Source organism: Gossypium raimondii, chromosome 5, assembly GCF_025698545.1.
Source record: "Gossypium raimondii isolate GPD5lz chromosome 5, ASM2569854v1, whole genome shotgun sequence".
NCBI classification, from domain to species: Eukaryota; Viridiplantae; Streptophyta; class Magnoliopsida; order Malvales; family Malvaceae; genus Gossypium; species Gossypium raimondii.
In genome coordinates, this window is record NC_068569.1 from 43,936,174 (window position 1) to 44,007,541 (window position 71,368).

At 48.8% G+C, this 71,368-nt stretch overlaps 3 non-coding genes and 2 pseudogenes across 3 annotated transcripts; all 5 read left to right on the plus strand.

The window, feature by feature from the left end:
• The first annotated feature begins 970 nt into the window (after positions 1-970).
• LOC128041523 (5.8S ribosomal RNA) lies at positions 971-1,126 on the plus strand. The gene has a single exon (XR_008196532.1). It is a non-coding gene; the product is annotated as a 5.8S ribosomal RNA (ribosomal RNA).
• Positions 1,127-4,370: 3,244 nt separating this feature from the next.
• Positions 4,371-8,224, plus strand: LOC105779159 (uncharacterized; annotated as a pseudogene).
• A 320-nt stretch (positions 8,225-8,544) lies between these two features.
• Positions 8,545-8,697, plus strand: LOC128041464 (5.8S ribosomal RNA). The gene has a single exon (XR_008196485.1). It is a non-coding gene; the product is annotated as a 5.8S ribosomal RNA (ribosomal RNA).
• A 224-nt stretch (positions 8,698-8,921) lies between these two features.
• Positions 8,922-18,020, plus strand: LOC128041511 (28S ribosomal RNA; annotated as a pseudogene).
• Positions 18,021-43,983: 25,963 nt separating this feature from the next.
• LOC128041534 (5.8S ribosomal RNA) lies at positions 43,984-44,139 on the plus strand. Its single transcript, XR_008196543.1, has one exon. It is a non-coding gene; the product is annotated as a 5.8S ribosomal RNA (ribosomal RNA).
• Positions 44,140-71,368: the final 27,229 nt, after the last annotated feature.

The window sequence follows — 71,368 nt, forward strand, 5'->3', positions numbered from 1 at the left end:
AGGGAGTATGGTTGCAAAGTTGAAACTTAAAGGAATTGACTAAGGGCACCACCAGGAGTGGAGCCTGCGCTTAATTTGACTCAACATGGGAAACTTACCAGTCCGACATAGTAAGGATTGATGATGAGAGCTCTTTCTTGATTCTATGGGTGGTGGTGCATGGCCGTTCTTAGTTGGTGGAGCAATTTATGCAGTTAATTAGTTAACTAGCGAGACCTCGACCGCTAACTAGCTACAGAGGTGATCCTCCGTGGCTAGCTTCTTAGAGGACTATGGCCTTTTAGGCTAAGAAAGTTTGAGGCAATAAGTGTCTGTGAAGCCCTTAGATGTTCTGGGGCAGACGCCTTCTGTGATGTATTCAACGAGTCTATAGCCTTGGCCGCGGGCCGGGTAATCTTTGAAATTTCATCGTGATGGGGATAGATCATTGCAATTGTTGGTCTTCAACGAGGAATTCCTAGTAGCGCGAGTCATCATTTCGCGTTGACTACGCCCCCGCCTTTTGTACACACCGCCCGTCGCTCCTCTGATTGAATGGTCCGTGAAGTGTTGGGATCACGGCGACGTGGGCGGTTCATTGCCATGACGTCGCAAGAAGTCCATGAACCTTATCATTTAGAGGAAGGAGAATTAAGTAACAAGGTTTCCATAGGTGAACTGCGGAAGGATCATTGTCGAAACTCGCCAGCGAGCGACCCGTGAACGCGTTGTAAAAAACACCGGAGGTGGTGCGGGTGCATCCTCGCCTCTCGCCACCCCCGTGTCTCAGAGCGGTCGGTCTCATCGTCCCTTTGCCCATCGAGTCCAATGAGATGTCGGGATCAACCTTTTCGAGGCAAAACGAACAAACCCCCGGTGCGAATCGCGCCAAGGAATCGAAACGAAAAAAGGGGCACGTCTTTTGTCGCCGCACCGTTTGTGATGTCGGTGCTTCAGTGATGTTGTTCTCTTGTCGCAAAATATACATAACGACTCTCGGCAATGGATATCTCGACTCTCGCATCGATGAAGAATGTAGCAAAATGCGATACTTGGTGTGAATTGCAGAATCCCGTGAACCATCGAGTCTTTGAACGCAAGTTGCGCCCCAAGCCATTAGGCCGAGGGCACGTCTGCCTGGGTGTCACGCATCGTTGCCCCCATCCAACCATGAGCCCTCGAGCCTCGGTTGGACTGCGAGCGGAAATTGGCCTCCCGTGCGCTCACAGCTGGCGGTTGGCCTAAATTTGAGTCCTCGACAACATCATCGTCGCAACGATTGGTGGTAATGTTGTAAGCAAACTCGTTCGGAGTCGTGCGCGTTCATCGATCGAGACCCTTGAACCCTTTCGGTATCGCAAGGACGGTGCTCGCATCGCGACCCTAGGTCAGACGGGATTACCCGCTAAGTTTAAGCATATCAATAAGCGGAGGAAAAGAAACTTACTAGGATTCCCCTAGTAACGGTGAGCAAACCGGGAAAAGCCCAGCTTGAGAATCGGTCGCCATCAGCATCGAATTGTAGTCCGAGAAGCGTCCTCGGCGGACCGTGCCCAAGTCCCCCGAAAGGGCGCCGGAGAGGTGAGACCCGTCGTGCGGACCTGTTGCACCAAGAGGCGTCTCTGAGTCGAGTTGTTTGGGAATGCACCCTAATCGGGCGGTAAATTTCGTCCCAAGGCTAAATCTGGCGAGAGGCGATAGCGAACAAATACCGCAAGGAAAGATGAAAAGGACTTTGAAAAGAGAGTCAAAGAGTGCTTGAAATTGTCGGGAGGAAGCGGATGGGGGCGGCGACAGCGTCGGTGTCGTGAGGTGCAGCGACCATGGCGGACAAGTTCGGCACCTCCACGAGCGTAATTCCCACCGAAGCGGGGGTAGAATCCTTTGCGACGACTTAAATATCGACGGGTATTGTAAGTGGCGAGTGGCCTTCTTGCCACGATCCATCGAGATTCACCCTTTGTCGCCGATTAATCCCTCCCCGCCGTCGATCCGATCCCCCCTCATTCTCTTGCACGACCCAACCCTGGGGTCCCCAGGTGGGGGACTTGGTGTAAGGAGTTAGTTAAACACTTGGCCGTGCAGCCCCCTTCGGGGAACATGGCACAACGGAGGCCTTGCTGGTGCGGGTGCGAGCTCCCCATTGTTGGTGACTTGTTCAATTTTCTGCCCTGCCATGCCATCATGCAATATTTCATGGACCCAACATTCGGCTTCTTGTATTTGTTTTTGGCCAACAACAAAATTTTTAGTTAAAAACACTAAGTCGCTAAGTGGAATTGGCCCCCAAAAAGCGTCCCGTTTGGACATGTTGGGAGCTCCCACACCAAGCACCTTGATGATTGGATCTGGGGAGCCTCACTTTAACACAGCACCTTGGTGGTGGGATGCCCGAGCCCGGCGACGATCGGCACCTAGGAGGTCGGATGTGCCGGAGCCTCGAGCACCATCCACACCTTGGTGCCTCGGATGTACATGACCCTCGACCACCATCCGCAACTTTGGCCACTGTTGGTGCGGAAGCGTTGGGCTAAAAAAAGTGTCCCTGTTTCAGACGTATGGAACCTAAAAAAAAAGACCCTGTTTTAGACACATGTATGTCGCCTGGTAGCGCATTGACCAAGTTTTTTCAGCTCTTTAGGGGGGAAGTGATATTGAGCGAGCAGGGGTTATCCAGGGCATTGCCCACGCCCATCGCATGCCCGGACGTCGGTGCCCCCCCACCAGTTAGGTTCCCGGCGGTGCTCCGGCGATCCGTCCCGGCGAGGCATCCCAGAATATACGAAAAGGATGAACCGAGTCCCTCCCCAATACCAAAGCTAGAATTCAAATATCGTTACATGTTCGGTACCCAATAATATGAATGAACCGTCCCGGTCCCTCCCCAATCCAAGGGTAGAATTCGGATACCCAACAATGAAGGAATCATCTCGGTCACTCCCCTTTTGCAACAAGAGCCTCAAGCACCTTAGTGGCTTGGATATGTGGGAGCCTCGAGCACCATCGGCACCTTGGTGCTCGGATGTGCGGGAGCCTCGGCCACCATCGGCAACCTTGGTGCTCGGATGTGCGGGAGCCTCGACCACTATCGACACCTTGGTGCTAGGATGTGCGGAAGCCTCGAGCACCAAAGCTGAAGTTGGGCCCCTGTTGGTGCGGGAGCGTCGGGATAAAAAAAGTGTCCCCGTTTCAGACACAAAAAGAATGTTTCCTGGTAGCGCATTGACCAAGTTTTTTTAGCTCTTTCAGGGGGAAGTGATATTGAGTGAGCAGGGGTTGTCCAGGGCATTGCCCACGCCCATCTCATGCCCGGACGTCAGTGCCCCCACCGCCGGTTAGGTTCCCGCGGTGCTCCGACGATCCATCCGGTGGCACTCTGGTGATTCATCCGGTGGCACTCTGGTGATCCATCCCGGTATATAGAAAATGATGCAGCGAGCTGTCCCGGTCCCTCCCCTTTCAGAACAAGAGCCTCCAGCACCTTGGGCCCTTGGTCATGCTAGAGCACATGGCAGTATCGGCACCTTGGTGGCTCGTATGTGCGAGAGCCTCGAGCACCATCGGTACCTTGGTACCCGGATGTGCGAGAGCCTCGACCACCATCGGCACCTTGGAGCTTCGATGTGCGGGAGCCTCGAGCACCATCGACACCTTGGTGGCTCGGATGTGCGGGAGCCTCGAGCACCATCGGCACCTTGGTGTTGGGATGTGCGGGAGCCTCGAGCACCATCGGCACCTTGGTGCCTCGGATGTGCAGGAGCCTCGAGCAGCATCGGCACCTTGGTGCTCGGATGTGCGGGAGCCTCGAGCACCATCGGCACCTTGGTGCTTGGATGTGCGGGAGCCTTGAGCAGAACCGGCACCTTGGTGGCTCGGATGTATGGGAGCCTCGAGGACCATCGGCACCTTGGTGCTAGGATGTGCGGGAGCCTCGAGCACCATCGGTACCTTGGTGCTGGGATGTGCGGGAGCCTCGAGCAGCATCGGCACCTTGGTGCCTCGGATGTGTGAGAACCTCGAGCAGCATAGGCACCTTGGTGCTTGGATGTGGGGGAGCCTCGTGCCCCGTCGGCACCTTGGTGCTCGGATGTGCGGGAGCCTCGGCTACCATCGGTAACCTTGGTGCTTGGATGTGCGGGAGCCTCGAGCACCATCGACAACTTGGTGCTAGGATGCGCGGAAGCCTCAAACACCAAAGCTAAAGTTGGGCCCCTGTTTGTGCGGGAGTGTCGGGCTAAAAAAAGTGTCCCCGTTTCAGACACATGAATGTCGCCTCGTAGCGCATTGACCAAGTTTTTTTAGCTCTTTAGGGGGGAAGTGATATTGAGCAAGCAGGGGTTGTCCAGGGCACTGCTCATTCTCCGGGGATCCATCACAGCATATAGAAAACGATGCAGCGAGTTGTCCCGGTCCCTCCCCTTACAGAACAAGAGCCTCCAGCACCTTGGGCCCTTGGTCATGCCGGAGCACATGGCGGCATCGGCACCTTGGTGGGTCGGATGTCTGGGAGCCTCGGCGGATCGGCACCTTGGTGCTTGGATGTGCGGGAGCCTCGACCACCATCGGCACCTTGGTGGCTCGGATATGCGGGAGACTCGAGCAGTATTGGCACCTTGGTGCTTGGATGTGCGGGAGCCTCGAGCAGAACCGGCACCTTGGTGGCTCGGATGTGCGGGAGCCTCAAACCGCATCGGCACCTTGGTGCTGGGATGTGCGGGAACCCCGAGCCGCATCGGCACCTTTGTGGCTCGGATGTGCGGGAGACTCGAGCAGCATCGGCACCTTGGTGCTTGAATGTGCGGGAGACTCGAGCACCATCGGCACATTGGTGGCTCGGATGTGCGGGAGCCTCAAGCCGCATCGGCACCTTGGTGTTGGGATGTGCGGGAGCCCCGAGCCGCATCGGCACCTTGGTGGCTCGGATGTGCGGGAGACTCAAGCAGCATCGGTACCTTGGTGCTTGGATGTGTGGGAGCCTCGAGCACCATCGGTACCTTGGTGGCTCGGATGTGCGGGAGCCCCGAGGAGCATCGGCACCTTGGTGCTGGGATGTCCAGGAGCCTCGAGCCTCATCGGTACCTTGGTGCTTGGATGTGGGGGAGCCTCGTGCACCATCGACACCTTGGTGGCTCGGATATGCGGGAGCCTCGAGCTGCATCGACACCTTGGTGCTGGGATGTGCGGGAGCCTCGACCAGCATCAGGACCTTGGTGGCTCGGATGTACGGGAGCCTCGACCAGCATCGGCACCTTGGGGGCTGGGATGTGCGGGAGCCTCGGACACCATCGGCAACCTTACTGCTTAGATGTGCGGGAGCCTCGACCACCATCGGCACCTTGGGGCCTAGTATGTGCGGGCTAAAGGAAAGTGTCCCTGTTTCAGACATACGAATGTTTCCTGGTAGTAGATTGACGAAGTTTTTTAGCTCTTTAACGGGTAGAGATCTGCTGCCCCTTGACGTGCCCCCCCTCCGACCCGAGGTGAGGTGCGTCTAGCCCCCCATAGGGGTCGGGTCGTCCCGCATGACTCACCAAGGGTGGTGGGTTGGTCACCGGTGGTAGTGGGGGGTGAAGATTTTTCGGCCGGTCAAGCTCATGCCCATAGAAATGTAGCCAACGACTCGAGGACCAAGTCCCCTAGATCGGGAAAAGATCTCTTGGGGTGGCTTATGCATTGCTATGGGCTCGAGATCGGCTTGCCCATTCGGCCCCGTCATGTTTAGGGATGCCTTGTGCATCCCAGGTCGGCGACCACACGGCATCTTGGCCTTGCCAAGCCCTTCCCTGCATTCGAAGCTGTTCGTGACCCCAGTACCAACTCCTTTTGACGGCAACGGCTCACTGGGGGGTGTAAGTTGAGATTGTAGGCTCGGTCTTGGCTCGACCAAGTCCCAGTGGGACTTTGCTCCTCGTAGTTCTCGTGCCAAGCGGTTGTTCCTTGTTCCTTCCGTGCCCTCGTTCGTTGTTCCTTCCGCTCCCCTACCATTCGATTGGTTGGGTGGGCTGTTGGGCGGTGTGCGTGGGGGCTACTACTAGTACGCAATGGGCATATGAGTGGTGTTTTGGTTGTGTGTATTGGCAGGCTCCGTGCTACTCGCATCGAACTGTCGAGCCACACTCCTCTTCATTAAGTCCCCTTGTTGTAATTGAACTCAGGGGGTGGGATCGGGATCTTGTGTTGCGTACCTAAGCCAGATGGAATTATGGATGTGTTGCCGTCCCTTCTCCATCTCGTGCCCTTCGGGATGCGTGGTGGACCTCAATCGTGCCTTGTGTCCCGAGTGCGCCCCTTAAATTGCCGTGGCCTCGTCGGTACACTGGTGCTCGATCGGCCTTTCGGACGATGCCTATGCATTTTTTCTATGCGTGGGTTCAGGCCCTTCTCTCTTGATGCCTATGCATTATGTCTCTTGACACGGACGATGCTTGTGCTCTGTTATGACCTCTTCGTTGCTCACGCGGCATGTTGAGGGCCATGCGGCGCCGACGTCATGGAGAATGCTACCGGTTGATCTGCCAAGAGTCATATGCTTGTCTCAAAGATTAAGCCATGCATGTGTAAGTATGAACAAATTGATCGTGGCCGAAATGGCTCATTAAATCGATTATAGTTTGTTTGATGGTATTTGCTACTCGGATAAGCGTAGTAATTCTAGAGCTAATCGTGCAACAATCCCGACTTGGAAGGGATGCATTTATTAGATAAAAGGTCGACGGGCTTTGCCGTTGTTCGATGATTCATGATAACTCGACGGATCGCACGGCCTTTGTCTTTGGCGACGCATCATTCAAATTTCTCGCCTATCAACTTTCGATGGTAGGATAGTGGCCTACTATGGTGGTGACGGGTGACGGAGAATTAGGGTTCGATTTGGAGAGGAACACGAGAAACGACTACCACATCCAAGGAAGGCGATGGGCCGCAAATTACCCAATCGACACGGGGAGGTAGTGACAATAAATAACAATACTGGGCTCTATGAGTGCAGTAATTGGAATAGTACAATCTAAATCCTTTAACGAGGATCCATTGGAGGGCAAGTCTGGTGCCGGCGATCGCGGTAATTCCAAATCTAATAGCGTATATTTAAGTTGTTGCGCTTAAAAAGCTCGTAGTTGGATTTAGGAGTGGGTCGGCCGGTCAGCCTCACGGTGAGCACCGGCTCTTTCGTCCTACTCCCGGCGATGCGCTCTCAGGCTTAATTGGTAGGTCGTTCCTCGTATTGTTACTTTGAAGAAATTAGAGTGCTCAAAGTAGGCCTACACGCTTGTATACATTAGCATGGGATAACATCATAGGATTTCGATCCTATTGTGTTGGCCTTCGGGATCGGAGTAATGATTAACGAGGGACGGTCGGGGCATTACGTATTCCATAGTCGAGGTGAAATTCTTGGATTTATGAAAGGCGAACAAGCTGCGAAAGCATTTGCCAAGGATGTTTTCATTAATCAAGAATGAAAGTTGGGGCTCGAAGGCGATCGACATCCGTCCCGCCTCAACCATAAACGATCTTGACCGAGGAACGGCGGATATTGCTTTTAGGATTCCGCCGGGACCTTATGAAAATCAAAATCTTTGGGTTCCAGGGGAGTATGGTCGCAAGGCTGAAACTTAAAGGAATTGTGGAAGGGCACGACCAGGAGTGGAGCTGCGGCAATTTGACTCAACACGGAAACTTACGAGTCCGACATAGTAAGGATTGATGATGAGAGCTCTTTCTTGATTCTATGAGTGGTGGTGCATGGCCGTTCTTAGTTGGTGGAGCAATTTATGCAGTTAATTTAGTTAATGAACGAGACCTCGACCTGCTAACTAGCTACACGGAGGTGATCCTCTGTGGCTAGCTTCTTAGAGGACTATGGCCTTTTAGGCCAAGGAAGTTTGAGGCAATAACAGTGCTGTGATGCCCTTAGATGTTACGGGCATGCACGCCTTTAGGCGATGTATTCAACGAGCCTATAGCCTTGGCCGAGCGGGCTGGGTAATCTTTGAAATTTCATCGTGATGGGGATAGATCATTGCAATTGTTGGTCTTCAATGAGGAATTCCTAGTAAGCGCGAGTCATCATTTCGCGTTGACTACGCCCCCGCCTTTGTACACACCGCCGTCACTCCTACCGATTGAATGGTCGGTGAAGTGTTGGATCGCGGCGGCGTGGGTGGTTCGCTGCCCGCGACGTCACGAGAAGTCCACTGAACCTTATCATTTAGAGGAAGGAGAAGTCGTAACAAGGTTTCCATAGGTGAACCTGCGGAAGGATCATTATCGAAACCTGCCTAGCAGAACGACCCGTGAACGCGTTGCAAACAACACCGGAGGTGGTGCGGGTGCATCCTCGCCTCTCGCCACCCCCGTGTCTCAGAGCGGTCGATCTCATCGTCCCTTTTCCCATCGGGTCCGGTGAGATGTCAGGATCAACCTCTTCGAGGCAAAACGAACAAACCACCGGCGCGAATCGCGCCAAGGAATCGAAACGAAAAAAGGGGCACGTCTTACGCCGCCGCACCGCTCGCGATATCGATTCTTGATGATGTTGTTCTCTTGTCGCAAAATATACATAACGACTCTCGGTAACGGATATCTCGGCTCTCGCATCGATGAAGAACATAGCGAAATGCGATACTTGGTGTGAATTGTAAAATCCCGTGAACCATCGAGTCTTTGAGCGCAAGTTCGCCCCAAGCCATTAGGCCGAGGGCACGTCTGCTGGTGTCACGCGTCGTCGCCCCCATCCAACCATGAGCCCTCGAGCCTCGGTTGGACCGCTGGCGAAATTGGCCTCCGTGCGCCACGGCCGGTGGTTGGCCTAAATTGAGTCCTCGGCGACATCATCGTCGCAATGATTGGTGGTATCTTTGTCAAGAACCTCGTTGGTCGTCGCACGTTCATCGATCGAGACCCTTGAACCCTTCCCAAGCATCGTGGGGCGGTGCTCGCATCGCGACCCAGTTAAGCGGGATTACCCACCGAGTTTAAGCATATCAATAAGTGGAGGAAAAGAAACTTACGAGATTCCCTAGTAATAGCGAAGCGAACCGGAAAAGCCCGACTTTAGAATCGGTCGCCATCGGCATCTGAATTGTAGTCCGAAAAGCGTCCTCGGCGGTGGATCGCCCAAGTCCCCGGAAAGGGCGCCGAGAGGGTGAGAGCCCGTCGTGCGGACCTGTCGCACCAAGAGGCGCTATCTACGAGTCGAGTTGTTTGGGAATCAGACCTAATCGGTGATAAATTCCGCCAAAGGCTAAATCTGGCGAGAGGCCGATGGCGAACAAATACCGTGAGGGAAAGATGAAAAGGACTTTGAAAAGAGAATCAAAGAGTGCTTGAAATTGTCGGGAGCGAAGCGGATGGGGCCGATGATATGCCCGTCCGGATATGGAACAGCGAGAGCCGGCCCACCGTCGGCTCGGCCGTGGACCGACGCGGGTCGTGGCGGCGGCCAAGTCGAGACATTCGACGCTGTGGAGACGTCGTCGCCAGATCGTGGGACTCGATGCGCGCCGTCTCGGCGTGCTTGATACTGCGTGCTCGGGCGTCGACTGCGGGCTCCCATTCGGCCGTCTTGAAACACGGACCAAGGAGTCGACATGTGTCTGAGTCAGCGGGCTAGAAAACCCGTAAGCGCAAGGAAGGCGATTGGCGGGATCCTCGCAGTGCACCGCCGACCGACCTTGATCTTCGAGAAGGGTTTGAGTGAGAGCATGCCTGTCGGGACCCGAAAGATGGTGAACTATGCCTTAGCGGGGCGAAGCCAGAGGAAACTCTGGTGGAGGCCCGTAACGATACTGACGTGCAAATCGTTCGTCTGACTTGGGTATAGGGGTGAAAGACTAATCGAACCGTCTAGTGTCACGGACTTAGAGTTTTCTCACGGATCCGTGCGGCCTTAGGCAGTTTCTTTGCTCAAAAACGGCTAAGTCAGCCTAACTTGCAGCAATAAAGGATTCAACAGTAAAAACGCCTAAGTCAGCTTAACTCACAACAATAAAGGATTCAACAAAATTCCCTTAAGGTTTCCACGAAGAACAGCAGAAGAACGAAGTAAGAACGAGCCTTGAAATATGAACAAAAGCAAAAACACTTGAGAGAAAAGTTTGAGTGAATACTCTCAAAATTCTTATTAACAACTGAATGAATTACAATGAGCGGAGAGTCCTCTATTTATAGTTGAGGCTCTCCAAAATCAACGGTCTAAATCAAAATACATCAAAGGCTACAATTAAAAGCTATCACAATATCAAATCTCTAAGATTACATAATCGTATCTTCTAAAGATTTCATTTAATATCTAGGATCACATATCTCAAAAGGTCACCTTCCATATTTGCCAAGCATATCTTCAAAAGATCACTTTCCTTATTTGCCAAGCTCCGGAGATGGCTTTTAATTCCTCCAAGCAATGGACCAGTCCAGTTGGGCCAAATGACCTCCCTCGAATGCGATGGATCGTACGAATCCGTCATGGTTGCGAGATCCCATGCGCAACCCGTGACATTTTCCCCCACTTGTTCTAGCGACGCCCTCGTCTCGTCCTCCTCATGGGCTCGGTCAATTTTCCTTGGGCGGCACAATGCCTCGGCGGGTTCCCAACCCGCTTCGCTATCGAAGTCCTTCCATCGAACTAAGTATTCATGGCGCGTCGATGGTACTTTTGTCTAATCACACGGTCTGCCTTAATGGTTTCCACGTCGTGGTCATAAGAGACCTTTACCCCCATTGGTGCTCGTTCAGACTTGCCCCGATTCAGATCGTCTTGGTCGCAATGAAATGGCTTAAGCATACTTACATGGAACACTGGGTGGATTTTAAGTTTTGGAGGCAACTCAAGCTTGTATGCCACTTTGCCCACTCTCTAAACAACTTTAAATGGCCCCTCAAACCTTCGCACGAGCCCTTTGTGCAAGCCCGTATATCGCAACATCAAGTGTAGTTTGGCAAGGACTGAAACACCCACTTGAAATTGCACGTCTCTTCGGTTTTGATCGGCCCACTTCTTATTGCGCTTGCTTGCCTTGTGTAAACAAGCCCTAGCCAAGTCATTCTTCTCTTGCCAATCCTTCGCAAAATGATAAGCTGCCGGATTTGGTCCTGTATAACGAGTTACCACAGCATTGGGTGTGAGTGGCTATTGGCCCGTCACTATCTCAAATGGACTTTGGTTCGTTGCCCCACTTCACTGCAAGTTATATGAGAATTGAGCCACATCCAATAACTTTAGCCAATCCCTTTGTGTGGCACTCACATAGTGTCGCCGATATGTTTCTAACAATGCATTTACTCTCTCAGTTTGCCCATCGGTTTGCGGATGCATACTCATGGAAAAGTTCAAGTCTGAGCCCATTGACTTGAACAACTCGGTCCAGAACCGACCTGTGAATCGCCCATCTCAATCACTGACAATCGACTGTGGCACGCCCCAATATTTTACCACATCTCTAAGGAATAAGCGAGCGCCTCCTCGTGAGGACATTCCTTGGTGGCGGAATGAACGTCGTATACTTGAGAACACATCCCACCACAACAAGAATACTAAATAAACCCGTCGGACTTAGGTAAACCAACAATAAAATCCATGGATAAACTCTCCCACGGTCTTTCCGGAATGGGCAAGGGTTGAAGCAAACCACTTTGGGTCTTTAACTCAACCTTGTCTTGTTGGCAAACCGCACAAGTCTTCACATAAGTTTCCACATCATCACCCATGTGAGGCCAATAATAACGTTCCTCCAAAAGGGCCAAAGTACGGTGCATCCCTGGGTGGCCCGCCCATCTCGAGTCATGGCACTCTTTCATGACTTCCTTACGTAGCTTCCCATAATGAGGCACATAGAGGCGACGCCCTTGGGTGTATAGCAGCTCTCCATCAAGCCAAAATCTTCTCGTTTTTCCCTCCTTGGCCAACTCCGTCAAATTTTTGGTTGTGGGATCATGGGACAATCCTTCTCGAATACGTTCCAACAAGGAACCATCAGGTTGGCTAAGTACCGCAAATTCCATCTTTTGACTCAGTGCGTCGGCCACAATGTTGGCACTCCCCGGCTTATACTCCATGGTAAAGTCAAATTCAGTTAAGAAGAAAGACCTGCCAACGAGCCTGTTTGGGAGACAACTTTTTCTGGGTTAGAAATTAACTGTTGGCAACATTATCAGTAAGGACAACGAACCTAGAACCCAATAAATAATGCCTCCAAGTGTGCAAGAAATGCACCGCCGCAGTCATCTCCTTCTCTTGGACCGTCTATCTTCGCTCCGTCTCATTAAGCTTTCGACTCTCGAAAGCAATAAGATGTCCATCTTGCGTTAGGACTCCCCCAATAGCATAATCTGATGCATCTGTGTGTACCTCATATGGCCTCGAAAAATCTGGCAAGGCAAGCACAGGTTCCTTCGTCATCTCTTGCTTCAATTGATTAAAGGCCCTCTCACATTCCGGATTCCAATCCCATACCTTCCCTTTTTTTAACATGTCCGTCAAGGTTGTGGTAATTCTCGAGTAGCCTTTAATAAAGCATCGATAGTAATTTGCCAACCCAAGAAAAGATCTCAACTCTGTCACCTTGGTTGGGGGCCCCCACTCAGAAATGGTTCGAACCTTGCTCTTATCCATTCGGATCTTACCCCCTCCCACAATGTGGCCTAAGAATGACACCTCTTGTTGGGCAAATGAGCACTTCTCCTCCTTAACAAACAACTCATTTTCCCTCAAAGTTTGGAACACCTCCCTCAAGTGTTCCACGTGCTCCTCGAGAGACTTGCTATACACCACAATATCATCAAGATAAACAACCACAAAACGATCAAGGAAAGCTTGAAGTACCTTATTCATTAGGGTGAAGAAGGTAGCTGGGGCATTCGTGAGTCCGAAAGGCATCACAAGGAACTCGTACGAACTATATCGTGTCACACAAGCTGTCTTTGGTTCATCCCCCTCGGCTATCCGAACTTGATGGTACCCCGATCTCAAATCCAACTTGGTAAACCATCTTGCACTACCAAGTTGGTCGAACAAATCTGCAATAAGAGGAATAGGGTACTTGTTCTTTACCGTGACCTTGTTTAGAGCTCGATAATCAATGCACATTCTCAAGGACCCATCATGTTTCTTTTGAAACAACACTGGCGCACCGTATGGGGATTTAGATGGTCTAATAAATCCTGCATCCAATAGCTCCTTCAGCTATTTTCGCAATTCTTCTAACTCTGGCGGAGCCATACGATAGGGGGCCCTTGCTGGTGGCACCACGTTGGACACTAACTCAATTTTGTGGTCCACCTTCCTCTTTGGTGGCAAACTTTTTGGCAACTGAGCAGGCATCACATCCCGAAAGCACTGCAATAATTGGCTCACTTTATTCGGGATTTCACTAATGGACTTAACGGTATCCTCGATCTTCAAGGTAGCCAAATAAGAGACTTCATCCTTGCGTACTCCTTTAGAAAATTCAATTGCTGATAGTGTTTTTCCCTCTAAGCTTCTCTTCCTTGTCATTCTTACCATGCATGGATGGTTCGAACCCGCAATCACCATGTAATCACTCGAAGGGGCAATAAGTGCCTTAACCTGATCAAGAAAACTTAGTCCAACCACACAATCATAGTCATCGAGTGGTATTACCTTAATGGATACCTTGCCGGCCCAATCACCCAGTTGAAGATCCACTCCCTTGTTAACACCCTTGATTGGGACACTTTCTGAGTTCACTATTTTGATCCGACCCAGCTCATTCTCTATCTTGAGCCCAAGTTTCTGAACTGCCTCTTCGGACATGAACAAATCGACGCCTTGAGGTCGACTAACGATTAAATTTTTACCGGCCATAATAATGTCCACAAACATCAATCTATGACTCGTTCTATCTTCGACACCCCCTAGTATCGAATCGAGATTGTTGTCCTCTACATCTGACTCCCCCTTTGTTTCCATAGCCGTGAGAGCGGCCTTCTTTAAGCGATCCACGATCATATGTGGACCATCGCAGTGAAAGCAACTTATAGGCCCACTCTTTCTCTTGTCCCAAGGTTTCTTACCATTGCCATTCCTAGCGGGCCTTTCTTTATCTCCCCCACTATTACCCTTTTGATTGAATCTGGGCTTAGAAGAATTCGCATTGTCTTTCTTCCCACCAAATTCAGCAAGCGGTTCTGCCAAAGACATCACCTTGGTAAGCTCTTGCGCTTCTCGGCGTTGCAACTCTTGCTTTGCCCACGGTTTCAACCCATCCATGAAGGAAAAGAAGGCTTCTTTCTCACCCATATCTGAGATTTGAAGCATAAGTTTGCTAAATTCCTGCACATACTCTCTCACAGTGTCTTGTTGCGTAAGTCAGTGCAATTTTGCCCGAGCCTCATCCTCAGCATACTCTGGGTAAAACTGTACTTTAAACTCACGCCGAAACTCCTCCCAAGTTCCAATTTTAGTCCCACAACGACTCACATCGGTGGACCTACGACGCCACCACAACAAAGCAACGTCAGTGAGATACATAGCAGTAGTAGTTACCTTAGTGGCATCCTCCGTAATGCCTTTGGCACGAAAGTATTGCTCGATTCCCTAAAGAAAGTTGTCCACATCTCTAGCAGACCTTGTTCCCTTGAACTCCTTTGGCTTGGGAACATCAACACTTTGGGCTTGGGTGCTCTGACTAACCCTCCATTGCCCAAAGCAACCTTGTAGATTGTGAGTTCACCTTTGAGCTCCGCAATCTCCTCTTTCAAGGCTGTTACCATAGCCTCAATGGCATCATCTCTGCCATTCAGTTTTTCAACATTATCCAACACATACTCTTTGAGTTGCTCCTGCATGGACTACAACCCACCATGGATCCTATCATCGACATCATCAATCCTCTCCTTGATGTCTCCCATGGAATCCTCGAGAGTGATGACTCGATCCTCCAAAGCTGACAGTATGTCTCTCGATCGACTAGCTTTCCTAGCCCTCCTACGGGTCTCCATTCCCTCAACATTCTCAGCAGCTTCTTTGGACATCTTTCATTGGTACCTATAAACACTGGCTCGGATACCAACTGTCACGGACTTAGAGTTTTCTCACGGATCCGTGCGGCCTTAGGTAGTTTCTTTGCTCAAAAACGCCTAAGTCAACCTAACTTGCAGTAATAAAGGATTCAACAGTAAAAACGCCTAAGTCAGCTTAACTCGCAACAATAAAGGATTCAACAGAATTCCCTTAAGGTTACCACGAAGAACAGCAGAAGAACGAAGTAAGAACGAGCCTTGAAATAAGAACAAAAGCAAGAACACTTGAGAGAAAAGTTTGAGTGAATACTCTCAAAATTCTTATTAACAACTGAATGAATTACAATAAACAGAGAGTCCTCTATTTATAGTTGAGGCTCTCCAAAATCAACGGTCTAAATCAAAATACATCAATGGCCACAATTAAAAGCTATCCCAATATCAAATCTCTAAGATTACATAATCGTATCTTCTAAAGATTTCATTTAATATCTAGGATCACATATCTCAAAAGATCACCTTTCATATTTGCCAAGCATATCTTCAAAAGATCACTTTCCTTATTTGCCAAGCTCCGGAGATGGGCTTTTAATTCCTCAAGCAATGGACCCGGTCAATTGGGCCAAATGGCCTCCCTCGAATGCGATGGATCATGACGAATCCGCTCATGGTTGCGAGATCCCATGCGCAACCCATGACACTAGTAGTGGTTCCTCCAAAGTTTCCCTCGGGATAGCCGGAGCCCTTAGCGAGTTCTATCGGGTAAAGCCAATGATTAGAGGCATCGAGGCGCAACACCTCGACCTATTCTCAAACTTTAAATAGGTAAGGCAGTAGCGATTGTTTAGTTGAGTTGCGCCACTAATCGAGAGCTCAAGTGGGCCATTTTGGTAAGTAGAATCTGGCGATTGGGATGAGCCGGAAGTCGGGTGCGGTGCCCAACTACACGCTAACCTAGAACCCACAAAGGGTGTTGGTCGATTAAGACAATGGGGCGGTGGTCATGGAAGTCGAAATCCGCTAAGGAGTGTGTAACAACTTACTGTCGAATCAACTAGCCCCAAAATGGATGGCACTTAAGCGCGACCTATACCCTACCATCGGGGTAAGGGCGAGCCCGATGAGTAGGAGGCGCGACGGTCACCAGAAACCCGGCGCGAGCCCAAGCGAGCCGTCGGTCGAGATCTTGGTGGTAGTAGTAAATATTCAAATGAGAACTTTGAAGGTCAAGAGGAGAAAGGTTCCATGTGAGCGACACTTGCACATGGGTTTGTCGATCCTAAGAGACAGGAACTCTGTCCGATAAGCGCGTCCAGTAGCGAGCTTCGAGGAATCGGGTTAAAATTCTTGAACCGAGATGCGGCGATCGACAGCAAAGTTAGGGAGTCTGGAGGCGTCGGCGGGGCCTCGGAAGAGTTATCTTTTCTATTTAACTACCGCCCACCCTCGAAGCAGCTCGGTAGGAGGTAGGGTCCAATGACGAAGAGCACCGCGACGTCGCGTGGTGTCCGTCGCCCGTGACCCTTGAAAATTTGGAGGACCGAGTGCCGTCCGCGCTGTCGTACTCAAAACGCATCAGTCTCCAAGGTGAACATCCTCGGTCAATGGAACAATGTAGGCAAGGAAGTTGGCAAAATGGATCCGTAACCTCGGGAAAAGGATTGGCTCGAGGGTCGGGCACGGGGTCCTAGTCCGAACCCATCGACTCTGGCAGACCTTTTCGAAGCCGCTCCAGCAAGAAGAGCGGGTCGCCAGCGTGCTTGCCGAGGGATTGATCGAGCGGCTCCTTGGGGCCTTCCCGGCGACAAACAATCGACTTCGAATCGGAAATGCGGACAAGGGAATCGATTGTTTAATTAAAACAAAGCATTGCGATGGTCCTGCGGATGCTCACGCAATGTGATTTACGCGATGTTACGAATGTCAAAGTGAAGAAATTCAACCAAGCACGGTAAACGGCGAGAGTAACTATGACTCTCTTAAGGTAGCCAAATGCCTTGTCGTCTAATTAGTGGCGCACATGAATGGATTAATGAGATTCCCACCGTCCTATCTACTATCCAATGAAACCACGCCCAAGGGAACGGGCTTGGCGAGAATCGATGGGGAAAGAAGACCTGTTGAGCTTGACTCTAGTCCGACTTTGTGAAATGACTTGAGAGGTGTAGGATAAGTTGGAGCTCTCGGCGAAATTGAAATACCACTTTGCTTTTAACGTTATTTTACTTATTAGTGAATCGGAGGTGGGCACGACCCTCTTTTTGGACCCAAGGTCGACTTTGGCCTACCGATCCGCGTGAAAACATTGTCGGTGGGGAGTTTGGTGAAGCGGCACATCATTAAAAGATAACGCAGTGTCCTAAGATGAGCTCAACGAGCAATCTCGTGTAGAACAAAAGGGTAAAAGCTCGTTTGATTCGATTTCCGATCGAATCTGAACCGTGAAAGCGTGGCCTATCGATCCTTTAGACCTTGAAATTTGAAGCTAGATGTGTTAGAAAAGTTACCACGAGGATAAGCGGCTTGTGGCGATAGCGTTCATAGCGACGTTGCTTTTGATCCTTCGATGTCGGCTCTTCCTATCATTGTGAAACAGAATTCACCAAGTGTTGGATTGTTCACCCACCAATAGGGAGCGTGGTGGGTTTAGACCGTTATGAGACAAGTTAGTTTTACCCTCGATGGTCGCGTCGCAATTGTAATTCAACCTAGTACGAGAGAACCGTTGATTCACACAATTGGCCATCGCGCTTGGTTGAAAAGCCGATGCCGGGTTACCGTCTTACCGGATTAAGACCGAACGCCTCTAAGTTAGAATCCGGGCTAGAAGCGGCGCACGCGTCCGTCGCCCGATTGCCGACCCGTAGTAGGGGCCTCTGGCCCCGAGGCACGGTCGTAGGTGCACGATGATCATGGCGGACAAGTCGCGGCGCCTCCTTAAACATAATTCCCACCGAGCGCGGTAGTATCCTTCTGACGACTTAAATCTGCGACGGGGTATTGTAAGTGTCGAGTGGCCTTGCCACGATCCACTAAGATTCACCCTTTGTCGCCCGATTCGTCCCTCCCTATCCCGATCCGATCCCCCCTCGTTCTCTTGCACGAATCGACCACGGGTTCCTGTGGGGACTTGGTGTAAGGAGTTAGTTAAACACTTGGCCGTGCAGCCTCCTTCGGGGAACATGGCACAACGGGGGCCTTGCTGGTGCGGGTGCGAGCTCCCCACTGTTGGTGACTTATTTAATTTTCTGCCCTGCCGTGCCATCGTGCCATATTTCATGGACCCAATATTCGGCTTCTTGTATTTGTTTTGGGCCAACAACAAAATTTCAGTTAAAAACACTAAGTCGCTAAGTGGAATTGGCCCTAAAAAAACTGTCCACGTTTCAGACATGTTGGGGAGCTCCCCACAGTCGGCACCTTGGTGGTTCGGATGCGCGGGAGCCTCGCGTAGCACCGGCACCTTGGTGGCTGGGATGCGCCGGAGCCCCGAGCAGCATCGGCACCTAGGAGGTCGGATGTGCCGGAGCCTCGAGCACCGTCCACACCTTAGTGCCTCGGATTTGCAGAAGCCTCGAGCACCATCCGCAACTTTGGCCCCTGTTGGTACGGAAGTGTTGGGCTAAAAAAAGTGTCCCTGTTTAAGACGTATGGAACCTAAAAAACAATGACCCTGTTTCAGACACATGTATGTCGCCTGGTAGCGCATTGACCAAGTTTTTTTAGCTCTTTAGGGGGGAAGTGATATTGAGCGAGCAGGGGTTATCCACGGCCTTACCCACGCCCATCGCATACCCGGACGTCGGTGCCCCCCACCAGTTAGGTTCCCGGCGGTGCTCCAGCGATCCGTCCCGGCGAGGCATCCCAGAATATACGAAAAGGATGAACCGAGTCCCTCCCCAATGCCAAAGCTAGAATTCGAATATCGTTACATGTTCGGTACCCAATAATATAAATGCACCGTCTCGGTCCCTCCCCAATCCAAGGGTAGAATTCGGATACCCAACAATGAAAGAATTATCCCGGTCACTCCCCTTTTGCAACAAGAGCCTCAGGCACCTTGGTGGCGCAGATATGCGGGAGCCTCGAGCACCATCGGCACCTTGGTGCTCGGATGTGCGGGAGCCTCGGCCACCATCGGCAACCTTGGTGCTCGGATGTGCGGGAGCCTCTATCACCATCGACACCTTGGTGCTAGGATGTGCGGAAGCCTCGAGCACCAAAGCTGAAGTTGGGCCCCTGTTGGTGCGGGAGTGTCGGGCTAAAAAAAGTGTCCCCGTTTCAGACACAAAAAGAATGTTGTCTGGTAGCGCATTGACCAAGTTTTTTTAGCTCTTTAGGGGGGAAGTGATATTGAGCGAGCAGGGGTTGTCCAGGGCACTGCCCACGCCCATCTCATGCCCGGACGTCGGTGCCCCCCACCGCCGGTTAGGTTCCCGGTGGTGCTCCGACGATCCATCCCGGCGGTGCTCTAGTGATCCATCCGACGGTGCTCCGGTGATCCATCCCGGCATATAGAAAAAGATGCAGCGAGCTGTCCTGGTCCCTCCCCTTTCAGAACAAGAGCCTCCAGCACCTTGGGCCCTTGGTCATGCCAGAGTACATGGCAGTATCGTCACCTTGGTGGCTCGGATGTACAGGAGCCTCGAGCACCATCGGCACCTTGGTGCTCGGATGTGCGAGTGCCTCGACCACCATCGGCACCTTGGAGCTTTGATGTGCGGGAGCCTCGAGCACCATCGGCACCTTGGTGGCTCGGATGTGCGGGAGCCTCGAGCACCATCGGCACCTTAGTCTTTGGGATGTCTGAGAGCCTCGGCGGCAGATCGGCACCTTGGTGCCTCGGATGTCTTGAGGAGCCTCGGCGAAGATCGGCACCTTGGTGCTTGGATGTGGGAGAGCCTCGTGCCCCATCGGCACCTTGGTGCTCGGATGTGCGGGAGCCTCGAGCACCATCGTCACCTTGGTGCTTGGATGTGTGGGAGCCTCGAGCAGAACCGTCACCTTGGTGGCTCAGATGTGCGAGAGCCTCGAGCACCATCGGCACCTTGGTACTGGGATGTGCGGGAGCCTCGAGCACCATCGGCACCTTGGTGCTGGGATGTGCGGGAGCCTCGAGCAGCATCGGCACCTTAGTGCCTCGGATGTGCGGGAGCCTCGAGCAGCATCGGCACCTTGGTGCTCAGATGTGCGGGAGCCTCGGCTACCATCGGCAACCTTGGTGCTCGGATGTGCAGGAGCCTCGAGCACCATCGACAACTTGGTGCTAGGATGTGCGGAAGCCTCGAGCACCAAAGCTAATGTTGGGCCCCTGTTGGTGCGGGAGCGTCGGGCTAAAAAAAGTGTCCCCGTTTCAGACACATGAATGTCGCCTGGTAGCAGTCGCCTGGTAGCGCGTTTCCTAGTAGCAGCGCGAGCGTTTATGTTTTTTCTCCAAGATTTGGGTGATTTCGGTTCTTGTTTTTCTGGAGTTTGTCTGCCTTATTCATCTTGAATATTATGGCAGTATTGGGGGTTTGATTTGTGTGTTTCTTTTGGTGTTGTTTCTTACGTCTTTGTTATCCTGTGTTTGTTTGTGTGGTGGTGCGTCTGAGTTGATTGTGACTGGATGTCAGAAGGTGATTTGATCGGTGTCGTGTTTCCTTGTGTTGTTTTGGTGCATCGTGGTCCGTGTATGGGGTTGATCTGTTGGTTTCTAGCAGTGCCTTTCGTTTTTCGCGGTGGCAGAGGTTTTGGTTCGCTGGACATCTAGGTTGCGGTAGGGCCCGGTTGCCGCTTTTTCTCGGTTCTTGGGTTTTCTTTATTATTTTTTCCATTTTTTTCTTTTCCGTAGTTTTCTTGGGTGTTTTTACGTAGGCTGCATTTTACTTTTTGCATGGTTTTGCATGGTCTTAATGTTCTCTCGTGGGATTTGACTGTTTGTCATCGTGCCCACACGGTGTTTTTCTGCTTTAATTTTGTGACTTCCTTTTCCGTACGTTTCTTGGGAATTGTTTTGTTTGCATGGTTTTCATTCTCTTTTTTTCTGGGGGTGCATCTTATAACCTGCTTGGAAGGCTCGTGTTTTGCTCGCTTCTCTTCGTTCGGTCTCGCATTTTGTTGGGTATTTTAAGTGTTCTCTATTTTTGTTTTCTAGGTTTCTCCCTGGCTTTCGTTTTCTGCGTCTCAGTTGGTTCTTGGTAGAAGGGTTTGGACCTTTCTTTTCTGTTGTGGTGCGGTGGTTCTTTCTTTTCGCATTGTGGCAATTTTTCGGGGGCGGCTGGATCATGGAGGAGATTTCAGAACACGATGGCAACCCAATGACGGAGGATCTTAGCGACCTTCTGGCAAGGCTGAGATTTTCGGAAGAAGAATCCACCCAAATTACAAGCAAAAATGATGATTATAGTGGACGCGGATTCGAGTCGTGGGCGATCGGCAAGATTATGGCGACAGAGACCCCAAATAGGGAGGCTATGTATAGGGTCTTCAAGTCGTTGTGGTATACTAAAGAAGAGGTGGAGTTTGCTGCGTTAAAGGAAGGGGTGGTGATTGTTAAGTTTGGGTGTCAGGAGGATCGTAGTCGCATTTTAAACCTCACGCCGTGGCTGTTCGACAGGTGCTTATTCTCAATGTTGTCGTTTGAGAAAGGAAAAGATTTTGACTCGTATGAGTTCTAGTGGTTGCCTTTCTGGCTGAGGATTTATAACATCCCTTTAGAGCTTATAGACCGACAGACGGCGTTGGATGTTGGAAATGCTGTGGGCAAACTGGTGGCGATTGATTGGAAAGACCAAAATGGGGGGTGGACGGAATTTATTAGGATCAAAGTTAAAATAAATGTGTTAAAACCCTTAAGGAGAGTGGTGAAATTACTGGATAGGGAGGGGTCGGAAGTGACAGCGGTAATAAAGTATGAATGGCTCCCGGATTTTTGTTATGCCTGCGGGCTGGTAGGACATTTGAGCAAGACTTGCAATATCAACAAGGAGAGCTGGGCGTTGACTGAGTCAAGCCTACAATATGGGGGATGGATGAGGGCTCCAACTGTAAATCTGACCCAGAACAGAGGAATAAGGAGAAATGGAGTGGAAATTATGAAACAAAATGCCCAGAAAAGCGACGATAGGGAGGAAAGCCAGTCAAATTCAAGGGGGGAGAGTGGGCAGATGGGACAGGAAAAAAAGGATAAATCTGGCGAAGAAGAGTCAATGTCCACATCACCTGTGGGAAAAAAGTTTCATAGAGTAATAAGGGACGGTATGGGAAGGTTCAAAAGCAAACGAAAGGGACACAGGGGTGTAGGAGGAGAAAATTTGGAAGAAAGTCCAGCAAAAATGGCAAAAAGGAGGCTGTTAGAGAGTCTCTCCCCTTTGAAGGCGGTGGCTGGTGACCAGCCCCGCCAAGAACAATGAAAATCTTATGCTGGAACTGTCGGGGGGTTGGAAACCCCACGACAGTTCGTGAATTAAAGCAACTTCTCGTTGCAAATGTTCCTGATATTGTTTTCCTGTGCGAGACCAAAATCCATGCTAATGAGTTATCTCGTATTCGTTTCATGTGCAGGATGGAGGGTTGTTTTGCTGTTAGCTCGGATAGGAAGAGTGGTGGTATGGCTCTGATGTGGAAGGAGGGTGTGGATGTTACTATCCAGAATTACTCAAAATATCATATTGATTCTGTGGTTCGTAGGGAGGAAGGAGAGAAGGTCCGGTTCACTGGCTTCTATGGGCAAACTGAGCCAAGTCTGAGGAACGAAGCTTGGGATATGTTGAGAAGAGTGAAAAATACGGTGAATGAAGGCTGGATTGTGGGAGGAGACTTTAATGCTATTTTAAACGAGTTTGAGAAGGATGGTGGCCGTAGAAAGTCCAGGGCTGTGATGGATGAGTTTGGGGATATCCTGGATGAGTTAAGCTTGAGGGATGTGAAAACGTTCAATGGCTGGTTCACTTGGTCAAATAACAGAGAGGGAAATAGGATGGTGAAAGAAAGATTGGATAGGTTTGTCATCTCGGACGATATCATGGAAAAAATACCGTTCCTCGTCTCCTATGTTGTGCGCCAGGCCAAGTCTGACCATGAAGCAATCATTATGGACTTGTATGGAAATAGGCCGCAGGGTAAGTGTAAGGATCCTAAGGTTTTTTTTCAGGTATGATCGTTGTTGGGCCAAGGAGCGGGAGGCCAGAGACATCATTTCTGGTATTTGGTCTAACGAGGGTCCAAATCTGTTGGAAAAAATGGGGCTGGTTCAGGAAAGGTTAGGTCCGTGGCAATACCAATGGTATAGAAGAATGAAAGACAAAGTTAAAAGGTTGGAGAAGGATATCGAGAGAATTATGGATGGTCCTATGAACGAGAGAACTACCATTTTGCTTAAGGAAGCCCGTTTCAAGTTGGGCCAATTGTTTGATGCGGAGGAGCAATATTGGGCGACTAGGTCGAGATCCCAGTGGCTTAGGGAAGGGGATAGAAATACCCGCTACTTTCACGTGCGGGCTTCGGGGCGCAAAAGAAAAAACAATATCGATAGGCTTAAAGACGAGCAGGGTTTTTGGCATGATGACAGCGAGGAGATCTGCCATGTTGCTCGGGACTATTTTTATGGTTTGTTCAAGACTTCCCTTGAGGCGGTGGATGAAGGCGGTTTACATGTTATTCCAGAATGCATCAATGAGGAAACGAATAGGTGTTTGACTGGGGAGTTCACTAAGGAGGAAATTTTGCTGGCTTTTTCTCAAATGGACCCCCGTAAGGACCCTGAAATTGATGGGCTATCGGGGAGTTTTTATAAGGATCATTGGTCGATTGTGGGCAAGGATGTGTTGAGCATGTACCAGGATATTCTCAATGGTCATAGGAGTGTTGATCCTATTAACGAAACTCTTATTGTTTTGATCCCTAAAGTTAAAAACCCTTGTGTTATGGCTGACTTTCGTCCAATTAGTCTATGCAGGTTTCTCTACAAGATTGTTTCGAAGGCCCTTGCGAACAGACTAAAGGCGGTCCTTCATTTGTGCATCAGCCAGAATCAGAGCGCTTTTGTCCCCAATAGGATGATCCATGACAACATTTTGGTGGCTCATGAGATTGTGCACTATCTCGGGAGTTCAAAAAATGGCCCTAACAAGGGCTGTGTGGTCAAGCTCAACATGAGCAAAGCCTACGACCGTGTGGAATGGAGTTTCCTTAAAAATGTCCTGATTAAGATGGGTTTCAATGTGCTTTGGGTTAACAAAATTATGGACTGTGTGTGCTCAGTCCGGTATAGAGTTAAATGTAACTCTAAGATCCCCGATATCATTTTTCCGGAGAGAGGGCTCTGGCAAGGGGATCCGTTATCCCCGTACTTATTTCTTTTTTGTATGGAAGCTCTGTCCCGCATGTTGATTCATGCTCAGGAGACAAAAACTATTAAGGGCGTCCGGGTTAGTAAGGACGGTCCGAGAATAAACCATCTATTTTTTGCTGATAATGCCTTACTATTTATCAGGAACAGACAGAGCGAGGCAGAGGCTTTTTCAGTGATCCTGGAGTCCTTTGAAAAGATTTCTGGCCAAAAAATAAATTTGGAAAAATCGATGATCTACTTCAGTCTCAATACTTCCGGTCCTCATCGTGTGAGATTAAGCAGTATCCTTAAGATGAGGGTGGTTGATAACCTTGGTACTTACTTGGGTTTGCCTATTCCGATTGGCAAGAAGAAGACGACGGCGTTTCAAGGCATGCTGGATAGGATGGCAAACAGAATTAATAGTTGGTCCAAAAGGTTACTGTCGAATGGTGGCAAAGAGGTGTTTATCAAGTCGGTTCTTCAGTCGATCCCCACGTATGATTTGTCGATTTTCTTTGCTCCTGAGGGTATCCTGGATAAGATCCAGGCTATGATAAGCAGATTCTGGTGGAGTAGTAAGGATAAGACTCGGGGATGGAATCGGTTGGGGTGGGATCGGGTTTGTTTCCCAAAAGGCATGGGGGTATGGGGTTTAGGGACATCCGGCGGTTCAATGTGGCTTTACTTGGGAGACAAGTGTGGAGGTTGGCAAGCTGCAAAGACACTCTCTGCTTCAAAGTTCTTAGTGCCAAGTATTTCCCAGATGGTGATGTTTTTCGGCCAAAGAAGATTGACAAGCCTTCCTTCACGTGGAAAAGTATTTCTAGAGCTGCTTGTTTCTTGCAGGAGGGTTTCGGGTGGAATGTGGGAAATTGCAGAAAGATTGATCTGTGGCAAGAGAATTGGGGTTTTGAAGGGCTTTCGGGTGAGTCGATCCGTCTCAACAGAAGGGAAATGCATGAGACCAGGGTTTGCGAGCTTTTTGATGAGTTGAGTACTGGCTGGAAGGAGGAGAGGGTTCGGGAGATTTATGGTGAGTTTGTGGGGGACCAAATCTGCAATATTCCCATTCTTCATAATGGTCCTGACAATCATCGCATTTGGTTCCATAATCCGCTGGGTTCGTATTCAACAAAATCCGCTTACTCCTGGATGACGTTAAAGCAGGTGGGCTTTGGTCCCCATCGGTGTGTTTGGAGGCTGATCTGGAAACTTTAAACCTTACCAAAAATCAAGGTTTTCTGCTGGCGCCTGGGTCATGATATTCTTCCGACGTACGAGAACATTTCTAAAATCAGGAGGGATTTTGACTGCGTGTGCCCGCGATGTGGGATCGATACGGAGACTCTCATTCATGCGTTGAAAGACTGCTCGAGAGCCAGGGCGGTCTTGACTTATGGAGGCCTTGACAATGCACTTGTGGAAGGGTGTTATCGGAGTTGTGTGGACTGGATCGAAGGTGCGGCCCGGCTAATGGATAATGTGGCCCTTTCGAATTTTGTTACTGTGCTTTGGAATATTTGGAATAGCAGAAATAATAAAGTTTTTAGAAGCATGGAGGATGAACCGAAGGTTATCTGGGACAGAGTTGCAACTTTGAACAGGGACTTTCGTATTTTTAATATTGTGGAGAAACCGTTGGTTCCCAAACCAGTCGGGGAGAAGGGGTGGCAAAAGCCTGGTTTTGGGGTGGTAAAAATTAATGTTGATGCTGCTGTGGATCGTAAAAGGATGAGTTTCGGGGTTGTTGCCAGGGACCATGAGGGCTTTGTGCTTGGGGGTGCGCTGGTGTTATGGAAAATCAAGCTGGTGCAGAATGGGCTGAACTGTTAGCTTTAACCGAAGGCTTGGAGCTGGCGCGAGAGAAAAGGTTGCTCAATCTAGAATTGGAATCGGACTGTGCGAGTTTGGTAAACAGGCTAAAAAGGACGCGCATTGACTATTCAACTTTTGGCTTCCGCATTCGGCAGCTGCTTAACTCTTTTGATTCGTGTTTTCTTTTTAATTTCGTTTGGGCCCCGCGCTGTTGTAATAAAGCAGCGGACCAGCTTTGTACTTGGGCTTTTAAAAACAATTGCTCTTTGGTTTTTGACATGGACTATCCGAATGAGATCCATGATGTAATATTGAAGGATGCGATTAATTGAGTTTTCTGACCTTCGGGTCTTTCCATCAAAAAAAAAAGAATGTCGCCTGGTAGCAGCACCTGGTAGCAAAGCGCGCGTTTTCTGTTTTTCGCCAAGATTTGGACGATTTCGTTTCTTGTTTTTTTGTTGTGTGTCTGCCTTCTTCATCTCGAATGTTATGGCAGTAAAGGGCGTTTGATTGTGATTGGTGTCAGACGGTGTTTTTGATCGGTGTCTTTTTTCTCGTGTGGTTCTGCTACTTCGTGGTTCGTGTTAGGGGTTTGCCTGTTGGTTCTTGGGGTGTCTTCTCTTTTTCGGTGGCTGAGGGTTTTGCCCGCTGGTTTTTTCGCAGCGGGTGGGGCCTGCCTGTCGTCGTTTGTCAGTTCTTTGGTTCATTTTACTTTTTCTTTATGTTTTCCTATTTTTCGTTGATTTCTTGGGTGCTTCTCGTGGGTTGTGATGCTGGTTGCATGGTTTTGCATGGCTTTTATGCTCTCGCATGGGATTTGACTGAATGCCACAGTGGCCCACACGGTGGTTTTGTTTTAGTTTTTGACTTTTCTTTTTCCGTACGTTTCTTGAGAGTTCTTTTTGCATGGTTTTACATTTTTGTTTACGGTGCTCGTCCCTTTTCAGTGTGGTATCATGGTCTCGCTATTTCTTCTTGTTTATCTCTCTTTTTCTCTCTTCCGCTTGATGGCTGTGGTCTTAGTCGTTTTTCTTCCCGATTTTTTCTCTCGTTTCTTATTTTTTTTTTTTTTTTTGGGCTTGTTAGTTCTGTCGTGATGCTGTCATCCTCTGGTTTCTTGATTTACCTAGGTGTATAGATGGAGGAAAGATCTGGAAAGAAGCGATATCATCAACGGAGGAGATAAACGTGTTTCTGGCGTGTTTGAACCGCCGTGAACCATGAGGATTCTTTGCTGGAACTGTCGTGGGGTTGGTAACCCTGCGACAGTACGTGAGTTGAAGAAACTCCTCATTGCTAATGTCCCTGATGTTGTCTTTCTTTGCGAAACAAAAGTCCAATCTAATAGTTTTAATCGTATCCGGTCTATGTGCAGGATGGAAGGTTACGTGGCGGTTAACTCGGAAGGTAAGAGTGGAGGTCTTGCTCTGCTGTGGAGAGAGGGTGTCAAGGTCGAAGTCCAAAACTTTTCCAAAAATCACATTGACTCCCTGGTTTCGTTGGAAGAGAGTGAGGTGATCCGGTTCACGGGTTTCTATGGTAATGCTGATCCAAATGCTAGGAACCTGTCGTGGGAAATGTTGAGGAGAATTAAGAAAACGGTCAAGGAGGGATGGATTGTGGGGGGCGATTTTAATGCTATTCTTAACAATGCTAAAAAGAACCGGGGTCGAAAAAAATTGAGGAAAGATATGGAGGATTTTAGTGATATTGTTGAAGAGCTGGCGTTGGTAGACGTTAAGACTAAAAACGGGTGGTTTACATGGTCAAACAATAGAGAGGGTCCTAATCTTGTTAAGGAGAGACTGGACAAGTTCCTTATTTCTGAGGACTTGGTTGAGAAGATGCCCTTTATTGATACTAGAGTGGTGCGACAATCTAAGTCTGACCATGAAGATATTTTCCTTAACACTGTTGGTAACAAGTCGGAAGAGATAGGAAGCGATCATAGGCTTTGGTTCAAGTACGACGCTTGCTGGGCTAAAGACCAGGAAGCCAGGAATATTATTAAATGTATCTGGGCCAATAAGAACAGCAACATGATGAATAAGATGGATAAGGTCCGTAGGGAGCTTGGACCGTGGCAATATGAAGGTACAGACGTATGAAATATGATATCAATAGGCTGGAAAAGAAGATTGGGAAGATTATGGATGGGCCTATCAGTGTGGGAAGACTACTCGCGACCAGCTTCGCAAGTTGTATGACGCGGAAGAGAAGTACTGGGCGCAAAGGGCCCGTAACCAATGGTTGAAAGAAGGTGATAGGAATACCCATTACTTCTATGTGCGGGCAACGGGGCGTAAGAAGAAAAATGCGATTGATAAGCTTAAAGATGCGAACGGAGTGTGGCATGAAGATAAGGAGGAAATCAGTCATATTGCTTGGAGCTATTTCCAGAACCTGTTCAAAACCTCTATTCGGTCAAATGAGGATGTTGACCTTAATTTTGTTCCGGGATGTATTACAGAGAGTATGAATTGTCTCTTAAACAGGGAATTCTCGGATGAAGAGATAATGGCGGCTTTTAAGCAAATGGACCCCAGGAAAGCTCCGGGGATTGATGGCCTGTCTGGGAATTTTTTTAAAGATCATTGGCAGATTGTTGGCAGCGATGTCCTTAGGACCTGTCGCGACATCCTCAACGGGAATAAAAATGTGGATTGCATCAATGATACTCTTATTGTTTTGATCCCTAAGATTAGGAACACTTGTGATATGTCTAATTACCGCCCTATAAGCCTGTGCAGGGTCATTTATAAGATTGTTTCAAAAGCCTTGGCGAACCGGATTAAAGTGGTGCTCCCCCAGTGTATCAGTCCTAATCAAAGTGCCTTTGTTCCTGGCAGGATGATCCATGATAACGTCTTGGCCGCCCATGAGCTTGTGCACTATCTTCGCAGCTCTAAAAACGGTCCTAATAAAGGCTGTGTGATCAAGCTCGATATGAGCAAGGCTTATGACCGGGTGGAGTGGAGCTTCTTCGAAAAAGTGATGTTAAAAATGGGTTTCTCCAATAATTGGTTTGAAAAGATAATGAATTGCGTTTGTTCGGTTTGGTATAGAGTGAAGTGCAATAGGAATCTTACGGATGTTATTATTCCGGAGAGGGGACTTCGCCAAGGAGATCCCCTCTCCCCTTATTTGTTTCTATTTTGTATGGATGTTTTTTCCCGTATGTTGTTAAATGCCCAAGAGAATAATGAGTTAAAGGGAATCCGTGCGAGTAAGGATGGCCCTAGGATCAACCATCTGTTTTTTGCTAATGATGCTCTGTTGTTTGTTAGGAACCAACGCAAAGAGGTGGATGTCTTCATGAAAATCTTAGACAACTTCTCTCGTATGTCGGGTCAGAGTATAAACTTGGAAAAGTCTATGGTGTGCTTTAGTCCCAATACTTCTGCCTCCCATCGCTTGGCCTTGGGGAGTTTGCTCAAGATGAAAGTTGTGGATAAGATCGACAGTTACTTAGGTCTTCCCATCCCTGCGGCGAAGAAGAGATTGAGTATTTTTAAGAGTATCTTGGATTGTATGGCTTGCAGAATCAATAGCTGGTCGAAACATCTTTTGTCTTATGGTGGAAAGGAGATCTTCATTAAGTCTGTTCTCCAAGAGCTCCCTACTTATGCTTTTTCGGTCTTCATGGCCCCAAAGGGGGTGATCGAGGAGATCCAGTCCATGATATGTCGGGTCTGGTGGGGAGGGGGGAGAAGAGAAGGGGTTGGAGTATGTTAAACTGTGATCGAATTTGTCATCCCAAAGGTATGGGAGGCCTTGGTTTTAGGGACCTAAGGTTGTTTAATATTGCTCTGTTGGGCAGACAAGTGTGGCGGCTAATTCACTGTAAGGATACCCTCTGTTATAAAGTTTTAAGTGCGAAGTATTTCCCTGACGGCAACGTCTTCCTTCCTAAGTGCATGGACAAGCCCTCCTTTACGTGGCAGAGCATAGCCCAGGCTGCTAAGATTCTAAACGAGGGTTTCGGGTGGACTGTTGGTGATGGAAAAAATATTAACATTTGGCATGATAACTGGGGTCTTGAGGGCCTATCGGGTAAGTCAATCTGCATGGACAAAAGTATGGTTAAGGAGGTTTATGTGAGGGATCTGTTTAATGAGAGCAAAGATGGCTGGGACAGAGAAAGGGTGTCGAAGATTTATGGTGATTTTATGAGGGACCAAATTTGCAATATTCCCATTATTCATAATGGACCGAGTGATCGTCGTACTTGGTTCCATAATCCGCATTGGGTGTTTTCTTCGAAATCGGCTTATTCGTGGCAGATCCTCAAGTAGATCGGTTTTGGGCCTCACAGGATTTTCTGGAAAATCATTTGGAAGCTAAAAACCCTCCCGAAAATCCGCATTTTTTGCTGGAGAATTGGGCATAATATTTTGCCTACGTATGAAAAAATATCAAGTATTCGACCTGGTTTTGTCGATACATGTCCGAGATGTAGGAAAGAGAGGGAATCCCTTATTCATGCTCTGAAAGATTGCCCGAAGGCTCGAAAGGTGCTGGAGATTGGTGGCCTTGACAGCAAGCTCCTGAAAGGGAATTATCTCCGATGCGTAGACTGGATTGAGGAGGCGGCGAGAGTGATGGATATCAAGGCTGTTTCTGACTTTATCACTATCCTCTGGAACATATTGAATAGTAGAAATAATAGTATTTTCAGGGGGGTTGAAGAAGATGCTAAGGTGATCTGGGATCGGGCTGCGTCTTTAAGCAAGGACTTTCAGATTTTTAATTTGTTGGAGGATCCTGTGCTCCCGAGAAAGACAGATAATAAAGCTTGGAAAAAGCCGAATCAGGATACAATTAAAATTAACTTCGACGCGGTTGTTTATGGCATGAGTGCGTGGTATGGATTGGTGGCAAGGGATGCCGATGGTTTTGTTCATGGGGGATGCGTGGGCTTTGTTAATAAGGAGCTGCATACGGAGTGGGCGGAGTTGCAGGCGATGGAAGAAAGCATTTATTTCGCCCGGTCAAAAAACTGGAATTCGGTGGAGTTGGAGTCAGATTGCGCAAGTTTAGTAAATCGGTTCAATTGTAGGCAGGAGGATTTGACCATGCTGGGCCACCGGCTGCGGGAGATCCAGAAGCTTGCCAATTATTTTAGTCATTTTTCTTTTAATTGGGCCCCTCGATGTTGTAACAAAGTGGCTGATGCTCTTTGTAGTTGGGGTAAAACAAACAATTGTAAAATGGATTTTAACATGGATTACCCCTTGGAGATCCATGAGCTTGTTTTAATTGACGCTATTAATTGAGGTTTGACCCTTGTGGTCGTTTTTTATCAAAAAAAAAAGAATGTCGCCTGGTAGCGTCGCCTGGAAGCATACGCGCGTATTCTGATTTTCTCCAAGATTTGGACGATTTCGGTTCTTGTTTTTTGGCGAGTGTGTCTGCCTTATTCGTCTTGAATATTATGGCAGTAAAGGGGGTTTTGATTGTGTTGTTTTTCTTTCTCATGTTGTTATTTATCTTTTCGATTTGTGTTATTATCTTACGATTTTGGTTTTTTTCCTATTTTCTGTTGATGGTGCGACTGAGTTGATTGTGATTGGTTCGAGGCGGTGATTGATCGTTGGACAAGACGTTTTGCGAGTCTTGTCGTTTGACGTGCTCGCAATCGGGGTTTGCCAGTTGGTTTCTTGCGGTGTTTCTCGTGATTTTGGTGGCTCAGGGTTTTGACTGCTAAACAAAGTGTTTCGTGTGTGGGGCCCGTCTGGCGTACCCTTTTGTTTTTCTTTGCTATCTTCTTGTCTTTTTCCTCCTTTTGATCCCTACACGTTGATTGTTTGGGGGTTTTACGTAGGTGGTGTTGTGCCCCTGCATGGTTGTGCATGGTTTTTTCTGACGATTTTTTGTTGTGGTTTTGACTGTTTGCCACCGTGGCTCACACGGAGGTTTTGATCTAAGCTTTGACTTTTCTTTCCGTGCATCTCTTGGTTTTCATTTTTTGCATGTCTTCCCCCCGCTTGTAAAGTTTGTGTTGTTGTGTCTGAGTCTCTTCGTTTTGTTGAGGTTCTTGTAGGGGTCTGTTTGAGTCCTTTTCTCTCTTATTTTTCTGAGTTTTCTCTGATTCTTGTTTCTTTGTATCTCGGCTTGCTTCTTGGTCTAGTCTGTTTCTAACCCTCCATTTTTACGGTGGTGCGGGGTTTGGGTTTTCGACGTCTGCTTGTTCTTTTGGGCCGTCGACTGCGTTTTCTCGTGTTCTTTTTTTTCGATTGCTTCCGGTTCTGGTTTCTTTCTGGTTCGTGGTTGTATTGATAGGTATCTGTGGGGTTACAAATGGAAGAAAGACAAGATATTGACGTGATAACAATGATGGATGAGGCGGTGGCTGGTGACCAGCCCCGCCATGAGCAATGAAAATCTTTTGCTGGAACTGTCGTGGGGTTGGAAACCTTGCGACAATTCGTGAGTTAAAGCAACTCCTTGTTGCTAATGATCCGGATATTGTTTTTCTCTGTGAGACAAAAATTCATTCTAATGCATTTTCTCGTATTCGATTGACATGCAGGATGGAGGGGTGTCTGGCTATTTGCTCGGAGGGGAAGAGTGGCGGTTTGGCCCTGATGTGGAGGGATGGTGTTAGGGTTGCGGTGCAGAATTATTCAAAATATCACATTGATGCCTCTGTTAGTATGGAAGATGGTGAGACTCTTAGGTTTACGGGCTTCTATGGCCAAGTTGACCCGTGCTTAAGACAAAATGCTTGGGACATGTTGAGAAGGGTTAAGGGCACGAATAATGATAAATGGATTGTGGGTGGGGATTTTAACGACATTTTAAACAACGCCGAGAAGGAAGGTGGCCGTAGAAAACCAAAAACCCTCATGGATGAGTTCGCTAACTTCCTTGATGAGCTGAACCTGTTCGATGTTAAAACCTGTAATGGGTGGTACACGTGGACCAATAACAGAGATGGCAATGGTTTGGTGAAGGAGAGGTTGGACAGGTTTATCGTTTCTGAGGCTGTTATGGAAAGACTGCCGTTTCTTACTTCTTATATTATGAGACAATCAAAATCTGATCATGAGGCTATCCTGTTGGACACGGACGGGAGCAAGCCTAAGGATATGTGTCTGGGCCAAAGGGCGTGGTTTCGTTACGACCAGTGTTGGGCTAAGGAGAAGGGTGCTAGGGATATTATTAATGGGATTTGGTCGTACAGGGAGAGGAACACGTTAGAGAAGATAGAATCTGTTAGGGTTAAACTGGGTCCGTGGCAATACCACCGTTATAGAAATATGAAGACTAGGATTAAGGAGTTGGAGAAGGAGATCAGCAGGTTAATGGACGGGCCCTCAAGTGATCAGTTGACTAGTCTCCTAAGAGAGGTTAGAAGGAAGCTGGGCTATCTTTATGATGTGGGGGAAAGATATTGGGCTACTAGGGCGCGGTCTCAGTGGCTTAAAGACGGGGACAGAAATACCCGTTATTTCCATGTTCGGGCCTCGGGCCGCAGAAAGAAAAATTCCATTGAGAGGCTAAAAGATGTGCGTGGAAACTGGCATGAGGACAAGAACGAGATCTGCCATATTGCTTGGAAATATTTTAATGATCTTTTTAAGACTTCGATTAATATGGACAATGAGTGTGATCTTCAAGCTGTTCCCGAGTGTATCAATGATGAGATTAATAGAAAGTTGAACGGGGAGTTCACTAATGAGGAGATCCTGAGAGCCTTCAACCAGATGGAGCCTCGCAAGGCTCCTGGCATTGATGGTTTGTCGGGGAGTTTTTTCAAGGATCACTGGCCGAGTGTGGGGGCTGATGTTCTTCTCTTATGCCATGAAATCCTGCAGGGCAATAGGAGTGCTGCGTGTGTTAATGAAACGCTTATTGTGTTGATCCCAAAGATTAAGAATCCCTGCGAGATGGGGAATTTCCGTCCTATAAGCCTGTGTAGGGTGGTTTACAAGATCGTGGCTAAAACCTGGCTAATTGGCTTAAGGAGGTCCTTCACATGTGTATTAGTCACAATCAAAGCGCTTTTGTTCCCAACAGAATGATCCACGACAATGTCTTAGTTGCCCACGAGCTCATGCACTACCTTCGCAGTTCCAAAAATGGCCCGAATAAGGGTTGTGTGGTTAAGCTCGATATGAGCAAGGCTTATGACCGGGTTGAGTGGCATTTCCTGGAAAAAGTTTTGCTAAAAATGGGCTTTTCTAATGTTTGGGTTGTTAAAATTATGGATTGTGTTTGCTCTGTTCGGTATAGAGTTAAATGTAATACAACTCTGTCCGATGTTATTTCCTCGGGGAGGGGGCTCCGTCAGGGGGACCCGTTATCCCCCTATTTGTTTTTGTTTTGCATGGAGGCCCTCTCTCGTATGCTTATTCATGCTCAAGGTCTTAAAAAACTGAAGGGTATTAGGGCTAGTAAGGATGGCCCGAGAATTAATCATCTCCTTTTTGCTGACGATGCTCTTTTGTTTGTTAGGAATAAGAAGAGCGAGGTGGAGGAGTTCACAAAGATTCTGGAGGCGGTCGAGAGGATGTCTGGCCAACGGGTCAACTTGGAAAAATCCATGATTTATTTTAGTCCAAACACTAATGCCGCTAGCCGTGCTATGATTGGGGGCTGCTAAAGATGAGGGTTGTGGCACAATTCGATGGTTACCTTGGGTTGCCCCTTCCAATGGGGAACAAGAAGTCTGAGGCCTTTAAAAGTATTGTTGATCGAGTAGCCATTAGGATCAACAGCTGGTCTAAGAGACTCTTATCTAATGGTGGAAAAGAGATCTTCATTAAATCGATTCTACAGTCGATTCCTACGTATGCCTTCTCGGTCTTTTTGGCCCCAAAGGGTGTTTTAGAGGAGATTCAAGCTTTGATCGGCCGTGTGTGGTGGGGGGAAAAATATGAACAGGGGCTGGCATATGTTAGCTTGGGACAGCATGTGTTACCCTAAAGGCATGGGGGGCATATGTTATCTGGGACAGAGCTGCAACTTTGATCAGGGATTTTCGTATTTTCAACTTGGTGAATAATCCATTGGTTCCAAAACCGGTCGGGGTGAAGGGGTGGCAGAAGCCTGGTACGGGGGTTGTAAAAATAAATGTTGATGCTGCGGTGGATGGAAATAAGATGAGCTTCGGGGTTGTTGCCAGGGACCATGAGGGTTTTGTGCTCGGAGGGCGCGCAGGCGTGAAGGAAAATCATGCGGGTGTTGAATGGGCTGAGCTGTTAGCAGTTACTGAAGGGTTAGAGCTGGCGAGGGAGAAAAGATGGCTCAGGCTGGATCTGGAATCCGATTGTGCGAACTTGGTAAATAGGCTGAATAGGACGCGCTTTGACTTTTCAACGTATGGCTACCGCATTCGGCAATTGCTTCAGTCGTTTGAGTTGTGTTTTAATTTTAATTTCGTTTGGACCCCGCGCTGTTGTAATAAAGCGGCGGACCATCTTTGTACGTGGGCCTTAAAAAACAATTGTTCTAAGGCTTTTGATATGGACTACCCGATTGAGATCCATGATGTAATTTTGAAGGATGCTATTAATTGAGTTTTTTCGACCTTCGGGTCTTTCCATCAAAAAAAAGAATATTTCCTGGTAGCGCTCTTGTGTTCGTGTGTGTCTGCCTTGGCGTTCAATGGCAGTAGTGGTGGCTGAATGTCTTTGGTGTTGCGTCGCGATGCTTTTTGGCTGTTTCTGTTTCTCTTTTCTGGCGTTTGTGATTCGTGGTCAGTTGTGGGGGTTGTCATCAATGTCCTGTTGATAAAGAGAGGGTTCTTGATAGGCATGATTGTTGACCGGCTTGATTTTGATTGTGCGGCACGGAGTTTCTGATTTGATGCGACAGGTTCTGCGTTTGGCTTTGGTCGGATTGGACGTCTCTTGTAGACTTTTTGCGTTGATTTTGGTGTTTTCTATTTGTTTTATTTTTGTTTCTTGTGTTCTCATGGTGCTTGCATGCAAAAAAGATTTTGGCTACGTGGGTTTTTGCATGGTCATTCGGGTTTTCGCGATAAAAAATTTGTGTGGGACCGCGTTGGCCAGATTTTATCCCTATTGACTTTCTACGTCCCATCATCGTCGCTCTTGCATGTTTAAGGGTTTTTTATTTTTTTGATTTCTTGCGTTTATGCATGTCGTTCTTGTACGATTGGTCCTGAACGTTCTTGACCCTGCTATGCTGACTGTTCCACCATCGTCGTCGGAAAGGATTTAGTGCCCTTTTGGGTTTGTTTCGTTTCGTTTGTTTTCTGGGTTTTGTGGGGTTTTGTTTTTCTGGGAGTTGTGGGGGGTCTTTTGTTGGCTTTCCCTGTTCTTGAAACCTGGGGTGGGGTTCGGCTGTCGGACGTTGGGTGTTGTTTCTTTGGGAGGTTTTCTCGTTTATTGTGGTTTGTCTCTGGGTGCAGTTTCCTTCCTCCTCTCGTAGTTCTTGTTTTCGCGCATGTCTTGTGGGTTGAGTTGCTGCGTCCTCTTCGGTGGCGGGGATCGGGTTTTCCCTCAAGTCTAGTCAAGGTCTTTGAGTCGGCAGGCTAAGGTGTTTCTGGTGGTGGTGCCCTTGTATTCTCCTGGTTTCCTCCCTTCTCAAGGTGTCGGTTTGCTGGAATACAGCCTTCTCAATGAAATTCTTGTGTTGGAATTGCCGTGGTCTGGGGAATTCTGCTAAAATAAGGGAGCTAAAGCAACTTATCGCTGTCAACAACCCTGATGTTATATTCCTTAGCGAAACCAAAATGTCTGCCAATGATTTTCATAGGGTTCAGAATAACTGTAGGCTGCAGAATGGTTTAGCTGTTAATTCAGAGGGTCGGAGTGGTGGGCTTGCATTGATGTGGAGGGACGGGATGAATGTGTCTATACAAAACTTCTCCAAACATCATATAGACTCTAAGGTTAGACTGGATGACAACAAAACCATTCGGGTTACGGGATTCTATGGGCATGCGAATCCGAATTTTAGAAGAAGCTCTTGGGATATTTTGAGGAGGGTTGGGGATTCGGTGAGGGAGGAGTGGGTGGTAGGAGGTGATTTCAATGCTATACTGAATGATGCTGAGAAAGAAGGAGGTCGCAGGGGAGTCAGGGTCCAAATGAACGAGTTCAAAGAAGTCATGGATGAGATGGCTTTGGTGGATATTAAGCCTGACAGTGGATGGTTTACATGGGTAAACAACAGAAATGAGGGGAGCCTGATAAAGGAAAGACTTGATAGATTCCTCACCTCGGTGGAAGTGGTGGAAAATTTCTCGTTTATAGCTACTAAAGTGGTTCGACAAACCCAGTCCGATCATGACGCTATTATTTTAGATTTATGGGGTAGGAAACCGAAAGACTACCCGAAAGACAAGAGATTGTGCTTCAAGTTTGATGTCTGTTGGGCTGGGGATGAGGAAGCTAAAAATGTTATTGAAAGAGCCTGGAATAGAGAGGATACAGACTACGGGGAAAAGATGGAAAGGGTGCGATCGGCTCTGGGTCCCTGGCAATGTCAGAAATTTGGGAAAATGAAGAGTGAAATGCGGAAATTGGAAAAAAGAGATTGAGTCGATCATTGATTCCGCCAGTAGAGTGGATAGTGGGAAAAAGCTAAAGGAAGCTCGCAGAAGGCTTGACTTTCTCTATGCTAGGGAAGAAAGCTACTGGGCTCAAAGGTCTACGTCAAGATGGCTTAGGGAGGGAGATCGAAATACTAGGTATTTCCATGCTAAAGCTACTGGTCACCTGAAAAAGAACAAAATTGAGAGGATCAAAGATGTGGAAGGAAATTGGGTGACAAATAGTAAAGACATTTGTAAGGTGGCTAAAGATTATTTTGTGAGTCTGTTCCGGGCAAACGGCCAAAATGTTGAAATCCAAGAGATGGGGTACATGAAGGAGTGCGTGACGAGGGAAACAAATGAATGGCTCAATATGACCTATACAGAGGAAGAGGTTCTACAAGCTATCAAGCAAATGAACCCAAACAAAGCCCCTGGTATTGATGGGCTATCGGGAAATTTTTTCAAGCACACTGGGAGATAGTGGGAAAGGATACCATTCGGACTTGCTTAGACGTTCTTAACGGGGAAAAGGATATTTCTAGTCTTAATGATACTATGATCATATTAATCCCTAAAATTAGAGATCCCTGTGAGATTACTAACTATCGCCCTATAAGTTTGTGTAGGTTTGTATACAAGATCATCTCAAAGGTGTATGCAAATCGGCTAAAAATTGTCCTACCTAGCTGCATCAGCCAAAATCAAAGCGCTTTTGTGCCGGGCAGGATGATACACGACAATATCCTAATAGCGCATGAGCTCCTCCATTACCTTCAAAGCTCTAAAAATGGGCCCAATAAAGGATTTGTGGTCAAGCTCGACATGAGCAAAGCATATGACTGCGTTGAGTGGAATTTCATTGAAACAATTATAAAGAAAATGGGATTCGATGGAAAGTGGACTGCTAAAATCATGGAATGTGTCCGCTCGGTTAAATATATGGTTAAATGCAATAATATTTTATCTAATTCTTTCATCCCTGAGAGAGGTCTCCGCCAAAGGGATCCCCTATCTCCATATTTGTTTTTATTTTGTATGGAAGCTCTGTCGAGAATGCTTATTCATGCCCAGGAGAATAACTCTTTAAGGGGCATTCGGGCAAGTAGGGATGGTCCTAGAATAAATCATCTATTCTTTGCTGATGACGCACTTTTGTTTGTCAGGAATAAAAAGGGTGATGTGGAGAGTCTTGTTAACATGCTCAATACCTTCTCCAATATTTCAGGCCAAGAGATTAATCTTGAAAAGTCAATGGTTCTTTTTAGCCCAAACACATCACGTGATCAGGGAGCTTTCTTTGGTGGCCTCCTTGGCATGACGGTGGTGGAGAATCTAAACAATTACCTTGGCCTCCCTATTCCTGTAGGTAAGAAGAAATCTGCGGCTTTCAAGGAGATTACTAATAGGCTGTCTTGCAGGATAAATAGTTGGACAAAAAGGTTGCTCTCCTTTGGCGGTAAGGAAGTCTTCATCAAAGCGGTGCTCCAATCTATTCCCACGTATGCTATGTCGATTTTCTTGGCACCCAAAGGCATTATTGATGACATCCAGGCAAAGCTGAGCAGAGCTTGGTGGGCGGGAAAGGAGAAAGGAAGATACTGGACTATGATCCCGTGGAAGACCTTATGTAAACCGAAGGCTATGGGAGGTCTTGGAATTCGTGATGTTCGACTTTTCAACATGGCTCTCTTAGGGCGTCAAGTGTGGAGACTAATAAACAACACTGATTCCCTCTATTTCAAAGTTCTGTCTTCAAAATATTTTCCTGACGGTAACATTTTTAAATCTAAAAAGGTTGACAAAGCATCCTTCACCTGGTCAAGCATTGCGAAAGCAGCGGAAATGCTAAAAGAAGGCTTTGGTTGGCAGGTCGGAAATGGTGAAAAGATAAATATTTGGGCCGATAACTGGGGAATGGAAGGTCTAAATGGGGACGTCATTAAAAGCAACACCTTAAACCAAAATGAAAAAAGGGTGAAAGATCTGTGGCTTGGGGACAGCAGATGCTGGGACGCCAACAGAGTCGAGCAAGTTTACGGATGGGACTGGGGCGATAAGATATGTAACATTCCCATTGGAGATGTGGGACAAGCTGATAGAATGATATGGTTTCATAACCCTCATGGATATTTTACCTCAAAGTCTGCCTATTCCTGGTTGCTGTTGAAGGAAATAGGATATGGCCCTCATAGGTTTTTTTGGAAAGCCATTTGGAAGCTTGACACCTTACCGAAGATTCGTGTCTTTACGTGGAGAGTGGGGCATGAAATAATTCCGACGAACTGTAAGATCGCCAGCATCAGACAAGGTTTCAACAAGGGATGCCCAAGATGTGGAGCTAAAACCGAAACGCTGTTACATGCGTTAAAAGACTGCCTAACCTCAAGAGCTGTTCTTTCGATAGGCGGATGGACCAGGAGCTTTATCTCTAAGAATTACGATCGATGCATTGACTGGTTGGAAGAACTGATGCGGGTCCTGGATAAGAGAGCTATGGCCGACCTGATGACAATTCTTTGGAACTGCTGGAATAACAGAAATAATTTTATTTTCAGGGGAAAAGAAGAGGAGGCTAAATAGATATGGGAAAGAGCCAGTAACCTACACAGGGAATTTTGAATTTGTAACCTGCTGAAAGAACCATTATTATCGCAGAATATAGAGGAGAAAAAGTGGAAAAAACCTCCAAAGAATTTTCTCAAAGTAAACTTTGATGCTACTGTAGGTGAAAATAGATGCGGGTATGGGACGATTATAAGAGATGAAGAAGGCTTTGTATTAGGAGGGGGTGGGGGTTTCAAAGAAGGCAGAATGTCGGTGGAAGAAGCAGAGTGTATGGCGTTCGAAGAAAGTATAAAAGTTGCATGTAATTTGAATTTAAAAGATCAAGTCATCTTTGAGACAGATCACGTGGGGCTGGTCAACAAGTTTAATAAATTAGCCCATGACGTCACCACAATAGGCGCACAGATAAAGGATTGCACAGCAGCTTTCAGCTTTTTCAAATCGGCCAATTTAATTTGGACCGAACGGTCTTGTAAAACTGTAGCTCATTTAATTTGTAAAAAAATGTGTAGTGAGGCTAAACATTGTTTGTTCGAAATGGATTATCCGCCGGAAATCCACAATGCTGTAATTTGTGATGTTTCTTAATGAATTGTGTTGACCCTTGGGGTCGTTTTGTTTCAAAAAAAAAGAATTTTTCCTGGTAGCAGATTGACGAAGTTTTTTTAGCTCTTTAAAGGGTAGAGATCCGCTGCCCCCCGACGTGCCCCCCTCCGAGCCTAGGTGGGGTGCGTCTAGCCCCCCAATAGAGGTCAGGTCGTCCCGCATGACTCACCAACGGTGGTGGGTTGGTCGCCGGCGGTAGTGGCCAGGGTGAAGATTTTCCGGCCGGTCAAGCTCGTACCCATAAAAATGTAGCCAACGACTCCAGGACCAAGTTCCTTATATCGGGAAAAGATCTCTTGGGGTGGCTTATGCATTGCTATGGGCTCGAGCTTGGCTTGCCTATTCGGCCCTGTCACATTTAAGGACGCCTTGTGCATCCCAAGTCGGCGACCACACGGCATCTTGGCCTTACCAAGCCCTTGCTCGCATTCGAAGCTGCCCGTGACCCCAGTACGAAGTCCCTTTGACGGCAACGGCTCACTAGGGGGTGTAAGTTGAGATTTTAGGCTCGGTCTTGGCTCGACCAAGTCCCAGTGGGACTTTGCTCCTCGTAGTTCTCGTGCCAAGCAGTTGTGGTGCGCCCTCGTTCGTTGTTCCTTCCGCTCCCCTACCATTCGATTGGTTGGGTGGGCTATTGGACGGTGTGCGTGGGCGCTACTACTAGTATGCAATGGGCATATGAGTGGTGTTTTGGTTGTGTATATTGGCAGGCTCCGTGCTACTCGCATCGAACTGTCGAGCCACACTCCTCTTCATTAACTCCCCTTGTTGTAATTAAACTCAGAAGGTGGGATCGGGATCTTGTGTTACGTACCTAAGCCAGATGGAATTATGGATGTGTTGCCGTCCCTTCTCCATCTCGTGCCCTTCGGGGTGCATGGTGGACCTTAATCGTGCCTTGTGTCCTGAGTGCGCCCCCTTAAATCGGCGTGGCCTCGTCGGTGCACTAGTGCTCGATTGGGCTTTCGGATGCGGAAAATATTTGTGAAAGTAGGGTTCAGGCCCTTCTCTCTTGATGCCTATGCATTTTGTCTCTTGACACGGGCGATGCTTGTGCTCTGTTATGACCTCTTCGTTGCTCACGCGGCATGTTGAGGGCCATGCAGCACCGACGTCGCGGAGGAATGCTACCTGGTTGATCCTGCCAGTAGTCATATGCTTGTCTCAAAGATTAAGCCATGCATGTGTAAGTATGAACAAATTCAGACTGTGAAACTGCGAATGGCTCATTAAATCAGTTATAGTTTGTTTGATGGTATTTGCTACTCGGATAACCGTAGTAATTCTAGAGCTAATACGTGCAACAAACCCTGACTTCTAGAAGGGATGCATTTATTAGATAAAAGGTCGATGCGGGCTTTTCCTGTTGCTCTGATGATTCATGATAACTCGGCGGATCGCACGGCCTTTGTGGCGACGATGCATCATTCAAATTTCTACCCTATCAACTTTCGATGGTAGGATAGTGGCCTACTATGGTGGTGACGGGGGACGGAGAATTAGGGTTCGATTCCGGAGAGGAAGCCTGAGAAACGGCTACCACATCCAAGGAAGGAAGCGGGCGCGCAAATTACCCAATTCTAACACGGGGAGGTAGTGACAATAAATAACAATACCGGGCTCTATGAGTCCAGTAATTGGAATGAGTACAATCTAAATCCCTTAACGAGGATCCATTGGAGGGCAAGTCCGGTGCCAAGCAAATGCATGTAATTCTAGCTCCAATAGCGTATATTTAAGTTGTTGCGTTAAAAGCTCGTAGTTGGACTTAGAAATTTGGTCGGCCGATCGCCTCACGGTGAGCACCGGTCTGTTCGTCCCTCTTGCCGTGATGCGCTCTCGGGCTTAATTGGTCGGGTCGTTCCTCCACAATTACTTTGAAGAAATTAGAGTGCTCAAAGCGGGCCTACGCTAGTATACATTAGCATGGGATAACATCATAGGATTTCGATCCTATTGTGTTGGCCTTTAGGATCGGAGTAATGATTAACGAGGGACGGTCGGGGCATTCAGATTTCATAGTCGAGGTGAAATTCTTGGATTTATGAAAGACGAACAAGCTGCGAAAGCATTTGCCAAGGATGTTTTCATTAATCAAGAACGAAAGTTGGGGGCTCAAGACGATCGACATCGTCCCAGCCTCAACCATAAACGATGCCGACCGTGGATCGACAGATGTTGCTTTTAGGACTCATGGGGTACCTTATGAGAAATCAAAGTCTTTGGGTTCCGGGGAGTATGGTCGCAAGGTGAAACTTAAAGGAATTGACTAAGGGCACCACAGAGTGGAGCTCGCGGCTTAATTTGACTCAACACGGAAACTTACTGTGTCCGACATAGTAATGATTGATGATGAGAGGTCTTTCTTGATTCTATGGGTGGTGGTACATGGCCGTTCTTAGTTGGTAGAGCGATTTGTCCAGTTAATTACATTAACTAGCGAGACCTCGACCTACTAACTAGCTACACGGAGGTGATCCTCCGTGGCTAGCTTCTTAGAGGGACTATGGCCTTTTAGGCCAAGGAAGTTTGAGGCAATAACAGTCCGTGATGCCCTTAGATGTTCGGGCAGACGCGCGCTTCTCGATGTATTCAACGAGTCTATAGCCTTGGCCGATAGGCCCGTAATCTTTGAAATTTCATCGTGATGGGGATAGATCATTGCAATTGTTGGTCTTCAACGAGGAATTCCTAGTAAGCGCGAGTCATCACCTCGCGTTGACTACGTCCCTGCCCTTTGTACACACCGCCCGTCGCTCCTACCGATTGAATGGTCCGATGAAGTGTTCGGATCGCGGCGACGTGGGCGGTTCGTTGCCCGCGACGTCGCAAGAAGTCTACTGAACCTTATCATTTAGAGGAAGGAGAACTCGTAACAAGGTTTCCGTAGGTGAACCTGCGAAAGGATCATTGTCAAAACCTGCCTAGCAGAACGACCCGTGAACGCGTTGTAAACAACACCGGAGGTGGTGCGGGTGTATCCTCGCCTCTCTCCACCGCCGTGTCTCGGAGTGGTCGGTCTCATCGTCCCTTTGCCCATCGGGTTCGGTGAGATGTCGGGATCAACCTCTTCGAGGTAAAATGAACAAACCCTCGGCGCGAATCGCGCCAAGGAATCGAAACGAAGAAAGCGGCATGTCTTCTGTTGCCGCACCGTTCGCGGTGTCGGTGCTTCAGTGATGTTGTTCTCTTGTTGCAAAATATACAGAACGACTCTCGGCAACGGATATCTCGGCTCTCGCATCGATGAAGAACGTAGCGAAACGCGATACTTGGTGTGAATTACAGAATCCCGTCAACCATCGAGTCTTTGAACGCAAGTTGCGCCCCAAGCCATTAGGCCAAGGGCACGTCTGCCTGGGTGTCACGCATTGTCACCCCCCATCCAACCATGAGCCCTCGAGCCTCGGTTGGATCGCGGGTAAAAATTGGCCTCCCGTGCGCTCACAGCCAGCGGTTGGCCTAAATTCGAGTCCTCGACGACATCATCGTCGCAACGATCGGTGGTAATACTGTAAGCAACCTCGTTCGGAGTCGTGCGCGTTCGTCGATCGAGACCCTTGAACCCTTTCGGCATCGCAAGGACGGTGCTCGCATCGTGACCCAGGTCGAGCGAAATTACCGTGAGTTTAAGCATATCAATAAGCGGAGGAAAAGAAACTTACCAGATTCCCTAGTAACGGCGAGCGAACCGGAAAAGCCCGGCTTGAGAATCGGTCGCCATCGACGTCCGAATTGTAGTCTGGAGAAGCGTCCTCGGCGGACGGATCGGCCCAAGTCCCTCGCAAAGGGGCGCCGGAGAGGGTGAGAGCCACGTCGTGCTCGGACCTGTCGCACCAAGAGGCGCCGTCTCTGAGTCGGGTTGTTTGGGAATGCACCCTAATCGGGCGGTAAATTCCGTCCAAGGCTAAATCGACAAGAGACCGATGGCGAACAAGTACCGCGAGGGAAAGATGAAAAGGACTTTGAAAAGAGAGTCAAAGAGTGCTTGAAATTGTCGGGAGGGAAGCGGATGGGGCGCGGATGCGCCCGGTTGGATGTGGAACGGCGAGAGCCGGTCCGCCGATCGGCTTCGGGCGTGGACCGATCGCGGTCGTGGCGGCCCAAGCCGGGCATTCGATCGCCCGTGGAGACATCGTCGCCACGATCGTGGGACTCAAAGACGCGCCATCTCGGCGTGCTTTGGCACTGCGTGCTCGGGCGTCGGCTGCGGGCTCCCATTCGGTTCGTCTTGAAACACGGACCAAGGAGTCGACATATGTGCGAGTCAGCGGGCTAGAAAACACAGAAGGCGCAAGGAAGCTAATTGGTGGGATCCCTCGCGGGTGCACCACCGACCGACCTTGATCTTCTGAGAAGGGTTCGAGTAAGAGCATGCTGTCGGGACCCGAAAGATGGTGAACTATGCTGGCGGGCGGCCGAGAGAAACTTCGGTGGAGGCCCGCAGCGATACTGACGTGCAAATCATTCGTCTGACTTGGGTATAGGGCGAAAGACTAATCGAACCATCTAGTGTCACGGACTTAGAGTTTTCTCACGGATCCGTGCGGCCTTAGGCAGTTTCTTTCTCAAAAATGCCTAAGTCAGCCTAACTTGCAGTAATAAAGGATTCAACAGTAAAAATGCCTAAGTCAGCTTAACTCGCAACAATAAAGGATTCAACAGAATTCCCTTAAGGTTTCCACGAAGAACAACAGAAGAACGAAGTAAGAACGAGCCTTGAAATATGAACAAAAGCAAGAACACTTGAGAGAAAAGTTTGAGTGAATACTCTCAAAATTCTTATTAACAACTGAATGAATTACAATGAACAGAGAGTCCTCTATTTATAGTTGAGGCTCTCCAAAATCAACGGTCTAAATCAAAATACATCAATGGCTACAATTAAAAGCTATCACAATATCAAATCTCTAAGATTACATAATCGTATCTTCTAAAGATTTCATTTAATATCTAGGATCACATATCTCAAAAGATCACCATCCATATTTTCCAAGCATATCTTCAAAAGATCACTTTCCTTATTTGCCAAGCTCCGGAGATGGGCTTTTAATTCCTCCAAGGAATGGACCAGTCCAGTTGGGCCAAATGACCTCCCTCGAATGCGATGGATCGCATGAATCCATCATGGTTGCGAGATCCCATGTGCAACCCAAGACATTCTCCCCCACTTGTTCTAGCGACGCCCTCGTCGCGTCCTCCTCATGGAACTGGTCAATTTTTCCTTGGAACTGCCACGATGCCTCGGCAGGTTCCCAACTTGCTTCGCTATTAGGAAGTCCCTTCCATCGAACTAAGTATTCATGACGCGGTCGATGGTACTTTTGTCTAATCACACGGTCTGCCTCAATGGTTTCCACATCGCGGTCATAAGAAACCGTTACCCCATTGGTGCTCGTTCAGACTTGCCCCGATTCAGATCGTCTTGGTCTCAATGAAATGGCTTAAGCATACTTACATGGAACACTGGGTGGATTTTAAGTTTTGGAGGCAACTCAAGCTTGTATGCCACTTTGCCCACTCTCTTAACAACTTTAAATGGCCCCTCATACCTTCGCACGAGCCCTTTGTGCAAGCCCGTATATCACAACATCAAGTGTAGTTTGGCAAGGACTGAGTCACCCACTTGAAATTGCAAGTCTCTTCGGTTTTGATCGGCCCACTTCTTATTGCGCTTGGTTGCCTTGTGTAAACAAGCCCTAGCCAAGTCATTCTTCTCTTGCCAATCCTTCGCAAAACGATAAGCTGCCAGATTTGGTCCTGTATAACGAGTTACCACAGCATTGGGTGTGAGTGGCTGTTGGCCCGTCACTATCTCAAACGGACTTTGGTTCGTTGCCCCACTTCGCTGCAAGTTATATGAGAATTGAGCCACATCCAATAACTTTGGCCAATCCCTTTGTGTGGTACTCACATAGTGTCGCAGATATGTTTCCAACAATGCATTTACTCTCTCAGTTTGCCCATCGGTTTGCAGATGCATACTCGTGGAAAAGTTCAAGTCTGAGCCCATTGACTTGAACAACTCAGACCTGTGAATCACCCATCTCGATCACTGACAATCGACTGTGGCACGCCCCAATATTTTACCACATCTTTAAGGAATAAACGAGCTGCCTCCTCAGCAGGACATTCCTTGGTGGCTGGAATGAACGTCGCATACTTCAAGAACCTGTCCACCACAACAAGAATACTCGCAAACCCGTCAGACTTAGGTAAACCAACAATAAAATCCATGGATAAACTCTCCCATGGTCTTTCCGGAATGGGCAAGGGTTGAAGCAAACCGACTGGGGTCTTTAACTCAACCTTGTCTTGTTGGCAAACCAGACAAGTCTTCACATAAGTTTCCACATCATCACCCATGTGAGGCCAATAATAACATTCCTCCAAAAGGGCCAAAGTACGGTGCATCCCTGGGTGGCCCGCCCATCTCGAGTCATGGCACTCTTTCATGACTTCCTTACGTAGCTTCCCATAATGAGGCACATAGAGGTGACGCCCTTGGGTGTATAGCAGCTCTCCATCAAGCCAAAATCTTCTCGTTTTTCCCTCCTTGGCCAACTCCGTCAGATTTTTGGCTGTGGGATCATGGGACAATCCTTCTCGAATACGTTCCAACAAGGAACCATCAGGTTGGCTAATTGCCGCAAATTCCATCTTTCAACTCAGTGCGTCGGCCACAATGTTGGCACTCCCCGGCTTATACTCCATGGTAAAGTCAAATTCAGCTAAGAAGACCTGCCAACGAGCCTGTTTGGGAGACAACTTTTTCTGGGTTAGAAAATAACTGTTGGCAACATTATCAGTAAGGACAACAAACCTAGAACCCAATAAATAATGCCTCCAAGTGCGCAAGCAATGCACCACCGCAGTCATCTCCTTCTCTTGGACCGTATATCTTCGCTCCGTCTCATTAAGCTTTCGACTCTCGAAAGCAATAGGATGTCCATCTTGCGTTAGGACTCTCCCGATAGCATAATCTGATGCATCTGTGTGTACCTCATATGGCCTCAAAAAATCTGGCAAGGCAAGCACAGTTTCCTTCGTCATCTCTTGCTTCAATTGATTAAAGGCCCTCTCACATTCCGGATTCCAATCCCATACCTTCCCTTTTTTTAACATGTCCGTCAAGGGTGTGGTAATTCTCGAGTAGCCTTTAATAAAGCGTCGATAGTAATTTGCCAACCCAAGAAAAGATCTCAACTCTGTCACCTTGGTTGGGGGCTCCCACTCGGAAATGGCTCGAACCTTGCTCTTATCCATTCGGATCTTACCCCCTCCCACAATGTGGCCTAAGAATGACACCTCTTGTTGGGCAAATGAGCACTTCTCCTCCTTAACAAACAACTCATTTTCCCTCAAAGTTTGGAACACCTCCCTCAAGTGTTCCACGTGCTCCTCGAGAGACTTGCTATACACCACAATATCATCAAGATAAACAACCATAAAACGATCAAGGAAAGGTTGAAGTACCTTATTCATTAGGGTGCGTAAGGTAGTCAGGGCATTCGTGAGTCCGAAAGGCATCACAAGGAACTCAGACGAACCATATCGTGTCACACAAGTCGCCTTTGGTTCATCCCCTCGCTATCCGAACTTGATGGTACCCGATCTCAAATCCAACTTGGTAATCCATCTTGCACTACCAAGTTGGTCGAACAAATCTGCAATAAGAGGAATAGGGTACTTGTTCTTTACCGTGACCTTGTTTAGAGCCCGATAATCAATGCACATTCTCAAGGACCCATCATGTTTCTTTTGAAACAACACTGGCGCACCGTATGGGGATTTAGATGGTCTAATAAATCCTGCATCCAATAGCTCCTTCAGCTGTTTTCGCAATTCTTCTAACTCTGGCGGAGCCATACGATAGGGGGCCCTTGCTGACGGCACCACGTTGGACACTAACTCAATTTTGTGGTCCACCTCCCTCTTTGGTGGCAAACTTGTTGGCAACTGAGTAGGCATCACATCCCGAAAGCACTGCAATAATTGGCTCACTTCTTTCGGGATTTCACTAACAGACTTAACGGTATCCTCGATCTTCAAGGTAGCCAAATAAGAGACTTCATCCCTGCGTACTCCTTTAGCAAATTGAATTCCTGACAGTGTTTTTCCCTCTAAGTTTCTCTTCCTTGTCATTCTTACCATGCATGGGTGGTTCGAACCCGCAATCACCATGTAATCACTCGAAGGGGCAATAAGTGCCTTAACCTGATCAACAAAACTTAGTCCAACCACACAATCATAGTCATCGAGTGGTATTACCTTAATGGATACCTTGCCGGCCCAATCACCCATTTGAAGATCCACTCCCTTGGCAACACCCTTGATTGGGACACTTTCTGAGTTCACTGTTTTGATCCGACCCAGCTCATTCTCTATCTTGAGCCCAAGTTTCTGAACTGCCTCTTCAGACATGAACAAATCAGATGCCCCAGTGTCGACCAACGCATTCAATTTTCTGCCGGCCACAATAATGTCCACAAACATCAATCAATGACTCGTTCTATCTTCGACACCCCCTAGTATCGAACCGAGATTGTTGTCCTCCACATCTGACTCCCCTTTGTTTCCATAGCCGTGAGAGCGACCTTCTTTGGGCAGTCCCTGATCACATGTGGACCATCGCAGTGAAAGCAACTTATAGGCCCACTCTTTCTCTTGTCCCAAGGTTTCTTACCATTGCCATTCCTAGCGGGCCTTTCTTTATCTCCCCCACTATTACCCTTTTGATTGAATCTGGGCTTAGAAGAATTCGCATTGTCTTTCTTCCCACCAAATTCAGCAAGCGATTCTGCCAAAGACATCACCTTGGTAAGCTCTTGGGCTCCTCGGCGTTGCAACTCTTGCTTTGCCCACGGTTTCAACCCATCCATGAAGGAAAAGAAGGCTTCTTTCTCACCCATATCTGAGATTTGAAGCATAAGTTCGCTAAATTCCTGCACATACTCTCTCACAGTGCCTTGTTACGTAAGCCGGCGCAACTTTGCCCGAGCCTCATCCTCGGCATACTCTGGGTAAAACTGTGCTTTAAACTCACGTCGAAACTCCTCCCAAGTTCCAATTATAGTCCCACCACGACTCACATCGGTGGACCTATGACGCCACCACAAAAAGCAACGTCAGTGAGATACATAGCAGCAGTAGTTACCTTAGTGGCATCCTCCGTAATGCCTTTGGCAGGAAAGTATTACTCGATTCCCCAAAGGAAGTTGTCCACATCTCTAGCAGACCTTGTTCCTTGAACTCCTTTGGCTTGGGAACATCAACATTTGGGCTTGGGTGCTACTGACTAACCCTCCATTGCCCAAAGCAACCTTGTAGATTGTGAGTTCACCCTTGAGCTCCGCAATCTCCTTTTTCAAGGCTGTTACCATAGCCTCAATGGCATCATCTCTGCCATTCAGTTTTTCAATATTATCCAACACATACTCTTTGAGTTGCTTTTGCATGGACTGCAACCTACCATGGAGCCTATCATCGACATCATCAATCCTCTCCTTGATGTCTCCCATGGAATCCTCGAGAGTGATGACTCGATCCTCCAAAGTCGACAAGATGTCTCTCGATCGACTAGCTTTCCTAGCCCTCCCACGGTCTCCATTCCTCAACATTCTCAGCAGACTTCTTTGGACATCTTTCAAGGTACCTACAAACACCGGCTTGATACTAATCATCACGGACTTAGAGTTTTCTCACGAATCAAATGCGGCCTTAGGCGCTTTTGCTCAAAACGCCTAAGTCACCTAACTGGCAAGAATAAAGGATTCAACAAGAAAACGCCTAAGTCGACAACTTCGCAACAATAAAGGATTCAACAGAATTCCTTAAGGTTTCCACGAAGAACAGCAGAAGAACGAAGTAAGAACGAGCCTTGAAATATGAACAAAAGCAAGAACACTTGAGAGAAAAGTTTGAGTGAATACTCTCAAAATTCTTATTAACAACTGAATGAATTACAATGAGCAGAGAGTCCTCTATTTATAGTTGAGGCTCTCCAAAATCAACGGTCTAAATCAAAATACATCAATGGCTACAATTAAAAGCTATCACAATATCAAATCTCTAAGATTACATAATCGTATCTTCTAAAGATTTTATTTAATATCTAGGATCACATATCTCAAAAGATCACTTTCCATATTTGCCAAGCATATCTTCAAAAGATCACTTTCCTTATTTGCCAAGCTCCGGAGATGGGCTTTTAATTCCTCCAAGCATGGACCAGTCCAGTTGGGCCAAATGACCTCCCTCGAATGCGATGGATCACACAAATCCGTCATGGTTGCGAGATCCCATGCGCAACCCATGACACTAGTAGCTGGTTCCCTCCGAAGTTTCCCTCAAGATAGCTAGAGCCCTTAGCGAGTTCTATCGGGTAAAGCCAATGATTAGAGGCATCGGGGGCGCAACGCCCTCGACCTATTCTCAAACTTTAAATAGGTAGGACGGCGCGATCGCTTGCTGAGCCGCGCCACTAATCGAGAGCTTCAAGTGGGCCATTTTGGTAAGCGAATCGGCGATGCGGGATGAACCGGAAGCCGGGTTACGGTGCCCAATCAAGCTAACCTAGAACCCACAAAGGGTGTTGGTCGATTAAGACAAAGGGGCGGTGGTCATAGAAGTCGAAATCGCTAAGGAGTGTGTAACAACTCACCGCCAATCAACTAGCCCAAAATGGATGGCACTTAAGTCGCGACCTATACCCGCCGTCGGGGCAAGGGCGAGCCCCGATGAGTAGGAGGGCACGGCGGTCGTTGTAAACCCGGCACGAGCCCGGAGGAGCAACCGTCGGTGCAGATCTTCTTGGTAGTAGCAAATATTCAAATGAGAAATTTGAAGGCCAAAGAGGGAAAGGTTCCATGTAAACAAAGACTTGCACATGGGTTAGTCGATCCTAAGAGACGGGAAGCCCGTCCGATAAGCGCATCCAACATGAGCTTCGAAAGGAATCGGGTTAAAATTCTGAACCGGACGCGCGGCGGTGGCAACGTAGTCCGGAGATGTCGACGGGGCCTCGGGAAGAGTTATCTTTTCTGCTTAACTACCGCCCACCACAGAAACGGCTCACCGGAGGTGGGGTCCAATGGCGGAAGAGCACCACAGATCGCGTGGTGTTCGGTGTGCCCGCGGCCCTTGAAAATCTAGGGACCGAAAGTGCCGTCCGCGCCCGGTCGTACTCAAAACCGCATCAGTCTCCAAGGTGAACAACCTCGGTCAATGGAACAATGTAGGCAAGAGAAGTCGGCAAAATAGATCCGTAACCTCGGGAAAAGGATTGGCTCGAGGGTCATTTGAGCACGGGGTCCCGATCCGAACCGTCATTCTTGGTGCACTACTTGAGCTGCTCCATGGCGAGAGCGAGTCATCGCGTCTTGCACGGAGGACGGATGACCGAACAGTTCCTTCAGGGCCTTCCCAGGCGACGAACAATCGACTCGAATCGGTACGGACAAGGGAATCATTCGTTTAATTAAAACAAAGCATTGCGATGGTCCTGCGGATGCTCACGCAATGTGATTTACGCTTGATGCTCAATGTCAAAGTGAAGAAATTCAACCAAGCGAGAGTAAACGGCGGAGTAACTATGACTCTCTTAAGGTAGCCAAATGCCTTGTCATCTAATTAGTGACGCGCATGAATGGATTAACGAGATTCCCACCGTCCCATCTTCACTATCCAAAAAACCACAACCAAGGAACAGGCTAGGCGTAATCGGCGGGGAAAGAAGACCTGTTGAGCTTGACTCTAGTCCCACTGTGAAATGACTTGAGAGGTGTAGGATAAGTGGGAGCTCTCGGTAAATTGAAATACCACTACTTTTAACGTTATTTTACTTATTCCGTGAATCGAGAGGGCACGGCCCTCTTTTGGACCAAAGGTCGGCCGGCCCGATCCGGTGGAAGACATTGTCGGTGGGGAGTTTGGTCAGGCGGCACATCTGTTAAAAGATAACGCAAGTTTCCTAAGATGAGCTCAACGAGAACGTAAATCTTGTGTGGAACAAAAGGGTAAAAGCTCGTTTGATTCTCGATTTCCATCTGAATCTGAACCGTGAAAGCGTGGCCTATCGATCCTTTAGACCTTCGAATTTGAAGCTAGAGGTGTCGGAAAAGTTACCACAAGGATAAGCGGCTTGTGGTAGCCAAGCGCTCATAGCGACGTTGCTTTTGATCCTTCGATGTCGGCTCTTCCTATCATTGTGAAGCGTAATTCACCAAGTGTTGGATTGTTCACCCACCAATAGGGAACGTGAGCTGGGTTTAGACCGTCGTGAGATAGGTTAGTTTTACCCTACTAATGGCCGCGTCGCAATAGTAATTCAACCTAGTACGAGAGGAACCGTTGATTCGCACAATTGGTCATCGCGCTTGGTTGAAAAGCCGATGTGTGCTGGGTTACCGTCTTGTTGGATTAAGACTGAACGCCTCTAAGTCAGAATCCGGGCTAGAAGCGACGCACGCACCTGTTGCCCAATTGTCGACCCGCAGTAGGGGCCTCTGGCCCCCAAGGGCACGTGTCGTAGGTGTAGCGACCGCGGCGGACAAGTCACGAGTGCCTCCCTGGAGCGTAATTCCCACCGAGTGGTGAGTAGAATCCTTTGCAGATGACTTAAATACGCGACGGGGTATTGTAAGTGGCAAAGTGGCCTTGCTGCCACGATCCACTGAGATTCAGCCCTTTGTCGCTTCGATTCGTCCCTCCCCAATTCCGATCCGATCCCCCCTCATTCTCTTGCACGACCCGACCCTGGGGTCCCCAGGTGGGGGACTTGGTGTAAGGAGTTAGTTAAACACTTGGCTGTGCAGCCCCCTTCGGGGAACATGGCACAACGGGGGCCTTGCTGGTGCGGGTGCGAGCTCCCCACTGTTTGTGACTTGTTTAATTTTCTGCCCTACCGTGCCATCATGCCATATTTCATGGACCCAACATTCGGCTTCTTGTATTTGTTTTGGGCCAACAACAAAATTTTCAATTAAAAACACTAAGTCGCTAAGTGGAATTGGCCCAAAAAAACTATCCCCGTTTCAGACATGTTTGGGAGCTCCCCACAACCGGCACTTTCGTGGCTCGAATGCGCAGGAGCCTCGCGCAGCACCGGTATCTTGGTGGTTCGGATGCGTCGGAGCCCCGAGCAGTATCGGCACTTAGGAGGTCGGATGTGCTGGAGCCTCGAGCACCATCCGCAACTTGGTGCCTCGGATGGGCAGGAGCCTCGAGCACCATCCGTAACTTTGGCCCCTATTGGTGCGGAAGCGTTGGGCTAAAAAAAGTGTCCATGTTTCAGACGTATGGAACCTAAAAAAAAATGACCCTGTTTCAGACACATGTATGTCGCCTGGTAGCGCATTGACCAAGTTTTTTTAGCTCTTTAGGGGGGAAGTGATATTGAGCGAGCAGGGGTTATCGAGGGCATTGCCCACGCCCATCGCATGCACGGACGTCTGTGCCCCCCACCGGTTAGGTTCCCGGCGGTGCTCCGGCGATCTGTCCCAGCGAGGCATCCCAGAATATACGAAAAGGATGCATCGAGTCCCTCCCCAATACCAAAGCTAGAATTCGAATATCGTTACATATTCAGTACCCAATAATATGAATGAACCGTCCCGGTCCCTCCCCAATCCAAGGGAAGAATTCGGATACCCAACAATGAAGGAATCATCCCAGTCACTCCCCTTTTGCAACAAGAGCCTCAAGCACCTTGGTGGCTCAGATATGCGGGAGCCTCGAGCACCATCGGCACCTTGGTGCTCGGATGTGCGGGAGCCTCGGCCACCATCGACAACCTTGGTGCTCGGATGTGTGGGAGCCTCGACCACCATCGACACCTTGGTGCTAGGATGTGCGGAAGCCTTGAGCACCAAAGCTGAAGTTGGGCCCCTGTTGGTGCAGGAGCGTCGGGCTAAAAAAAGTGTCCCCGTTTCAGACGCAAAAAGAATGTTTCCTGGTAGCGCATTGACCAAGTTTTTTTAGCTCTTTAGGGGGGAAGTGATATTGAGCGAGCAGGGGTTATCCAGGGCACTGCCCACGCCCATCTCATGCCCGGATGTCGGTGCCCCCACCGCCAGTTAGGTTCCCGGTGGTGCTTCGGCGATCCATCCGGTGGTGCTCCGGGGATCCATCCCGGCATATAGAAAATGATGCAGCAAGCTGTCCCGGTCATGCCAGAGTACATGGCAGTATCGGCACCTTGGTGGCTCGGATATGCGAGAGCCTCGACCACCATAAGCACCTTTGAGCTTCGATGTGCGGGAGCCTCGACCACCATCGGCACATTGGTGGCTCGGATGTGCGAGAGCCTCGAGCACCATCGACACCTTGGTGCTGGGATGTGCAGGAGCCTCGGCGAAGACGGCACCTTGGTTCCTCGGATGTCAAAGGAGCCTCGAAAGATTGGCACCTTGGTGCTTGGATGTGGGGGAGCCTCGTGCCCCATCGGCACCTTGGTGCTCGGATGTGCGGGAGCCTCGAGCACCATCGGTACCTTGGTGCTTGGATGTGCGGGAGCCTCGAGCAAAACCGGCACCTTGGTGGCTCGGATGTGCGGGAGCCTCGAGCACTATCGGCACCTTGGTGCTGGGGATGTGCGGGAGCCTCGAGCAGCATCGGCACCTTAGTGCCTGGATGTGGGGGAGCCTCGTGCCCCATCGACACCTTGGTGCTCGGATGTGCGGGAGCCTCGGCTACCATAGGCAACCTTGGTGCTCGGATGTGCGGGAGCCTCGAGCACCATCGATAACTTGGTGCTAGGATATGCGGAAGCCTCGAGCACCAAAGCTAAAGTTGGGCCCCTGTTGGTGCGGGAGCGTCGAGCTAAAAAAAGTGTCCCCGTTTCAGACACATGAATGTCGCCTGGTAGCGTCGCCTGGTAGCCTGGTAGCATACGCGCGTATTCTGATTTTCTCTAAGATTTGGACGATTTCGGTTCTTGTTTTTTGGCGAGTGTGTCTGCCTTATTCGTCTTGAATATTATGGCAGTAAAGGGGGTTTTGATTCGGTTGTTTTTCTTTCTCATGTTGTTATTTATCTTTTCGATTTGTGTTATTATCTTACGATTTTGGTTTTTTTCCTGTTTTCTGTTGATGGTGCGACTGAGTTGATTGCGATTGGTTCGAGGCGGTGATTGATCGTTGGACAAGTCATTTTACGAGTCTTGTCATTTGACGTGCTCGCAATCGGGGTTTGCCAGTTGGTTTCTTGCGATGTTTCTCGTGATTTTGGTGGCTCAGGGTTTTGACTGCTGAACAAAGTGTTTCGCGTGTGGGGCCCGTCTGGCGTACCTTTTTGTTTTTCTTTGTTATCTTCTTGTCTTTTTCCTCCTTTTGATCCCTACACGTTGATTGTTTGGGGGTTTTACGTAGGTGGTGTTGTGCCCCTGCATGGTTGTGCATGGTTTTTTCTGACGATTTTTTGTTGTGGTTTTGACTGTTTGCCACCGTGGCTCACACGAAGGTTTTGATCTAAGCTTTGACTTTTCTTTCCGTGCATCTCTTGGTTTTCATTTTTTGCATGTCTTCCACCCGCTTGTAAAGTTTGTGTTGTTGTGACTGGGTATCTTCGTTTTGTCGAGGTTCTTGTGGGGGTCTGTTTGAGTCCTTTTCTCTCTTATTTTTCTGAGTTTTCTCTGGTTCTTGTTTCTTTGCGTCTCGGCTTGCTTCTTGGTCTGGTCTGTTTCTAACCCTCCATTTTTACGGTGGTACGGGGTTTGGGTTTCCGACGTCTGCTTGTGCTTTTGGGCCGTCGACTGTATTTTCTCGTGTTCTTTTTTTTCGATTGCTTTCAGTTCTGGTTTCTGTCTGGTTCGTGGTTGTATTGATAGGTATCTGTGGGGTTACAAATGGAAGAAAGACAAGATACTGACGTGAGAACAATGACGGATGAGGCGGTGGTGGTGACCACCCGCCATGAGCAATGAAAATTTTTCTCGAACTGTCGTGGGGTTGGAAACCTCGCGACGATTCGTGAGTTAAAGTAACTCCTTGTTGCTAATGATCCGGATATTGTTTTCTCTGTCGGACAAAAATTCATTCTAATGCATTTTCTCGTATTCGATTGACATGCGAGGATAGAGGGTGTCTGGCCGCTTGCTCGGAGGAAGAAGAGTGGCGGTTTGGCCTCGATGTGGAGGGATGGTGTTAGGGTTGCGGTGCGTAATTATTCAAAATATCACATTGATGCCTCTGTTAGTATGGAGGATGGTGAGACTCTTAGGTTTACGGGCTTCTATGGCCAAAGTGACCAGCTTAAGACAAAATGCTTGGGACATGTTGAGAAGGGTTAAGGCGCGAATAATGATAAATGGATTGTGGGTGGGGATTTTAACGACATTTTAAACAACGCCGAGAAGGAAGGTGGTCGTGAAAACCAAAACCCTCATGGATGAGTTCGCTAAGCGCTTTGATGAGTGAACTTGTTCGATGTTAAAACACAGAATGGGTGGTACACATGGACCAATAACGAGAGATGGCAATGGTTTGGTGAAGGAGAGGTTGGACAGGTTTATCGCTTCGAGGTCATTATGGAAAGACCGTCATTTCTTACTTCTTATATTGTGAGACAATCAAAATCTGATCATGAGGCTATCCTGTTGGACACGGACGGGAGCAAGCCTAAGGATATATGTCTGGGCCAAAGGGCGTGGTTTCGTTACAACCAGTGTTGGGCTAAGGAGAAGGGTGCTAGGGATATTATTAATGGGATTTGGTCGAACAGGGAGAGGAACACGTTAGAGAAGATGGAGTCTGTTAGGGTTAAACTGGGTCCGTGGCAATACCACCGTTATAGAAATATGAAGACTAGGATTAAAGAGTTGGAGAAGGAGATCAGCGAGGTTAATGGGCGGGCCTCAAGTGATCAATCGACTAGTCTCCGAGAGAGGTTAGAAGGAAGTGGGCTATCTTTATGATGTGGGGAAAGATATTGGGCTACTAGGCGGGGTCCCAGTGGCTTAAAGACGGGGACGAAATACCCGTTATTTCCATGTTCGACCTCGAGTCGCAGAAAGAAAAATTCCATTGAGAGGTGAAAGATGTACATGGAAACTGGCATGAGGACAAGAACGAGATCTCGCCATATTACTTGGAAATATTTTAATGATCTTTTAAGACTTGATTAATATGGACGAGTGTGATCTTCAAGTCGTTCCCGAGTGTATCAATGATGAGATTAATAGAAAGTTGAGCGGGAGTTCACTAATGAGGAGATCCCGAGAGCCTTCAACTGGATGGACCTCGCAAGGCTCCCGGCATTGATGGTTTGTCGGGGAGTTTTTCAAGGATCACCGGCCGAGTGTGGGGCTGATGTTCTTCTCTTATGCCATGAAATTCTACAGGCAATAGAAGTCTTTGCGTGTGTTAATGAAACGCTTATTGTGTTGATCCCAAAGATTAAGAATCCTGCGAGATGGGGAATTTCCGTCCTATAAGCCCGTAGGGTGGTTTACAAGAGCGTGGCTAAAACCACAGCTAATCGGCTTAAGGAGGTCCTTCACATGTGTATTAGTCACAATCAAAGCGCCTTTGTTCCCTACTGAATGATCCACGACAATGTCTTAGTTGCCCACGAGCTCATGCACTAACCCAGCCCAAAATGGCCCAATAAGGGTTGTGTGGTTAAGCTCGATATGAGCAAGGCCTATGACCGGGTTGAGTGGCATTTCCTGGAAAAATTTTTGCTAAAAATGGGCTTTTCTAATGCTTGGGTTGTTAAAATTATGGATTGTGTTTGCTCTGTTCCGTATAGAGTTAAATGTAATACAACTATGTCCGATGTTATTTCCCCGGGGAGGGGGCTCCGTCAGGGGGACCCGTTATCCCCCTATTTGTTTTTTTTTTGCATGGAGGCCCTCTCTCGTATGCTTATTCATGCTCAAGGTCTTAAAAAACTGAAGGGTATTAGGGCTAGTAAGGATGGCCCGAGAATTAATCATCTCTTTTCTCCTGACGATTCTCTTTTGTTTGTTAGGAATAAGAAGAGCGAGGTGGAGGAGTTCACAAAGATTCTGGAGGCGTTCGAGAGGATGTCTGGCCAACGGGTCAACTTGGAAAAATCCATGATTTATTTTAGTCCAAACACTAATGCCGCTAGCCGTGCTATGATTGAAATTGCTAAAGATGAGGTTGTGGCACAATTCGATGGTTACCTTGGGTTGCCCTTCAATGGGGAACAAGAAGTCCGAGGCCTTTAAAAGTATTGTTGATCGGGTAGCCATTAGGATCAACAGCTGGTCTAAGAGACTCTTATCTAATGGTGGAAAAGAGATCTTCATTAAATTGATTCTACAGTCGATTCCTACGTATGCCTTCTCGGTCTTTTTGGCCCCGAAAGGTGTTTTGGAGGAGATTCAAGCTTTGATCAGCCGTGTGTGGCGGGGGGGGGAAATATAAACAGAGGCTGGCATATGTTAGCTTGGGACAGCATGTGTTACCTTAAAGGCATGGGGGGCTCGGTTTTAGGGACCTTCATCGTTTTAACGTGGCGTTATTGGGTAGACAAGTGTGACGCCTCATGAGCTGCAGGGATACGCTTTGTTATAAAGTCCTTAGTGCCAAATATTTCCCCGAGGGTGATGTTTTGCGTCCAAAAAGGAGTGATAAGCCTTCTTTTACGTGGAAGAGTATTGAGAAGGCGGCTAGTGTTTTGTATGATGGCTTTGGTTGGAATGTGGGTAACGGGAGTAAGATTGATCTTTGGAATGAGAACTGGGGGTGACTCTATTTGTCTTTCTAGGAGGGAGGTCCAGGAAAATAGAGTTTGCGAGCTGTTGAATGAGGAGAAAGATGGCTGGAATGAGAAGAGGGTGAGGGAGATTTCTGGTGATTTCGTGGGGGACCAAGTTTGCAATATCCCCATTATCCATGATGGCCCGAGTGATTCTCGTATCTGGCTCTATAGCCCGTTCGGTAATTATTCCACTAAATCTGCTTATTCGTGGTTGACCCTTAGGCACGTGGGGTTGGGGCCCCACCGGTTCTTTTGGAAGATGGTGTGGAAGCTGCAAACGTTGCCAAAGATTTGAATTTTCTGTCGGCGTATTGGGCATGATATCCTCCCCACGTATGAAAAAATTTCCACTATCAGAAGGGACTTTAATAGTTACTATCCGAGGTGTGGAAGGGACAAAGAGACCCTTATCCATGCTTTGAAAGATTGCCCTAGGGCTCGAGCGGTGCTGATGCATGGGGGTCTAAATAGTAACCTGCTAGATAGCAGCCACTGTCGAGGCGTGGACTGGATCGAAGAGGTGGCCCACTCGCTAGATGTTAAGGCTCTCTCGGACTTTGCTACGGTTCTTTGGAATATCTGGAACAGCAGGAACAACAAAGTTTTTGGGAATAAGGAGGAGGATGCCAAAGTGACGTGGGAGAGGGCTGCTGCGTTAAGCCATGACTTCCGCATCTTTAATCTGTTGAAGGAGCCGTCTTTGCCGAAGCCTGTTGTGAAAAAGGGTTGGCGGAAGCCGAACCAGGGGATGGTTAAAATTAGCTTTGATGCTGCTGTAAAAGACCGAAAGTCTAGTTTTGGAATTATTGCCAGAGACCATGATGGTTTTGTCCTGGGGGGCGTGCTGGGGTTTTTAACAGGAACTACAATGCGGATTAAATTGGGCTGGGTTGTACACGCTTGAGGAGAGCATTAATTTGGCTAAGGATAATTCGTGGACCAGGGTGGAATTTGAGTCTGATTGTGCCAGTCTGGTTAACCGCCTTAGAAGACCGAATGTTGATTTGTCAACTATGGGCCATCGCATTCGGGACTTCCTAAATTTTTTGAACCCGAGTTTTAGTTTTATTTTCAAGTGGGCTCCACGCTGTTGTAATAAAGCCGCGATCAGCTTTGTAGTTGGGCTATGCTTAAAAATTGTACTGAAACTTTCGATATGGATTACCCTAAGGAAATCCATAATATTGTTTTAAATGATGCTATTAACTAAATGAAGTTTGACCCTCGGGTCTTTTTATCAAAAAAAAAAGAATGTCGCCTGGTAGCGCATTGACCAAGTTTTTTTAGCTCTTTAGGGGGGAAGTGATATTGAGCGAGCAGGGGTTGTCCAGGGCACTGCCCACGCCCATCTCATGCCCGGACGTCGGGGCCCCCCACCGCCGGTTAGGATCCCGGTGGTGCTCCGGTGATTCATCCGGCGGCGCTCCGGTGATCCATCCTGGCATATAGAAAACGATGCAGCGAGTTGTCCCGGTCCCTCCCCTTTCAGAACAAGAGCCTCCAGCACCTTGGGCCTTTGGTCATGCCGGAGCACATGGCAGCATCGGCACCTTGGTGGCTCGGATGTGCGGGAGCCTCGAGCACCATCGGCACCTTAGTGCTTGGATGTACGGGAGCCTCGACCACCATCGGCACCTTGGTGGCACGGATATGCTTGAGACTCGAGCAGAATCGGCACCTTGGTGCTTGGATGTGCGGGAGCCTCGAGCAGAACCGACACCTTGGTGGCTCGGATGTGCGGGACCCTCGAGCCGCATCGGCACCTTAGTGGCTCGGATGTGCGAGAGAGTCGAGCAGCATCGGCACCTTGGTGCTTGGATGTGCGGGAGCCTCGAGCACCATCTCTACCTTGGTGGCTCGGATGTACAGCAGCCCCGAGGAGCATCGGCACCTTGGTGCTGGGATTTGTGGGAGCCTCGAGCACCGTCGGCAGCTTGGTGCTGGCATGTGCGGGAGACTCGATCAGCATCGTCACCTTGGTGGGTCGGATGTGCGGGAGCGTCGAGCACCATCGGCACCTTGGTGCTTGGATGTGCGGGAGCCTCGAGCAGCATCGGCACCTTGGTGGCTCGGATGTCCGGGAGCCTCGAGCACTATCGACACCTTGGTGCTTGGATGTGCGGGAGCCTCGAGCAGAACCGGCACCTTGGTGGCTCGGATGTGCGGGAGCCTCGAGCACCATCGGCACCTTGGTGTTGGGATGTGCGGGAGCCTCGAGCAGCATCGGTACCTTGGTGCCTCGGATGTGTGGGAGCCTCGAGCAGCATCGGCACCTTGGTGCTTGGATGTGGGGGAGCCTTGTGCACCATCGGCACCTTGGTGGCTCGGATGTGCGGGAGCCTCGAGCTGCATTGGCACCTTGGTGCTGGGATGTGCGGGAGCCTCGACCAGCATCGGCACCTTGGTGGCTCGGATGTGCGGGAGCTTCGACCAGCATCGGCACCTTGGGGGCTCGGATGTGCGGGAGCCTCGAGCACCATCGGCACCTTGGAGCCTTGGATGTACGGGCTAAAGGAAAGTGTCCCCGTTTCAGACATACAAATGTTTCCTGGAGCGTAATTCCCACCGAGCGGCAGGTAGAATCCTTTGCAGACGACTTAAATACACAACGGGGCCTTGCCGCCAGGATCCACTGAGATTCAGCCCTTTGTCTCTTCTATTAGTCCCTCCCCTATCACCGATCCGATCCCCCCTCTTTCTCTTGCACGACCCGACCCTGGGGTCCCCAGGTGGGGGACTTGGTGTAGGGAGTTAGTTAAACACTTGGCCGTGCAGCCATCTTCGGGGAACATGGCACAACGGGGGCCTTGCTGGTGCGGATGGGAGCTCCCCACTGTTGGTGACTTGTTCAATTTTTTGCCCTGCCGTGCCATCTTGCCATATTTAATGGACCCAACATTCGGCTTCTTGTATTTGTTTTGGGCCAACAACAAAATTTTTAGTTTAAAACACTAAGTCGATAAGTGGAATTCGCCCAAAAAAATTGTCCCCATTTCAGACATGTTGGGGAGCTCCCCACAGCCGGCACATTGGTGGCTGGGATGCGAGGAAGCCTCATGCGACAACCACCTTGGTGGCTCGGATCTTGCCGGAGCCCAGGCGAAGATCGGCACCTCGGAGGTCGGATGTGCCGGAGTCTCGAGCACCATCCACACCTTGGTGCCTCGGATGTGCAGGAGCCTCGAGCACCATCCGCAACTTTAGCCCCTGTTGGTGCGGAAGCGTTTGGCTAAAAAAAGTGTCCCTGTTTCAGATGTATGGAACATAAAAAAAATGACCCTGTTTCAGACACATGTATGTCGCCTGGTAGCGCATTGACCAAGTTTTTTTAGCTCTTTAGGGGGGAAGTGATATTGAGCGAGCAGGGGTTATCCAGGGCATTGCCCACGCCCATCGCATGCCCGGACGTCGGTGCCCCCCACTGATTAGGTTCCCGACGGTGCTCTAGAAATTCGTCCCGGCGGGGCATCCCATAATATAAGAAAAGGATGAACCGAGTCCCTCCCCAATACCAAAGCTAGAATTCAAATATCGTTACATGTTCGGTACGCAATAATATGAATGAACCGTCCCGGTCCCTCCCCAATCCAAGGGTAGAATTCGGATACCCGACAATGAAGAAATCATCCCGGTTACTCCCCTTTTGCAACAAGAGCCTCAAGCACCTTGGTGGCTCGGATATGCGGGAGCCTCGAGCACCATCGGCACCTTGGTGCTCGGATGTGCGGGAGCCTCGGCCACCATCGGCAACCTTAGTGCTCAGATGTGCGGGAGCCTCGACCACCATCGACACCTTGGTGCTAGGATGTCCGGAAGCCTCGAGCACCAAAGCTGAAGTTGGGCCCCTGTTGGTGCGGGAGCGTCGGGCTAAAAAAAGTGTCCCCGTTTTAGACACATGAATGTTGCCTGGTCTGCTTCGTGGTTCGTGCATGGGGCTTGCCTGTTGGAATGTGGGTAACGGGAGTAAGATTGATCTTTGGAATGAGAACTGGGGGTGACTCTATTTGTCTTCCTAGGAGGGAGGTCCAGGAGAATAGAGTTTGCGAGCTGTTGAATGAGGAGAAAGATGGCTGGAATGAGAAGAGGGTGAGGGAGATTTCTGGTGATTTCGTGGGGGACCAAGTTTGCAATATCCGCATTATCCATGATGGCCCGAGCGATTCTCGTATCTGGCTCCATAGCCCGTTCGGTAATTATTCCACTAAATCTGCTTATTCGTGGTTGACCCTTAGGCACGTGGGGTTGGGGCCCCACCAGTTCTTTTGGAAGATGGTGTGGAAGCTGCAAACGTTGCCAAAGATTAGAATTTTCTGTCGGCGTATTGGGCATGATATCCTCCCCACGTATGAAAAAATTTCCACTATCAGAAGGGACTTTAATAGTTACTATCCGAGGTGTGGAAGGGACAAAGAGACCCTTATCCATGCTTTGAAAGATTGCCCTAGGGCTCGGCGGTCTTGATGCATGAGGGTCTAAATAGTAACTGCTAGATAGCGACCCTTTGTCGGCGTGGATGGATCGAAGAGGTGGCCCGCCGCTAGATGTTAAGGCTCTCTCGGACTTTGCTACGGTTCTTTGGAATATCTGGAACAGCGGGAACAACAAAGTTTTTGGGAATAAGGAGGAGGATGCCAAAGTGGCGTGGGAGAGGGTCTGCTGCGTTAAGCCATGACTTCCGCATCTTTAATCATTGAAGGAGCCGTCTTTGCCAAGCTGTTGTGAAAAAGGGTTGGCGGAAGCGAACCGGGGATGGTTAAAATTAGCTTTGATCTTTCTTGTAAAAGACCGAAAGTCTAGTTTTGGAATTATTGCGGAGACCATGATGGTTTTGTCACGGGGGCGTCTTTGGGGTTTTAACAGAACTACAATGCGGATTAAATTTTGGGTTGTACACGCTGAGGAGAGCATTAATTTGGCTAGGGATAATTCGTGGACCGAGGTGGAATTTGAGTCTGATTGTGACAATTGTTAACAGCTTTAGAAGACCGAATGTTGATTTGTCAACTATGGGCCATCGCATTCGGGACTTCCTAAATTTTTGAACCCAGTTTTAGTTTTATTTTCAAGTGGGCTCCATTTGTTGTAATAAAGCCACTGATCGACTTTGTAGTTGGGCTATGCTTAAAAATTGTCTTTGAAACTTCGATATGGATTACCCTAAGGAAATCCATAATATTGTTTTAAATGATGCTATTAACTAAATGAAGTTTGACCCTCGAGTCTTTTTATCAAAAAAAAAATGTCGCCTGGTAGCGCATTGACCAAGTTTTTTTAGCTCTTTAGGGGGGAAGTGATATTGAGCGAGCAGGGGTTGTCCAGGGCACTGCCCACGCCCATCTCATGCCCGGACGTCGGGGCCCCCCACCGCCGGTTAGGATCCCGGCGGTGCTCCGGCGATTCATCCGGCGGCGCTCCGGCGATCCATCTCGGCATATAGAAAACGATGCAGCGAGTTGTCCCGGTCCCTCCCCTTTCAGAACAAGAGCCTCCAGCACCTTGGGCCCTTGGTCATGCCGGAGCACATGGCAGCATCGGCACCTTGGTGGCTCAGATGTGCGGGAGCCTCGAGCACCATCGGCACCTTGGTGCTTGGATGTACGGGAGCCTCGACCACCATCGGCACCTTGGTGGCACGGATATGCTTGAGACTCGAGCAGAATCAGCACCTTGGTGCTTGGATGTGCGGGAGCCTCGAGCAGAACCGACACCTTGGTGGCTCGGATATGCGGGAGCCTCGAGCCGCATCGGCACCTTAGTGGCTCGGATGTGGGAGAGACTCGAGTAGCATCGGCACCTTGGTGCTTGGATGTGCGGGAGCCTCGAGCACCATCGGCACCTTGGTGGCTCGGATGTACAGCAGCCCCGAGGAGCATCGGTACCTTGGTGCTGGGATTTGTGGGAGCCTCGAGCACCGTCGGCAGCTTGGTGCTGGCATGTGCGGGAGACTCGAGCAGCATCGTCACCTTGGTGGCTCGGATGTGCGGGAGCGTCGAGCACCATCGGCACCTTGGTGCTTGGATGTGTGGGAGCCTCGACCAGCATCGGCACCTTGGTGGCTCGGATGTCCGGGAGCCTCAAGCACTATCGGCACCTTGGTGCTTGGATGTCTGGGAGCTCGAGCGAAGCCGGCACCTTGGTGGCTCGGATGTCAGGAGCCTCGAGCACCATCGGCACCTTGGTGTTGGGATGTCGGGAGCCTCGGCGAAGATCGGTACCTTGGTGCCTCGGATGTGTGGAGCCTCGGCGGCAGATCGGCACCTTGGTGCTTGGATGTGGGAGCCTTGTGCACCATCGGCACCTTGGTGGCTCGGATGTCGCAGGAGCCTCGAGTGCATTGGCACCTTAGTGCTTGGGATGTCGGAGCCTCGACCAAAGATCGGCACCTTGGTGGCTCGGATGTGCGGGAGCTTCGACCAGCATCGGCACCTTGGGGGCTCGGATGTGCGGGAGCCTCGAGCACCATCGGCACCTTGGAGCCTTGGATGTGCGGGCTAAAGGAAAGTGTCCCCGTTTCAGACATACAAATGTTTCCTGGAGCGTAATTCCCACCGAGCGGTAGGTAGAATCCTTTGCGATTTACTTAAATACACAATGGGGCCTTGCTGCCAGGATCCACTGAGATTCAGCCCTTTGTCTCTTCTATTAGTCCCTCCCCTATCACCGATCCGATCCCCCCTCGTTCTCTTGCACGACCCGACCCTGGGGTCCCCAGGTGGGGGACTTGGTGTAGGGAGTTAGTTAAACACTTGGCCGTGCAGCCATCTTCGGGGAACATGGCTGTGGGGGGCCTTCTTCAAAAGGGTCTGCGAGCTCCCCATGTTGGTGACTTGTTCAATTTTTGCCTGCGCTGCCATCTTGCCATATTTCATGGACCCAACATTCGGCTTCTTGTATTTGTTTTGGGCCAACAACAAAATTTTTAGTTTAAAACACTAAGTCGCTAAGTGGAATTGGCCCAAAAAAACTGTCCCCATTTCAGACATGTTGGGGAGCTCCCCACAGCCGGCACATTGGTGGCTCGGATGCGCGGAAGCCTCGCGCAGCACCGGCACCTTGGTGGCTCGGATGCGCCGGAGCCCCGAGCAGCATCGGCACCTCGGAGGTCGGATGTGCCGGAGTCTCGAGCACCATCCACACCCTGGGCCCTCGGATGTGCAGGAGCCTCGAGCACCATCCGCAACTTTAGCCCCTGTTGGTGCGGAAGCGTTGGGCTAAAAAAAGTGTCCCTGTTTCAGACGTATGGAACATAAAAAAATGACCCTGTTTCAGACACATGTATGTCGCCTGGTAGCGCATTGACCAAGTTTTTTTAGCTCTTTAGGGGGGAAGTGATATTGAGCGAGCAGGGGTTATCCAGGGCATTGCCCACGCCCATCGCATGCCCGGACGTCGGTGCCCCCCCACCGATTAGGTTCCCGGCGGTGCTCCGGCGATCCGTCTCGGCGGGGCATCCCAGAATATAAGAAAAGGATGAACCGAGTCCCTCCCCAATACCAAAGCTAGAATTCGAATATCGTTACATGTTCGGTACGCAATAATATGAATGAACCGTCCCGGTCCCTCCCCAATCCAAGGGTAGAATTCGAGTACCTGACAATGAAGAAATCATCCCGGTCACTCCCCTTTTGCAATAAGAGCCTCAAGCACCTTGGTGGCTCGAATATGCGGGAGCCTCGAGCACCATCGGCACCTTGGTGCTCGGATGTGCGGGAGCCTCGGCCACCATCGGCAACCTTGGTGCTCAGATGTGCGGGAGCCTCGACCACCATCGACACCTTGGTGCTAGGATGTCCGGAAGCCTCGAGCACCAAAGCTGAAGTTGGGCCCCTGTTGGTGCGGGAGCGTCGGGCTAAAAAAAGTGTCCCCGTTTCAGACACATGAATGTTGCCTGGTCTGCTTCGTGGTTCGTGCATGGGGCTTACCTGTTGGTTCTTGTGGTGTCTTCGTTTTATCGGTGGCTGACGGTTTTTGTCCGCTGGGTTTTCGCAGCGGGTGGGGCCTGCCTGTCGTCTTTTTGTCCGTTCTTTGGTTTTTTTTATTTTTTCTCTCTGTTTTCTATTTTCCGTTGACTTCTTGTGTGCGTTTACGTAGGTTTCGCTGCTGGTTGCATGGTTATGCATGGGTTTTACGTTCTCGCATGGGATTTGACTAACTGCCACCGTGGCCCACACGGTGGTTTTGATTTAAGTTTTTTGACTTTTCTATTTCTGTACGTTTCTTGGGTGTTTTCTGCATGGTTTTACGTATCTTTTCTTTTTAGGGGTGTATCTTTTTAACCTGTTTGTAAGGCTCGTGTTTGCTTCCTTCCTTCTCGTTTTCTCACTTTTTTCGTTGGGTTGTTGTGTGTTTTCTCTGAAGTTTTCTGGGTGTTCTCCTTGGCTTTGCGCTCTACGCCTCGGCTGGTTCTGGGTTGTTAGGCTTGGCCCCTCCGATCTGTTGAGTCGCGGGGGTTCTTTTCTTGGTTCTTGGCGTCTTGCCTGTGCCCGCAGTGTCGTCGTTGGCTTTCTCTGGTCTGAGGTTTGGGTTTGCGGTGGCATCCATCCGTTTTTCTTTCTGGTTCTCTTTTTTCGTGTTTTGGTAGTGCTCTGACTGTCGGGTCATGGAGGAGAAGCCGGACGATGGAATCGCTCCAATGACGGAGGAACTAAGCGACCTTCTGGAGAGGCTAAAATTTTCAGGAAGAAGAATCTGTCCAAATTATGTGCAAGGGAAGGTTTAAGAGCAAACAAAAGAGGCACAGGGGTTTAGGAGGAGAAAATTTGGAAGAAAGTCCTCAAAAAATGGCAAATAAGAGGCTGTTTGAGAGTGCTTCACCCTTTAAGGCGGTGGCTGGTGACCAGCCCCGCCAAGAACAATGAAAATCCTTAGTTGGAACTGTCGGGGGGTTGGAAACCCTGCGACAGTTCGTGAGTTAAAGCAACTTCTCGTTGCATATGCTCCTGACATTGTGTTTTTGTGTGAAACCAAAATTCACTCTAATGAGTTCTCTCGCATTCGGACTATGTGCAGGATGGAGGGGTGTTTAGCTGTGAGCTTGGAAAGGAAGAGTGGGGGCCTGCTGCTGATGTAGAGGGAAGGGGTGAATGTTACGGTCCAGAATTACTCTAGATTTCACATTGATTCTATGGTCTGTATGGAGGATGGGGAGAAGCTCAGGTTCACTGGCTTTTATGGGTAAACGGAGCCAAGCATAAGGCAGCTGGCGTGGGATATGCTGAGAAGGGTTAAAAGTAAGGTCAATGAAGGGTGGATTGTTGGTGGTGACTTCAACGCTATCTTGAATGATGTGGAGAAGGAAGGTGGTCGTAAAAAACCTAGGGCTTTGATGGACGAATTTCGTGATATCCTGGAGGAGTTAAGCTTGACGGATGTTAAAACGAGTAATGGTTGGTTCACTTGGATGAATAATAGAGATGGTAACAATCTCGTCAAAGAAAGATTGGATAGATTCGCTATTTCGAATGTTATTATGGAGAAAATACCGTACCTCGCCTCCTTTGTTGTGCGCCAGTCCAAATCTGACCATGAGGCCATCTTAATGGATCTATACGGGAATAGGCCGAAAGTGCAGGGGTACGATCCGAGGGTTGGGTTTAGGTACGATCGGTGTTAGGCGAAGGAGCGGGAGGCCAGAGACATTATTTCCAACATTTGGGCCAACGGTGGGACTAACCTGCTGGAGAAAATGGAGTTGATTCGGGAGAGATTGGGCCCGTGGCAACACCAACGTTATAGAAGGATGAAGTATAAAATTAAAAGTCTGGATAAAGAGATCGGTAAACTCATGGATGGGCCTACGAGCGAGAGATCTACGAACCTTCTTAAGGAAGCCCAGCGCAAGTTGGGCCATTATATGATCTGGAGGAGCAAGATCTTGGGCGACAGTCGAGATCACAGATGGTTGAGGAGGGGATGTAAATCGCGCTACTTTCATGTGAGGGCGTCAGGCCGTAGGAAGAAGAACAACATTGAAAGGCTTAAAGATGGGCAGGGAAATTGGCATGTGGACAACAAAGAGATCTGCCACGTTGCGCGGGATTATTTTAACGAGCTTTTCAAGACCTCTATTGACCCGATGGAGGAGTGCGACTTGCGGTGTATCCCCGAGTGCATTAACGAAGACTTAAACAGGAAGCTGAATGAGGAGTTCACTAAAGAGGAGATTCTGAAGGCATTCAATCAGATGGACCCGCGAAAGGCTCCTGGTGTGGATGGGCTGTCGGGGAGTTTTTATAAGGAGCATTGGAATACGGTGGGCGAGGATGTTTTAAGCTTGTGCCAGGATATTCTCCATGGCCGCAGAAGCACTGAGTGCATTAACGAAACGCTAATTGTATTGATCCCTAAGATTAAAAATCCGTGTGTTATGGCTAACTTTAGGCCTATTAGTTTATGCAGGGTTAGTTACAAGATCGTGTCTAAGGCTCTTGCTAATAGGCTCAAAGCCGTCCTTCCCCTGTGCATTAGCCAAAATCAGAGTGCCTTTGTCCCCAACAGAATGATCCATGACAACATCCTGGTGGCTCATGAGCTCATGCATTATCTTGGCAGCTCTAAAAATGGTCTGAACAAGGGTTGTGTGGTCAAGCTCGACATGAGTAAAGCCTATGATCGTGTGGAGTGGGGCTTCTTAAAAAGGGTGTTGTTAAAAATAGGTTTCTCTGGGGTGTGGGTTAATAAAATCATGGAGTGTGTGTGCTCTGTCTGGTACAGACTCAAATGCAACTCCAATATTTCTGACTTTATTATCCCGGAAAGAGGGCTCCGGCAAGGGGACCCTCTCTCCCCGTATTTATTTCTCTTCTGTATGGAAGTTTTGTCTTGAATGCTGATAAATGCGCAGGAAACAAATAAGATTAAGGGCATTCGGGTCAGTAAGGATGCCCCGAGAGTCAACCATCTATTTTTTGCTGACGATGCCCTTTTGTTTGTCAGGAACAAACAGAGCGAGGTGGAGGCCTTTCCTATGATTTTGGAGTCTTTTGAGAAGATGTCTGGCCAGAAGATAAACCTGGAGAAGTCGATGGTGTATTTCAGCCCCCGTACCCCTCGTCATCAACGCGCGAGCTTAAGCAGTATGCTTAAGATGAAGGTGGTTAACAACCTCGATGCATATTTGGGGCTGCCCATCCCGATCGGCAAGAAGAAGTCTGCGGCATTTCAAGGCATCTTAGATCGTTTGGCAAACAGAATTAACAGCTGGTCGAAGAAGTTATTGTCGTATGGTGGCAAAGAGGTCTTCATTAAGGCGGTCCTTTAGTCAATCCCCACGTATGCGCTGTCGGTCTTTTTTGCTCCTGAAGGCATCCTTGAGAAGATCCATTCTATGATTAGCCGTATGTGGTGGTGTAGAAGGGACAAGACTAGAGGGTGGAATAGGATGGCGTGGGACCGGGTTTGTTCCCCGAAGGGCATGGGAGGGTTGGGTTTTAGGGATCTCAGGCGGTTCAATGTGGCGTTGTTAGGAAGACAAGTGTAAAGGCTGGCTTGTTACAAAGATACGTTATGCTTCAAAGTTTTGAGTGCCAAGTATTTCCCTGAGGGTGACGTTTTTCGTCCTAAGAGAGTTGACAAGCCTTCGTTTACGTGGAACAGTATCGCTAGGGCTGCATGTTTTTTGCATGAGGGCTTCGGGTGGAACGTGGGCAACGGCAGAAAGATAAATATTTGGTAGGATAACTGGGGGGTTGAGGGGCTCTCGAGTGAGTCTATTCGCCTGAACAGAAGGGAGGTGTACGAGACTAAGGTCTGTGAGCTCTTTGACGAGATGGGGGGTGGCTGGAAGGAGAAGAGGGTTATGGAGATTTATGGTGACTACATGGGGGACCAAATCTGCAAAATTCCCATTCTCCATGATGGCCCTGATG